Below are 72,089 nucleotides of genomic sequence, written 5' to 3'. Positions count from 1 at the left end.
CAATCAAGACACACAATTCTGCTGTCCCTCAGCCACCAGTCCCTATACCATGTGACCATGGTGCCTTATTCACTGTTTCCATTGTCTTACACAAAGTGTTTCTTACCTAGAAAAATTCAGGTTGTAAATATGGTTTAAAAGTTCCTATTGACTAGGGTTAGGGTGGTGTTTGAGTTCTCTCTCTTAGTCAAATACATTGTTTCTATCTAGGATAATATTTAACTCAAAATTTTGATCATATACTACTTTTCATTAATTATGCAATGAGGTAGAGACAATTTTGAGTTAAATAGTAGTATTTTTTTATTTTTCATTTTTATGTTTTTGCTTATTTGAAGCACAGACAGACCAGACAAGACCTGGTGCCGCAACCCCGCTCCACTCGTGAAGGAGGGGCCCCTCAAGCACTACTGCTACCCCCTCCCCAGCGAGGGACCAGGGCACAGAGGACAGCTTTCCAGCCTGTGCACCCTAAGCACACGGAGCTGTTTGGGGGACTGAGGTAAAGGCTAACGAAAAATGCAACAAGGCAGAGTCCGGACATTTTTGATGTGAAGACCACCCCCCCCCCCCAAACACACTCATCACTAGGCAAATGGAAATTAGAGGAAGTCCCACAGGGTGGACAGCTGATGCCCCTGAGCCCAGGAGAGACGGGACATTCCCAACGCCAGCCCTCATAAACTGTTCTGGCTCACCCACACCAGCTGAGAGGCAGTACACTGAGAAGTGGCTGAAAGATCACAGATCTCCCCTCCACTGCCCAAATGCTCACAACATCCAGGGCTGGCCAGGCCAAAGACAGAAGCTGGGAACTCATTACAACTCTCCCACATGAGTGGCAGGGACCACTTTAGCCATTAACTGCTGCCACTCAGTGGGGTGCATTTACAAGAAGCTTGAATAGAGTGGAGCTGAGACCCAAAACCAGATGCTGTAATAATGGTTTTAGGCCTCCCAAGGGGCATCTTAACCACTGCGCCAAACCCTTGCCCCACTAAGTTATTTCTTCTGAAAGCAAGAACTGTCTTTGCAAAACAAATCAAGAACCGTCTGGATGAAAGGTGAGTCTTTGGAGTCTGGATATGAGTTGTTGCCTGAAAAGATGAGGAGAGACTTACTGGTTATTATGACAAGAGCAGTAATTTAATCTTTTGCTTCACAAAGGGAAAGGGAAGTGAGGGGTCATAGGGCATTTTAACAGTGTGGATGCTTAGACTATTTTTAAGATTTATATTGCTGTAGCTTGAGCCCCTCTTCCATCTTAGCTCGAACTCTTCATTAAAGTCTGTTCAACTCACCTTCATTAACTTTTCCATGCATGCACTCATTAAGCAAATTTTAATTGAGCCACTGATGTTAGCATGTTCTGGTCTTATCAGTGAACATGCCTGAATAATCATGTCTGTGACCTCCACTGTGATCTTGTGGCGCTCATATTTCTTGTTGGGAGAAAGACAAAAACAGATAAATATACAACAGGCTGGCTACTGTCAAATATTCAGAAGGAAAGTGATGCCAGGTAACAAGGTGAAGAATGTGTAAAGGTCCCTGTGTTGTGTTCAAGCTATAGAAAGTAAGCAAGTGAGCCTTGGGAGCAGTGAAAAACAGGGAGAGTTTCAAGAAATGACATATGTTATTGCTGTGGTAGAAAAGAACTGAGTTCGATATAGTGAAGTGAATGGAATGGAAGAAATTTCTAGAACCCAAGTTCTGAAAATATGTTGGCTCTGAGACTATATAGCATCATCTCCCACCTCCATTCCAGAAATGTTTTCAAGCAGGTATTGTGTCACTCTAGTCCTCCAGTGAGTCTTCAATGAGACCCATTCAATTCTTTTTTTTTTTCTTTTTTTTTTTTATTTTTTGACAGGCAGAGTGGACAGTGAAAGAGAGAGACAGAGAGAAAGGTCTTCCTTTGCCGTTGGTTCACCCTCCAATGGCTGCCGCGGCCGGCGCGCTGCGGCCGGCGCACCGCGGCCGGCGTACCGCGCTGATCCGGTGGCAGGAGCCAGGAGCCAGGTGCTTTTCCTGGTCTCCCATGGGGTGCAGGGCCCAAGCACCTGGGCCATCCTCCACTGCACTCCCTGGCCACAGCAGAGAGCTGGCCTGGAAGAGGGGCAACCGGGACAGAATCCGGCGCCCCAACCGGGACTAGAACCCGGTGTGCTGGCGCCGCTAGGCGGAGGATTAGCCTAGTGAGCCGCAGCACCGGCTGAGACCCATTCAATTCTAATGACAAAAATCAATAAATGAAAACTATCCAGAATGGCATTTTTCTCTTGCTCTACACATTCTCCAACCTCTACCAAGGGGTCTGGAACATCATAGGAGCCTAATAGGTTTTTTCTAAAAGAGTGAAGATTAAAATAAATTTATTATTCAATTTCAAAATCCAAACAGTAAACATATCTGCCCATAAAGAAGTAAATTTGCTTATTAAAAAGTTTAATCTCATGGGGGTGAGCATTTAATCTACTGGTAAAGATGCCTGCATCCTATACTGGAATGCCTGGGCTCGATTACTACCTCAGCTCCTGATTCCAGATTCCTGCTAACGTGCATCCTGGGAGCAGCAGGTGCTGCTCAAGTAGTTGTGTCCCCGTCATCTACATGGAAGACCTGGGTTGAATCCCTGTCTCCTACCTTCAACCCCCCAGGTCATTTCTAGCATTTGGGGAGCGTACCATCAGATGAGAACTAACTCGTTCTTTCTCTCCATTTCAAATAGATAAATAACTTTCAAAAAATTAACCATCATGCATAGTTATGTGTTGATGATTCTTCTCTAGCCAGAATATAAATAGTACACAGCCCATTACCTCATCTTGGCTTCCTCTGTAAAACATTTTCATGAAAAACTATAAGTTGATCCTGGAACATATGTAATAGCCACTAATATTTACAAGTAATAAAAGCTTAATTTAGGTAGCCAATACTTTCATCCAGATTTTGTGACATATTACCAACAAGTATCAATTTGAATAGTGTCAACCTAAGTTGAAAATATGCCAGGTTTATTAACACCATCATTAACAGACTGTGTAATGAAGTTGCTGATTCTGTTTACTGTTTACTGTTTCTGAAAAGATTTCTACAAGGCTTTTTAAAAATAACTTTTATACCATAACTTTTTATTTTTTACAGGTGTGATGTGAGATAAAGTTTCAACAAATGTGCAAGAGTCTATGCAAATTATCATATTTATTGCTGTTAAAATACGCTTTAATTTATTCATGGAAATATAAGTCTTGCTTCTCAAGAACTTTAAGTGCACTATTGAACCAATTAAAGTGCACTTTAAAAAATGAACACAATAATCGTTATGAAATCCTGGTTCTTGGCTAGTTGGTCGGCAGCATCTCCAAGAGGGGTTAGCTCTCAGTGTGCTGCTAGTGAAAATTATATTTCTCATGTAGTTTTACACTTGTAAAATTTCTACCTCTACTCTCCCATGCTGTAATAAGTGCTGTCTTTGTACCAAACATACAATACCAAAAGCTGCTTGCATCCATAAAAACTGTATATGACATTGCAGACTGATTGTATAATTCAGATAACCCACCAAAAAGCAGATACTTCATGTTACTTATTGGAAAGGCTAGTCCTTAAAGGATTCCTACTATTTTTAAAGATTATTTATTTTATTCAAATGGCAGAGGTACAGAGGGAGGGGGGAGAAACAGAGACTGAGAGATCTTCCATCTGTTGATTCACTCCCCAAATGGCTGCAACAGCTGGAGCAGGGATGACCTGAAGCCAGGAGCTTCTTCTGGGTCTCCCACATGAGTGTAGGGACCCAAATACTTGGACCATCCTCCACTGCTTTCCCAGGCCATTAGCAGGGAGCTGGATCAGAAGTGGAGCAGCTGGGACTCGAACCAGCGCCCATATGGGATGCCAGCCACAGGCAGATGCTTAACATACTGTGCCACGGCACCAGCCCTGGATTTAACTGTGGGAGCCATATAGTCCCAATGAGAATATTGTTATAAACATAGGTTGCCATTCATAGTCATCAATTTGTCCATCAATATTTTGATAGGCACCAAACATGTTGATGCTGAATGATTTGATTCAGATCTTCAGTTCCAAATTGTATTTGAAACCTTAGCAACTACATTCCTTTCATAGATTATTATTTCACATATGAACTTGGTCCTGTTATCTGACCCTCGTTTGAAGTTATAGATTCATTTAAAGTGAAAAACAAAACACAATGTTTTACAAGAAAACTTTCTCTTCTTACAAGACATTCATTTTAATTTCTAATCCAGCCTCATTACAACTTCTTCTGTGGAATCAATTTAGCTCTTGTGGTAGATGGCAAAATACACCCAATTCTCCACCTCTCCCTCTCTCTATGCTTGGTGACTTTTCAGCACCTCCCATCAACAGGCGGATTTTATATCCTCATTCCCTGAAAGCTAGGCTGAAATTGTGACTTGCTTTGGTGAATAAAGAACTGCAGAAGTGACAATGTGGCATTTCTGAGCCTGAGCCGTGTGTGTTCCCACGTTCTCTCATCACGTGAACAAGCCTACGCTAGCCTTCTGGAGAAGGGGAGACCACATGGAGCAGAGCTGACTTCTCCCATTCAAGGACATCCTCATCTTGTCAACCTGTCAGCTGTTGATGCATGAGCAGGTTAATCTGAGATTGGCTGAACTACAGTGGAGCATCGGAACAACCAAACATCCTGTAGATTTGTGAGCAAAATGAATACATTCTATTGCATGCCACTGAGGTTTGGTAGTTGGTCTTTCACAGTATTATAATGGCAACAAACAGCTATTATAGCCCTTAATGTCATTTTTGTTCAATTGACTGCAAAGATTCCTAGAGAGTAATGCTAATCAAGCAACTAGTATTGAAGTCCTATATACCTAACATTGTTTCTAGCATCTTTTCTAGTAGGGGCTCCAGAAATAGTTGTTTACTGAATTTACAGATAAGTAAATTAATCCACTGAATACACAATGCTTGGTGTTAAATGAAAGACATCTCTTTGGCTTAAAAAGGTTATAATGTTGTGGGTGTTCAGTATAGTGGTTAAGAAGCCACTTGGGATGCTCATATCCTGTATCTCAGCTTTGATCCCAATTCCAGCTCCCTGTGCACCCTGGGAGGCAGCAGGTAATGATGACTTTCATTTTGTCCCTTGGATGCAGATCCCATTTTTTTTTAAAAGACTTATTTGAAAGGTAGAGTTACCTGTGAGTGAGATCCCAGCGGAAAGAATGGACCATCAAAGAAGGAGGTACCTTTCTCTGAAGGGTGGAGAGAACTTCCACTTTGACTATGACCTTGTCTAAATAAGATCGGAGTCGGCAAACTCAAAAGGCTTCCATTTCCTTGGCAACTCATGACAAGAGCCTAGGGTGATTACTGATGCCATAAACAAGAGTGTCAATTTGTTAAGTCAACAACAAGGGTCACTGTGCACTTACTCCCCATGTAGGATCTCTGTCCTTAATGTGTTGTCCAATGTGAAGTAATGCTATAACTAGTACTCAAACAGTACTTTACACTTTGTGTTTCTGTGTGGGTGCAAACTGTTGAAATCTTTACTTAGTATATACTATATTGATCTTCTGTATATAAAGATAATTGAAAATGATTCTTGATGTGAACGGAATGGGAGAGGGAGCGGGAGATGGGATGGTTGCAGGTGAGAGGGACGTTATGGGGGAAAAAGCCACTATAATCCAAAAGCTGTACTTTGGAAATTTACATTTAATAAATAAAAGTTTTTAAAAAAGTAAATAAATTTTATAAGTTAATGTTTCCAGAAATACTGACAATTAGGAGTAATTTTGACAAATCACAAAGGAAAATATCCTGCTACACTTTCTTGGGAAGCCAAAATATAGAATGCATGTGATAAATTTTTATAAATTTTAAATTTGTGATATATACTTTTTAAAAGATTATTTTATAATAATTCTATGTATAACATATATTTATTTTACAACAGGTTTACATCGAGGAAGAGAGAGCATGAAAGAGCACTTCCTCTCCTTGGTTCTGTGGTTTAATCCTTGGGTTCAGGATTCTATATATGATCAAGAGGGTCATTATGATTGATTTAAAATTTTCTATAAGTTTATTGATTTCTATATTAATGATTACATGTAGGATGGTAAAATCATGCTATGATTATGGACTCGTAAATTCCTATTTATACTTCTTTCATTTTTGCTTCATATATTTTAGGTGTATTTATACACTTAAATATTGTTAGTGAATTGAACATTTTAGTATTGGGAAATAACTGTCTTTGTCTTTAGTAATGTTTCTTCCCCCAAATCTATTTTTCCTGATACCTGTATATGCAAAAGACTCTTAAGCAAATGAGTCTCATGGGATGCAATCAAAACACATCCTTATTTGCTTTCTCCCATTGACCCTTTGACACATAATCATAGGAAAAAAATTTCCCCATATTCTGGAGGAAGATTCTGATAGACTGCATGTCGTTTCTTTTTTTCTTTTAACAAAAAACATAAGCTAAATATCTTTACCATGCAATTTTAGTTAGTTACATTGAACATCCTACTTAGGATAGAATATGCAAAAGCGGATGGTCTGCTTTCGAGATTTTTCTCTGACGTTTTACATGGCAGCCTGACATCACACACATGTGCACACACACATACACACACACAACAATACTACAGCAGATATATGAGAAAGGTCAATACATTTTATACATAGATTCATGTCTTGTGTTGTCACAAGTCCCATGATAATTTTGGAAGTGAATGTTGAATTCCTAGAACAAGGAACCAACATTCAGATACCAGAAAAATGCAGGCAATGCATACAGATTCGAAACATGAGCCCAAGATGAAGTCCAAGGTACACGGGCTCAGGAGCAGAACCAGTCACAGTGTCACTAAGTGTGGTGCAAGCCATCAAAATAATAATTGGGGGGAAATGTAAAAATAATAAAGACCCTTCCCCTTCTTTCAGCCTTAAGGGCAAGAAACAGAACAATGATTTAAAACATCCTAATCGTCGTCATCGATGTTATCACTGTCCTTTGCATTCCTCTGGAGACTGGGAAATCATGAGTATATCAAAGTCACTACAGTTACATGCAAAAAACCACAATGCAAGTCATCAGATAATTCCAGAAATTTTTCAACTGACCCAACCTTCAGGATACTTCAAAATGAAATTCATTTCCCAGCCTGAAGTCACCATGGCATGGTCTGCACCCTGTCTGCATGCTGTTCTGTTCACACTTATGATTCTGACATGACACATATCAACGTGGGCTGTGAAAGCCAAGTTCAGCTTGGAGACTGACACACAGGACTCCTAAGATGCCACGGGAAACACAAAGCTGAGCCGCAGAACGACACTATTCACGCACAAGAAGCATCTATGACTCTGCTTGGAGACGCTTGGCCCTGGCTGCCTGTGATGCAGCCCTGTGTGCCGGGCTCAGGTGCTGACAGATACTGAGGAACTGACTATAGGCTGGGGAGCAGTGGTTCCCACCCAACAGCACAAGGCAGATGGCTTCAGGACGCCTAAAACAGGCATCAAGGGAAGCATGCACCGCGAGGCCTTGAAATCGCACCATCTCTTAACATCAGGAGCGGTCACAACAGAGATCCCGCAGACTCTATTCAAACCTCTGGGTTTGACTGACAGCATGCACCCCTGGGTTCTGCCCAAATTGCAGCAAGATTCACAATCTACAGACGAGACTGGCTTCACATTTGGCCTTTCTCCTGCCTGTGGAACCACCAGGTTCCTCCAGAAAAAAGTGACCAGCCATTCAACTGGTTAACCAACCACAGTTACAGTTCTATTTCAGCTTAAATGATCTTGTAGGACCAAACTAAGGTCTGCTTTCACATCCCCAGCAAACGCGATGACTGGACCTTCTAAGGTGATAGATCCCTGCTCTGCAATCCTTAGAGGTCAAGAAAGGGAACAGATCCACAGAAATAGCACACCCGGAGCAAGAACTACACTACCACAATAGGTGTTGAGAGATTAAGCTGTTATTTGTCCAACATTCTTCATGGGGAAAAGTAGGGGGCAAGGGGAAAGAGACCTCTGACCATAATCATATCAGCAATAATAGTGACAAAAATTAACAAGCCCCAGAGAACTTATTAGAAGGTTATGCCATTTTTAAAACTTACATTTCTAATATAAAAGCACTGTGTCCTGCCGTGAACATACCACATGCATACAAGCTACAAATCCATGAACTAAAACCCGAATTCCTGATTTGTGCAAATAATGACCAAATGTGCTATACAGACATTATAATTGTACTGTATGGACCAAGGACCTGGGCCTTCCTGAAAGTATTTATAATTAAAAAGTAAAGAAAAAATTTACAAAGTTTAGAATCAAAGGCAGCCTTTTACCTAGATTTCTCACCAGTTTGTGAATTCTAAGGTGGGTCATTAACTGTTCACATATAGCTCCTCTTTGGACTTCATGTTTTCAAGTCCCCAGATTGAAAAGTGCTCTGAACTTCTGACTTTCAAAATAAGCTGAATGTTATGTGCTTCCTGTGCCCAAGTTTAATTTTAAATAAAGAAAAATAATATCATAAATGTGACTGACTTGGGTTAAGCACTTGTGTTAACCTGGAGAAAATTAGGTCACCCCCATCCCATCTCACAGAGAAAGGATTGCCAATAGAGTGTGTGTAAACTTGTATCTCTGTGTGTGTATAAATTATACATGTATGCACACAGATATAAGGTATAGACAGGTGTAGATACGTATATCTCAAAAAAAGGCAGTAACAAAAATACAAAACTATACTTGCATTGTGGCAGCAGAGAGAGTGTTAGAGTGAAAAGGAAATGACTATGATGTTAGCTTAACTTTTATCAAACTTACCTGGAACTTCTCTGCACATGGACTGCTTCTATGAGGGAGGAGTTCTCTTTACACAAAATGCTTTGTGTTTACATCAATCTGTACTGTTCAGAACAAAACAAGTTCTGCTGGCAGAGATTGTGGGTTCGCAGGGACATTTAAGCTTCATTAAAGTATTTCTGTCTACAAATTATACATTCAATAGTTCCACCAATTTGGCAAATATGACATCTAGGATGTTTTCACCAAATCATAGACATAAACATGGAAATCATCATCAAACTTGATGAAATAGATGGATGGCATGGCTTCTACTTGATGGATGACCATGCCAGTCCTTTTTGAGCCATCTTCTTTGGCATATTCTACTTGTTTGCCTACCAGGCTGTCCACAGCTCCTCCTGGTTCACAGCTCCTCCTGGTTCCCTGTCTGCTGGAGGTGAATCATTAGAATTAGGCAAGATGCAAAGGTCACCTGCTTTGTAATCGTCTAGGAGCTGATACATGTACAGGACAGGGTGTTTCTCATAGGTGACGTAAAGTCATGTGCTCATGACAGGTGCCTGTGCTAAGACCATCCCCCTCCACTCATCTGTAGAGTTGTCCTTGGTCTCAAACATATGCTGCACGGCTTTGCCAGTCATCATGTCTGCTACTTGTGCATCGCTGACTCGAGATGGTGCAACTCTATCGGGGAGGACTGCTCGTTTTTATTAAGTTCTGGTTCATAAACACAGTCAAATCTATCATGTTTTACAAGATACAAAGAAGGATTTACAGGCACCTGGTCCAGGACGGTGCCTTTCCCTGGGTGACAGGGCCATTCTCCTCTTTCCATCTGTGCTGAATCCTGCATCCTACGATGTCCCACCGGGGCTGGGAAGAATTTTCAAGGCCCCACACTGCTCCGGTGTTTTTTGTGGGATGTCCTCTTCTTCATCCTGTTTGCAGACACTCCAGCATGGACACATCAGCTCTGGACCACTGGCCAGGTGTTTTTCTGAATGGGGGCTTCATTCATCTGCATTTAAGTGAGCAGCACAGCTGCCGGACTAGGGTGAAAATTCAATATCCTCCAATTCGAAACTTACCAAAGAATATCTATGTTCTCATTAATCCACTATCCAAATGTTTCCTTTGCAAGTTCAACAAAACTCCATGACATCACAAGCACTGACGTTTATCGTGCAAGGTGAGCCTCAGCACCACCCTCTGCTATGCTGAGGGTGCACCATTGACCAGGACCGAGAGGGCCAGGTCCGCAGCCTCTGAGCCTTCAGGCCCTGGGGCTTCTGCAAGTGGCCAAGGTCACTGAGCATGAGGTACCACACCCCCCAGCCTCAGGACAGCCTGCGGGGGCTTGCAACCCTGGGACCCGCCCTGGGGGTCCTACTGTCCCAGCCAGGATTACACAACGCTCCTCACTGGAATGCACAGCCGCCCCCCCCCCCCGACGCTGGCCACCCCGACCTGGCTCCCTGCATGTCTTTTCATAGGTAATAGAAAAGTTCAATTGTCACTTTATATAACAAGCAGTCTTTAATTAATAGGTCATCTAGTTTGATTAAAATAAAACTCTATGTGCTAGACACAGAGACGTGCAACTCACATCTCTTTGAAAAAAGCCCTTGCTGCCTAGCTGTAGGGAGGGCCAGGGCTGATAAGAAAGGCTGTTATAAAACTAGGCTCCCTAACAGCAGTGAGTATGACAGAACATTTAACAAAGAGATTGGGGTTGGAGGGAAGGGTGTGATGCTCAATATTCAGAAGCTTGGTGGCACAATTACTGTTATGACTAACAAAGTTGGAATGCCAACCAAGGAAGTTTGACCTGCAGAGAATTTCAAAACAATTCCTAAAGCAAGAGTCCTAAAGGCAAAATTTTTTTTGGCATCCCACAGTTTGTACCAGCAGAAGAAATCAAGGGTTACTGACCAGGAAAGTGAGAACAGGTCCCCATTTTCACACACACAAGCAATTGGTTGAAGAGGAGACCTGGACCCAAGTCCTTGAAATGGACTTAGGGCCATATAGTTGGGTAATTGTTCATTGGGTAATGGGTGTGTCCGGATCTTTTGAAGATATGTGGGCACAGGGTCAGAGTTGTCACTGGTGGCCACAGACCTAAAGTGTCCTCATGGTCCATGTAATAGAATAGGAGAAAAGAGAAGTTGGGTGATAAGTAGAGCCCTGGCCATGGTCTCTTTTACAGGGTACACTGGGTCTGGAAACTACCAGGTGCTGTTTCTCTTAGCCTCTGAATTATAGTTGAGTTTGACCTATTGGCAGATTGTATAACCTTTGTACTGGGTCCTTGGACAATGAGCCACAACAGTGTAGGTCCAGCAGAAAGTGTGGCTCTGTGGCATAGCAGGTTGAGACACCACCTGCAATGCCACATCCCATACAGGCACCAGTTCAAGTCCTGACTGTTCCACTTCCAATCTAGTTCCCTGCTAATGAGTCTGGGAAAGCAGTGGAAAAGCCCAAGTCCTTGGACCCCTGTATCCACGTAGGGGACCTGGAAGAAATTCCTTGCTCCTGGCTTTGACCTGCCCCAGCCCCTGTCACTGCAGCCATTTGGGGAGTGAACCAGCAAATGAAAATCTCTCTCTCCTTCTCTAACGCTGCCTTTCTTTTTAAATTTTTTTTGCTTTTTAAATATTTAAGTAATGTTTCATGTATTTCATATTTATAGATTTAGGAACATAGTGATACTTCCCACCCCACCCACTTTCCCAGCTACACTCCAACCCTTATTCCTCCTTCTTCTCCCATTCCCACTCATAACTTTTACAAAGATCTATTTTCAATTTTCTTAATGATTGTAAAGTTAACACTACACTCAATAAGAGTTCAACAAATAGTATGAAGAAGAAAACACTGTTCCTCAACAGAAGAGACAAGGGTGTAAACAATCATTGAATCTCAAAATGTTCATTTCATTCCAATACACTACAATTTAGGTACTCTATTATTTATCTCACATCAGGGAAAACATATGTCTGTCTTTTGGAGACTGGCTTATTTCACTAAGTACAATGGTTTCCAGTTGTGTTCATCTTGTTGCAACAGAAAGGATTTCATTTTTTTTATAGCTTAGTACTCCATAGTATATATAATATATATCATAATTTATTTATCCAGTCTACAATAACTCTACCTTTCAAATAAATAAATACATCTTGTTTAAAAAGATCAACAGAAGCCTTGGTTATGTTTTCCCAATGATCAAGATGGTAAGTCAAAGCCAATACTGCACCTTGGGAGGGAAGAAGGAGTGTTGTACTTAGTACCAACTGTAGGTATTTAGAGGATGCAGGGGTAATCATTTCCAACATGTCTCTAGCTAATTAGCAAGTCCGACACTGCAGAAACTGGGTGAATTCTTAAGAATAACTTTAGACAAGTGAATCTTAACTGGTGTGACTTTGGCCCCCAGGGAACATTTGACAACGTCTATAGATATTTTGGTTGTCACAACTGTGTATGTGAAGGGAGTTGTTACTGGCAGTGAATTGGTTGGCACTAAATATCCTACAATGCACTGGACAGTCTCCTATGACAAATAATTATCTGGCAAACAATGTCAGTAGCACTGAAGTTTAGAAATCTTGCTATAGAGTACCATAAGCATAATCAAATATTAGCTCCAATCATAGTCAGTATATTGATTATGGTACCCTTTCTACATTAAATAGGGTCTCAGAAACCTGATATGTGGTGATTAATTTAACAAATGCTGTCCAGTAAAGAAAGGCGATTAGAAACAGTCACAGCCACATGAAACAGTGAACTATATACTTTTCAGATTTTGCCTACAGCTGGCAACTCCTTTAGAGTCTACTGCAGATTGCGGCTCTGACTGAGGTCACACACTTTCTAGGGCATCTTGCACCTGGTGAATGAGCATGACAAGAATATCCAGGTGCTACGGCTCCAGCCCAACACAGTGACACAGCCCACACACCCCTCCAGGTTGTTCAAGGCTCTGCCAGCCCTGCTTTTCAGTTTGATATGTCCCTCTGCCTAATCCCAAATCCTGCCCCTTCTATTCACATGTGCTGATCTCGACTCTAATAAATGTCCTGTATCCAAACTCCATCATACCATGTGCTATTCCAGAGAATCTGTTACACCCTACAAGTCCCAAGCAGTGATGGAAATTCAAGTGTGACTCAATTGGCAAATGGCTCCCAATTCACAGCCCTTTCAATGATCAGGTTGTCTTTTCCAGCTCACCCTAATCATTATTAACATTTCAGTAAAGTAAACCTGTGGTTTACATCATCAAATATCTTGAACACTATTTAGAGTGCCAAGGTAGAGTTTTTCTTCGCTCTATTGTGTTTTATTTTACAGTATTAATCAATACTTCAATCTTCCTTTTCATTTTCATCAAAACAAGATTTTTTCCTGGTCTATTAATTTTCTCACCAATAGCTGGAGTTCATTACATATGAATCAACTATATTGTGGAAATAAAGAATTGTTTCTCTATTTCTAGTCTTCCTTTCTCCACTGGCCAACCAGAGCTCCGATCATGGACAGGGATGAAGCAAAGGAAGGTCATTGCCAAAGCAAATATTGCCCTTTGCACCACCACAGGAATGAGTGCAGTCACCTCTCACATGCTCTCAAGGGTGTCAAACATTTATCATATCTGGACACTCCTATTGGATTTGTAATTTAATAGCCTGTCTTGGGGCCAGCACTGTGGCATAGCAGGTTAAGCCTTCACCTGTGATGCCAATAGTATCTCATATGGGTGCCAGTTCGAGATGGCGCTGCTCCACTTCTAATACAGCTCCCTGCTAATGTGCCTGGGAAGGTAGCAGAAGATGGCCCAAGTCCTTGGGCCACCTGCACCCATGCTGGGAGACAGAGAAGCAGCTCCAGGCTCCTGGCTTTGGCCAGGCCCAGCCCTGGCTGTTGCAGCCATTTGGAGAGTGAACTCCAAAAGTGGATGGAAGACCTGTCTCTCTCTGTAATTCTGGTTTTCAAGCAAATAAAAAATAAATCTTAAAAAACAAAAACAAAAACAAAGACAAAATCTGGGGCTGGTGCTGGGGTGTTGTGGTTAAAGCTGCTGCCTGCAGTGCTAGCATCCCATATGGATGTTGGTTCAATTCTCGGCTGCTCCAATTCCAATCCAGCTCTCTGGTATGGCCTGGGAAAGCAATAGAGGATGGCCCAAGTGCTTGGGCCCCAGCACCCGTGTGGGAGACCCAGAAGAAGCTTCTGGCACTTGGCTTCGGATTGGCGCAGCTCCAGCCATTGGGCCAACTGGGGAGTGAACCAGTGGATGGAAGATCTCTCTCTCTCTGCTTCTCCTTCTCTCTCTGTGTAACTCTTTCGAATCAATAAATAAATCTTTTAAAAAAAACTGTCTCATATAGCCACTATATTTTTGTTTGCTAAGCTTTTTGTCTTGTGTCTTTTTATATTCCTATAATTTTTAATTTTATAGTACCTTTATACCCTAAGAATATAAAAAACATATATTTATTTGTCTTATTTGAAATGCAAAGTTTTAGAGGGAGGGAGGGGAGAGAGAGATCTTCCATCCACTGATCCACTCCCCAAATGGCCAGAATGGTCCCAGTTGGGCCAGACCGAAGCCAGGAACCAGGAGCTTCTTCCAGGTCTCCCACGTGGGTAGCAGGGGCCCAAGTACCTGGACCATCTTCTGCTGCTTTCCCAGGTGCATTAGCAAGGAGCTGGATTTGAAGTGGGGCGCCCTTACAGGATGCCGGCACTGCAGGCGGAGGCTTAATCTGCTATGCCAGAGTGCCAGCCCCAGAGTGAATATTTTTAATTTAGTCAGTGTAGGTGGCAAAATTTTCTGACTTTCCAGATGGTTCTTATGGATGAATAATAGCGAGAATAACACATGGTGTGGAATAGTTCAGAAGCTGCCTGTGACCAATCTCATCTTCTTTTTCAACTCCATGAATCCCAATCTTCCCATCTAATCAGCCCCTTTATCGCTTTTTCTCAGAATCTAAGGGGTAGTTTGACTGGTTCCATCACAGGGAGGCATAAAATAAGTGCGACTCGTCTTGTAGGAAAGTTGCATTCTAACAGACAAAGAACTCCTATTTGATTTAAAACTGGAAGAGAAAAAACCTAAACATTGTTTGGGGGAAAGTTCTTCAAATTGCCAGAGACTTATAGAGAGATATTATTCCAAAAATTTGCTCAGATGAGGAAAAAACTAATCTTTGATATGTTTTCCCACTAGAGATTTTGGTAAGGTAAACAGATTTTTGATTTACTGTGACCACAACAAAAAGTAGCATTAGTCACATGTTAAGGTAGAAGGGATGGAGTAGACTGTGAAATTGAGAGCGTTTATTTTCTATGTTGGAGAACAATTAAGGATGCTTTAAGTGACAGTGGCTTAAGCATTGTGATATTTAGTTATTTTGAAATAACAAGAAACCTGCAAGTTCTGATTTTTGAGCAAGAGTCCAAAATATCTTTAAAGCCCTCGGTTTGGCGTCTTCTGTTTTGGCATTCCCCCAAATTGGTTTTTTTTTTCTTGTTCTTGTACCTCATGGTCACAGTATTGCTGCTATAGCTCCACTTTCAAAACCAGGAGACAATGAGATGGCAGGGAGGCAAGAAAGACACCCTTGCAGGGGTATTTCTCATTTTGCTAGTAAAAAAAAACAAGACACTTTTAAGAACCAATCCCTCTGCAGAGGACTTTCTCTTAACGTAATCATTGACTAGAACTGTGTCACACGGTCTTCCCATGTTTAGAATGGCTGGGAAAGTAGCATGTGGTTAATAAGAAAGGGACAACCATCTTGGTAGTTAGCAACTTACTACTCCTTGATGGCTTCCCAAATAAAATCAGAATTCTGTTGAGAAAAAGGAAAGGCAATACTTAATGGGCATCTACCTCATGGAGTTTCCAGGACAGCTGCGAAGTTATATTTCATATTTTGCATAGTGTGTCTCATAAGCAGATTATAAACTCTGTGAGAGCAGGAACCTCATCATCTTTAATCACTGCTGTGCCTTCTACACCAGAGAAGAGTACCTAGGCCATAGTGGATGCTCAGTAAACACTAGTAGACTGAGTTAATACACTTTATCACACTTGTTAAAAACTTACCTTTTCTCTGAAAAATGGAAGAATAGGACCATGCTATGTTATATATTGTATATAGTTATTATATAATTATATATTATACAATTAAATTATATAATTGTTATATAATTAAATTATATATTATAATGTATTATATATAATATATAGTATGTTATTATATAGTATATATTATATATAGCATATATAGTATAGTTTAATGAAATAGATATAATTAAATATAAATTATATGGTATTATATATTGTATACAATATATACTATATATAGTATAACAATACTGTGTGTTTTAGTCAAGAAGTTAAATTGAAAAATCATAGATTTATATGGATATTATCAGAGCCTGGATTTGGGGGGAGCTATTACTGTCTAAACTGAAGGGAGAAGAGGAACTTAGATTTATTTCAGCTGCTAAACAGCAGGTTTAAATAGAAGAGGGGAAACATTATTTCAAAGAATTATCTCTAAAACCTGTTTAAAGTATTTCAGTTGATTAATTCATGAGAAAATATAAATTCCCAATTAAAGGCAAAGGTCTTAGAGAATTTAGTTTCCATTTTGTTTCAAGAGGGAACCAGTAGTATACTGGAAAGATAACAATCCTCCTTTACAAAACTTCTTTACTCAGATTGTAAAGAATATTAAGCATTGTAGCAACAGAGTTAACTCTTTCCAAGAAAAAAAAAACACATGCTTTTGTAAATAGCTTGTTATAGGGAGATACCAGTCGTTAACAGTTGACTGAGTTAATATACTGTATAACATTTATTATGATTAAAAACTTATCTTTTCTGTAGGGAATTGGGGGAGGGGACGATACTACAATACTCTTTGAGTCTAGAGGCTTAACTGAAATATCATAGATTTTTATGGATAGTATCAGAGCCATGATTTAGGGGGCATGGGAACTGTGACTGTCTAATGTGAAAGGAAAAGAGAAACTTGGTGTTTAATCTTACTGCTAGGATGTTGCTATGGGCTGCCTGTGGTTTGTCTCAAGAAGGTTTAGGTGCTGGATGCCTGGTCCCCAGTGTCGTGGTATTGAGATGGTAGAACCATCAAGAGGTGGGACCTGGTGGGAGGCAGCTAAGCTTTGGGGCACCCCTTGTGTGATTGGGTTAATGCTTTCCCCTAGAAATTCTAGCTCTTGTGGGACTAGGTGCGAACCACAAGCCTGACACCTTTCCTGGGTCTCTCTTCCACACTGGCTGCTTCACACCCTCAGACACACTCCTGCTTGGTGATGCCATGTGTCAGGAGACCCTCACCAGAGCTGAGCAGATGTCAGCACCATGTACTTGAACCTCCTGAACTATGAGCTCAAACTCCTTTCTTCATAGAGTAGCTGCCTCAGGTATTTTGTTACAGCAACAGTAAATGAACACAGACAGACGTACACGGAGCTCACCTACTTAAGACATTTGCTAATGAATAGAGCACTTGGGCAGGTACTGTGTATGGTACAGCTGTGCAGAGAAACAATTGCAGCCCCGGTGGGTCTGATCAGCAGAATCAGCTGCTGGGCTCAGGAAGGGATAAATGAAATCGAATGTTGACTTCCCTAGTAGATCATTCCACCAGTCCTTGTCCACACGCTTCCTAGCGATTACAGAATTCTAATGCAATGTTCCTGTTGTCTCCTCTGTTAGGACAGTAGCATTCAGGCCTTAGACAGGAATCACCTGCCCGGCTTAGTTACGTGGAAACAGCCTTGGAATCCTTCTCCTCTCACAATTGAGGCAGCAATTACCAGTCATCCAGACTGAAACTCAAAATGCACCTTACTTGTATTAGCAGGGGTTACACGGTTTTAAAAGTGAAGATGGAGGTAACTGTGACAGACCGCACACTGCATTCATCCACTACTTTTTATCCCATTTTTTTTTTGTTAAGATGTAAGTGTATTGGGTAAATTAATTATCTGAGAACTCAACAAAAAATTTCAATTTTAGAATCAACTTCCTGGTAACATTTAGGAAGTCCAATAACTAATATATCCCAGACGTGATTATTTACTTGGTCATTTCTTGGCTCAGAGTGCATAAAGATGGGCTGTGCTGTGTGTAGTCATTTTCCAGTGAAATCCTCTTGCAAAAAACCTGGTGAGGAACAGGGAATCTCGAGCACACAAATATTTCCTCTGATCCTTGCAAAACAAAGCAAGGCCAGACACAGCCCCATCTGCCAGAAACCCATCTTGTGGAAGTCAGGGTCTTTTAAGAGTACCTGTAGTCTCCCCTAACAATAAGCTTAATGACTCGTTGAGCCGAGCTGTGTCTGCAGAGGAAACAGTTGGGATGTGACAGCTTCACGTCCGTGGTTTGGGACAGTGGCAGAAAGGCTGCGTTGGTGCGCTTTGGTGGGGCTTGTCTGCTTTTTCCACTTTGCACCGTGCTCCTGCCGATGCGATTTTTTTGACAGTCTCGGGGAAGATGCAAGCAGAAGTGACCTCTGCTCAGCAGCTCTGTAACCGTGGGGCTCGTGCGGGCAGATTGGCATCTGCAGGCACATCTTTAGCAAGTTGGCAGCCTCCGTGCCCTTTGCAGGTTGCAATCAAACCTGCCTTCTACAGCAGCCTCTTTCTGGTTGATTAACTTTAATGTAATTTTAATTAAAAACCACAGTGTCAAAGGGTTTAGCTACTCGAGAAATGAGCACAGACTGCGGCCCAGTGGCAGCAGTCACTTGGAAAATGGAAATGTGTCCTGACAACGTTGTGCAGGGGCCAGATAAACAGGGTCGCTGCAGCGCTCCGCTCACACGCAGGAAGCAGGCACGGGAGTACCAGAACCAAGAGGCCGGCTTGTACATCGAGGGGTTCGAATGCACGAATTTCAGGTGCCATCAACATCCTTGGGACCTTGTTTGGTTCTGGCACCAAATGCCCTCGACATTGGCTGGCTGTGACCATTCTGTTCTCCTCTTGGCACTGTGGTCTCGAAATCCACACACGAATCTGGGTTAAACATGAATCAAATTTCAGACGGGAAAAACATAGCCAAGTCTCACTGTATTATTCAACTGCACAGCTCCTTGGGTGTTTTTTTTTTTTTTTTTCACTATATATTTTTATAGGAGGCAAGAGATAGAACTATCAGAAATAAACCTTTCTTTCAAGGAAACACTTTCTCAGGGATGGGATTCTTCACTCCTTTCCAATCAGTGCCAAAAAACTAATGCTGAATGACTTCTTCCAAAAAGCCCGGTGCTTAACTTGAATTGGAAGAATGAGTAGAACTCATCTTACAAATGTGCTTGGTTATTTTAAGTGTAGAAAATTAGATTCTATGCACCTGATCTTCTTATGCACTCAAAAATTATTTTAAAATTTCTGACTAGCTCGACGATATTTCTAAATTCCTCTTTTAATTTTTCTGGTTGGTGTTAAACAATACTCAAAGGAAAAGACTGTGTGGGAGAAGCATTTTATTAATGTCCACGGAGCGAAAGCCTCTCTTCCATGCTGAAATGCCCTTTATTCTTCCTCAGTGTGGCTAATTTTTCAGGGCACAACTCTCAGGAGAACACCTAGTGACGTCAATTCTTCAGGGGAGAATTTCCTCCACCAGGTTTGTGGGACGCTGGGGTTGCTTTGCTGACAGATGGGGCCGGTAAAGGTGGGCCCAGAGCCATCTGAACAGAAGGGGCCCCTGGACCCTGACAGAGAGGATAGACAGAACGGTGGGGGAGAGTTTAGGGCAGTGGACAGGGAGGGGAGAGAGGAGGCAGAGAGGATTTCTACACTGAACCCAGCAGAGAGGAAGAAAAGCAAAAACAAGCAGATGGGTGGACCGGGAGAGGTGATTTGAATTGTGTAACTTGCTTAAGAGACTAATAAAAAAAAAAGCCCTAGGGAAGGACTTCACTGCAGGCAATTTTGGAAAATTGGAAATGTAGCTAAGATTGCCAAAGTAAGAAAAATACAAGAAAAAAATAAATATGAAATAAGATGCTGAAAATGAATTGTGTGGAAGCTTGGGGATGACTCCTCTGAAGGTCCCTGTCTATGTTCGGGGAGAGGCATTCTCTGATTTTGGTGGCAAAGAGCTATTATTAGTGCTCTCAGCTCAACTGTTGTTGTCCCTTTAGTGGATGGCAAAGATAGACCATAATGGACTTAGAGAAATACAATGCAATGCATTTGTAAAGTTCCTATAATGACAATTTTAAAAAATGGGGGGTAAAACCCCTACTTAGTAAGATCTGAGTAAGTTCACCTAGAGTATCCAAAATTTTCTCTTAGAATATTATTTTTGGGGGATATTTACACTTGCACTATGGAAAAACAGTCATACGGTGAACGAATGTGCGGAGGCCTGGATCCCAGGTCAAACAGGTTTGCTTTGTTTGTGTGTTTCACTGCTGGGATTTGGGGGCCTTTGTGTTCTCTCTCGTCCATGCAGCTTTTGACCGTGGTGCTAATTTTGGCCATGGAACCCTCTGTAAAGGGTGCTAGATTACAAAGCACACATCTTGGGAAGTAGATTTAGACTTTACTGTATCAGACAAAGGCACACCGGGCTTGCCATTGCCAGGGGGTTACCTGAGAGGCCCCAATTGTGTGGACATGAGGCTGCTTCTGCACTGCAGCTGGTCTGGTGTTCAGGAGCGGGCTGCCATTGGCCCTCTGGCTGAGGAGTCATCTCCTGTCTAATAATGCAAGTCAAAGGGCTAAAAACACTGCATTTACAGGTGCTCACGTGAGTAGTGCTGTTTTAACCTATTTTGCAGGAGACATTTGGAATGAATGAGTCTGTTTGTGGTTGGAAGTGATGGTAAAATTAGTTCTTAAACAGTATGACCTAAGCCCTGACAGGAACAGATTCTGGGACACACACAGATGTGCCTGTGTGTCCCAGACAAATGTCAAGTCTTCCCCTGAAATTTTCTTGGTCTTCATTTACAATGTCCTCATTTACAATGAACAACAAATAGAACTTTTGCTCTATGAGAACAGACAGGTCTGCTTTGGCTCACTACCATGTTCCCAACATTTATTAAACAGTTTAACCTCAATAAATATTGTTGAAAGTAATGAGTTGTCCTCTGGCTAATGCTGGCTACTAGTTATGACATATTAGAAAGCATGCAGGAGATAACCTTGCTAAACATCATTAGCTAAAGTGACCTTTTTTCTTATTTCTTTTACTAGAAGTAATATTGAGCCCTATTAATATGCAAACCACTCTGCTATGAACACTGGGAGTGTATCATCTTGTGGGATGTGACTTGAATATAATAGGATGAAACCAAATTACAGGATAGGAATATTTGAGCTTGGAATTGTGAAGTGTGAGGTACATACAGACTTAGCTATGCTCAAACGCAAGCTTCGCAATGGAGATTCCATCTCAACTACATGATCAGTGTTGGATTTGCCTTGGCTGGGAGCTAGAGGAAGAGAGAGAGGAAGACCCATTTCATGTGTTAACTCAGTTCCTGTATGTGAGCACACAAGAGTCTGGTTTTTAGAAGATAGCCTGGTTGATGCTAAAAGGACCCAGCATTTCTCCTTCCTTCTAATAATAATGCTTACATGTGCTTAATGTGTTTTCACACCACTTTTATTTTTGTGTTTATTTTTAATTTTTATTTATTTGAAAGGCAGCATGATACAGACTAGGGGGGAGGTTAGGGATAGAGAGATAATTTCATCCACTGGTTCACTCCCCAAATGCCTACAACAGCCTCGGCTGGGCTAGGCTAAAGCCAGGAGCCTGGAACTCCATCCAGGTCTCCCTCAGGGAAAGCAGGGACTCAGGTACTTGCCTTCAAGTATGCGCATTAGCAGGAAGCTGGACTGAAAGTGGAGCAGCTGAGACTGGAACCAGGCACTCGGATATGAGATGCTGGTGTTCCAAGTGGTGGCCTAATTGCCGGTACCATAACACCTGTCCCATTCACACTACTTTGAAATCTGTTGTAGCACTTAACCCTCAGAGCAGATCAGGGTGATAAGTAATTTTGTCTTCATTTTACACATAGGGAAATGGAGGCTCAAAGAAATTAAGGTCTTTTTAGTCCTACAACCAGTAGGACAATGTTTATCAATGGGTCTTTTTTTTTTTTTTGACAGAGTGGACAGTGAGAGAGAAAGAGAGATTTCTGACAGACAGAGTGGACAGTGAGAGAGATTTTTGACAGAGAGAAAGGTCTTCCTTTGCCGTTGGTTCACCCTCCAATGGCTGCCACAGCAAGCGCGCTGCGGCTGCACTGATCCGAAGGCAGGAGCCAGGTGCTTCTCCTGGTCTCCCATGGGGTGCAGGGCCCAAGCACTTGGGCCATCCTCCACTGCACTCCTGGGCCATAGCAGAGAGCTGGCCTGGAAGAGGGGCAACTGGGACAGAACCCAGTGTGCCGGCGCCGCTAGGCGGAGGATTAGCCTGTTGAGCCACGGTGCCGGCCGGGTCTGGCTCTTGTCCTGTCTTGAGTCCTCTCCATCTCACAATAACCTTGGAGGCAGGTGGTTGTATCTTGCCCAGAGTTCCCACTACAGTGCTGAGCAAATGAAGGTATGAAAGTAATGGCAGGCCGGCACCGCGGCTCACTAGGCTAATCCTCCGCCTTGTGGCGCCAGCACACGGGGTTCTAGTCACGGTCGGGGCGCCGGATTCTGTCCCGGTTGCCCCTCTTCCAGGCCAGCTCTCTGCTGTGGCCAGGGAGTGCAGTGGAGGATGGCCCAAGTGCTTGGGCCCTGCACCCCATGGGAGACCAGGAGAAGCACCTGGCTCCTGCCATCGGATCAGCGTGGTGCGCTGGCTGCAGCGTCCATTGGAGGGTGAACCAATGGCAAAGGAAGACCTTTCTCTCTGTCTCTCTCTCTCACTATCCACTCTGCCTGTCAAAAAAAAAAAAAAAAAAAAGAGGTAATGGCAATCTAGCTCTTGTCTCCCTTGTGTCCAGGGGTCATGTTTGATAATATCCTACATGGCATAAGCACACAGCAGGCTTTACTTTTTATTTCTCCAGTGCCTTTCTGCACTTAGCAAACTATAACAACAGCATTCATGTCCATTATTTCAAGTCCTGTTTTATTTGGGGAAGGGACACTCTAATGTACTTTTAGTGTGTTATGTGCCAGTCTCCCCCAGTAATCTACAATGGAGGGAGAGATTGTGTCTTGTTCATATCTGAATCTTAGGTAATGTGGGGTTTGAACAGAAGTAAAACTTACATTCTACCTTTCAAATGCTGCAGATCATTCCCCAAATATCATGCACTTTGCTCAGTGCTATAAAGACACTGCTACACAAACCTAGTTTGATCTCTATTCTTGAGGAAAAGTTTTAGTTTCATAAGCAGTTCAGTTCTGTAATTCCAAAATAAGCCTAGCTCTTGATCTCTGGGTGTAAACTTTATGAGGGTAGAACAATGTTTACCTTTTCTATTCCCTTGTCTCCAGCATCTTCCTTTGCGTGTGTGTGTGCATGCACACCTTGGAATATAATAGACACTTAATAAAGGTGAAGTGAATGATTAGCATAACTGTTTTTCCTTTTACAAAGAGATCTGGCATTGGTAGTGCTTGGGGGAAGAACATGGGTATGACTAACGATAAGGTTTTCATTCAGTAGTCATGAGCCAGCCTCCATGCCAAGCCTTGAGACTGATCAGAGTGTGTTGAAAACCCTGCCTCCTCCTGGGGGCAGACACGTGGGAATGTGCCTTATTTTGCTTCTTCCAAAGACAGAACCTCGTGTCACAGGCAGGCCACGTCTGAGGGGAACCACTGCACACCCCGACCAATGCTGTGATTACCTTGGCCCCAGGAGCATCTGAGCTGCCACCACACTCCTCCCTCTACCTTCATGGTGACCTGCCATGTGAGGTTTCACATGAGAAACAGAGCCGACCAGAGGCACCACAGGCACCCTCACAGAGGACAGCGTATCAGCCTGTGCAGGACCCCCAGAGCTGGGCCCTGTCTGTTTTCTGTCTGTTTGCCAAGGAGATAACTAAACTCCATGTGCCTTGTTACCTGCCTTCCTTACTGGACTCCAAGGTCAGAGCAGGGACTGAACTGTGTCACTGTGCAGAATGAAGAGCAAACCTCACCGCCTATCTACCTACGAACTGGAGAAAGAACTTCTGTCTTAAGTGCCTTATGCTGTTCAAGCATTTCTTCTAAGGTGAACAAATGAAAACAGCTATCTACCTTTGAATTGTCTCATGCTACTGTATTTTCAAAAGCTGTGGCCATGTTACTAAGTTAGTAATGGACGTCCAACTTTTCAATGTCCTTGATGGCTTCTAGCCATCTATGTTGTTTTTCCACTGGATTCTCACCTACTAACTTGAATCACAGGAAAAGTGCAACACAAGAAGCGTGTGCCAAGGCAACACTGTGCTGAGTGGCATTGCTTTAAGCACCATGAGATAGTTTTGTCCTCATTTGTGTTCTTGTCTTTAGCTTGCAATAGAACCATCAACGAGACTCCCCATTTCTGTTTCCTTCTTTCCATCTTTCCTTCTCCTTTTAAAAATTCCCCTTCCTTTCCCTTGTCTTCTTTTCTGTTATTGGTGCAACAGAACACCAAGAAATCAATGTGGATTTCTTGACAAATAAGATATTAGTAAATCGAAGTGTCAACTTGAAAGAAAATCTGATGATAAGAGAGACAAATCCTATTTAAAAATCTAAATTCAGACATAGGCCTAACTGCATAAAAAGTGTCCCATTACCACTTTATGCAATAATATACATAAATATTATGCATATAATATGTCCCTGTTTGAGGAAATCTTAATGAATGTAACTTATGCAATTTTTACTGAATGTAACATTAATATTGAATGCATTAGAACTCCAATAGATGTTAAAAAATCAGTGCTTGACATTGGCTATGACTAAATCATATGCCCATGAACATAGCTAATCCAAAAGTTTTTCTTGTAGAAAGCAGTTTCCTTCCATCAGAAGCCATTATTTGGTATCCAGAAGTACAAAACTTTTTCAACCTCTAGATTTATTTTCTCTGTTTTAATGCATAGCTATCCTGATAATCTCAAATATGCTTAAGTACTTCCAATTCAAGAAACAACAGAACTGTTAGAATTCAAGTGTTTTGTTATTTCACATTTAATTTAATTATGGATAATTGTCAGACAGCTGGTGAAATAAGCTGATATGGTAGAAATGAAATATAGATTTTCATAAATGAATTTATAAAATGGATCTTTGAATATCACCTCAAGATTTTAAATGATTTAAAAATTATTTATGAATCACTTTCATAATCATCCTTACATGATACAAATAGACTAGTAGGCTTTGCCTTGGGTTTTCTTTGTCAGACCTATTGTGCTTCTCTTCTGTGGCTAGAATATGGTTCTTCAAAAGACAGGCAAATATTTAAATTTTTCCATAAGATGAAACACTGCATTTCAAACATTGCTCGATATATCATTCAAAGTTGTACCTTAGTCAAGGTTTACTGAGTAACTGAAATCTTAAAATAAATCAGATATGATGAACTATCTCACCTATAATAATAATAATAATAATAAAAGGAAAATCACATTATTTGGCCATTTTGCAAGCTCTTAGCTACCTAGCATGATTGCCCCAACAGATGATGGACAGCCCCTCAAAGACGTAGTGTGCTGTGCCCTTGAAAAAGAAAATCCCTGCATTTTGGATTCCTACAGCAAAATCTCAGGTACTTAATACATTCTGCTGCATTATTGTCCTCTGATCTGGCTTCACTTTTGAGTAATCATTAAATTAATGTAGCGGAGATTTGATTTCCTCAAAATTTTATCATATTTGAAAGCATAGTTGGCTGCTTCACAGTCAGTCATTTGGAGGCAGGTAACTTCCAGCTAAAAATAAAAAGAAATGTGTGTATAATCAATACATGAAAGAAAACACAGAAACCATGTCCTGAGTCTGCTTCTACCAAAACATCCCTGTGTGTGTGTGTGTGTGTGTGTGTATCTGAACTGGGGGGTATCTGTCTTGTCTCCCTCTATTCTTGTTCCTGCTCCTCTTAAGTTGATTGTAGCGAACTCTACATTTTGATGAATTTAGAATTGAATCTGTATGAAAAAGATAATTGCAATATGAGGAATCAGCCTCACATGTGACTGAAGATAGTAATTTTTTATTGCAATCTGTTGTATGTTTGCAATTTTCTCTGTGTGCTGGTATACTGAGCAGGATCTGGTTATTTATTTTTGTATAGGTGTATTAGCTCACAGAAAGATAAATTAAGCTGATTGCGTTAGTCTATAATGGAGGTACTCTTGCTGCAGAGATATAAGACATGGGCCTGATATACTATATTATGAAGACTTCTGACTGAAAAAAAGATGTTTACATATGTTATTTTTTTTTTTTTTTTTGACAGGCAGAGTGGACAGTGAGAGAGAGAGACAGAGAGAAAGGTCTTCCTTTTGCCGTTGGTTCACCCTCCAATGGCTGCCGCGGCCAACGCGCTGCGGCCGGCGCACCGCGCTGATCCGAAGCCAGGAGCCAGGTGCTTCTCCTGGTCTCCCATGGGGTGCAGGGCCCAGGGACTTGGACCATCCTCCACTGCACTCCCTGGCCACAGCAGAGAGCTGGCCTGGAAGAGGGGCAACCGGGACAGAATCCGGAGCCCCAACCGGGACTAGAACCCAGTGTGCCGGCACCGCTAGGCGGAGGATTAGCCTAGTGAGCCGTGGCGCCGGCCTACATATGTTACTTTTTAAATAAACTATTTTATAGCTGCAAAAAAAGGTTTTTCTCTGGCAGAGAAATTTGAGTGTCAAGCTGACAAAATATGAAAGTTGAACAAAATCCATCCTGGAACTTCCTTGATTCTCAGTGGATCTAGAAAGTAGAAATGAGGTGTTCAATTCTAAGTGTTATCTGTCATCAGCCAAAAAAGCAGGGAAGAAAATGGTGACAATATTTGAGAATCAGCTTCTGATATCCACTAACTTTCTGTGTTCTAAGGGGCATTGGATAGGAGAAAATGTGTGAACTCCTTCTTTGAGCTAAGGAATCTATGCCAGATATTCCTACTTTCATGATGTAATTTTATTCTTGTAATACATCAGGATGGGTGTTATTCGTCATGTCTTATAGAGTGGGAGAACAAAGGCTCAGGAAGGCAAATCCTGGCCTATATCCTAAGCCCAATCTAGGAAGTGGTAAAAACTGCTTAGCTGTACTCTCACTGACAGAACAGCTGAGTGTGATACCTAAGGCATATAACGTATCAGGAAAACCAAGGAAACAGACATTCAAAAACGGTAATTCCCAAACCAGTTATCCAAGGTTGACTGTACCCATGCTCAAGACTTCACCCTTCAGGAGCGACAACAGAGCTATGCATTGCAGGGGAAAGAGACCTCACAAAAACAGGTTAGCCAAGTCGCTAGAAGATGCCAAACAGGCAAACAACAGAAACAAGGCCTGGAAAGTGGGGAGGGGAATCAATACCTAGTTTTGGCATAACAAACTTCCAGTTTTCAATAACAGCAGCAACACAGACATACAAAGAAATAGGAAAGTGTGATCCTCACCAAAAAAGCGGGCAATAAAAACTCCATGGTGGAGTCAACAGAGCCTTTATAAAGTTGTTGAAAGAACAAAAGGAAAGTTTTTCTATAAGTAAAAGAAGCCATGATGACAATGTCTCATCAAATAGAAATATAAAGAAACAAAGAAATTTTTAAAAAAGGATTTAGAAAATCTGGAGTTGAAATGCATATAAAATAAAATAAATTTACTAGAGGAACTCAAAAGCAGTTTTGAACTAACAGATTAAAAAGAACCAATAGACTTGAAGAGAGATTGCTGGAGAGCTCGAAATCTGAAAACAAAAGAAAATTGTGGAACAATCAACAAAACCCCAGAGAAATGTGGGATACCATTATAAAGCATCAACATATCATAATATTAGAAAAAGAAAGCAGAAAAATACACCTGATGAAATAGCTGAAATCTTCCCAAATTTATTAATAAATTTGAATCTACACATCCAAGAAACTCCTTGAACTCCAAGACAGACAAGCACAAAGAAACTTGCAACCAGACTAATTATAATAAAAATGCTGACAATAAAGGCAAACAGAAAATCTTCAAAGCATCAGTAACACAGGGCTTGCACAATGGAACCCAACATAAACAACTGACACTTTATCACAAGCAGCGGGGGTCTGAAAACAGGGGAGTGATATATTGAAAGTGTGGAAAGAAGGGAAAACAACCCCTCAACTAAGAATCTTACATTACATAAAACTATCTGTCAAAAATAAATGTGAAATAAAGATAACATCAGATGACCAAAAACTTGTATTGTATCTTACAAGCATACTAAAAAAATTTTCAAGCTGAAAGTTATAAATGCAAGTGATTTGAAGACATTAAGAAAAAGTACAAATAAAGTTAATTTAAAAGATAACCTAGATACTTTTTTTTTTTTTTTTTAGCTTCTGTGGTGATTTAAAAAGTAACACAGAGAAGCCAGCGCTGTGGCATAGGGGGTAAAGCCACTGCCTGCAGTGCCAGCATCCCATATGGGCGCCGGTTCAAGTCCCAGCTGCTCCACTTCTGATGCAGCTCTCTGCTATGGCCTGGGAAAGCAGTAGAAGATGGCCCAAGTTCTTGGGCCCCTGCACCCACGTAGGAGACCCAGAAGAAGTTCCTGGCTCCTGATCGGCACAGCTCCAACTGTTGCAGTCATCTGAGGAGGGAACCAGAGGATGGAAGACCTCTCTCTTATCTCAGCCTCTCTTTCTCTCTGTGTAACTTTGAGTTTCAAATAAATAAAGAAATAAATAAATCTTTTTTTAAAAAAAGAAAAAGTAACACAGAAATATGTATATAATTAAACTTGGGATTCTATATAAATGTAACATATTTGAAAACAACAATTACAAAGTAAGTGAGTAGTAGCAAAGCTGTAATGCAACAAGAGAGTGACATTAGATGATAACCAGAACCTACAGAAACAAAAGAAGAAATATTTTAAAAGGAGGCTAGTATAGGAAATTCTGTGAATATACACTTGCTCTTTTTTCCTCAGCTTATTCAACAGACCAAGTTACATGAGTTATTTACAATAAACTATGTTTAGGTATTTAACATATATAGGAGATCCGTGAGAGTCTACAGAACTAAAGAGATTGGATAAGTAACAACAAAAAAACTTCCTACAAAGAAAAACCCAGGTCCAGATAGCATTACAAGTGAATTCTACCAAGTATTAAAAGAAAAATTTATAAGGATACTTCAAAAACTCCTCTAAAAATAAGAAGTATATTTCACAATTCAGTCTGTGAAACTTAGATAAACAAACCAAAGATGTCACAAGACAAAAAAATTACAAATCAATCTCTTATGAATACAGATGCAAAAACACTCAACAAAACACTAGCCAACCTAATCCTGTATATCTAAACATGATTACACACCAAGGCTAGGTGGGGTTTTACCCAGCAATGGAAGTTTGGTTTAATATCTGTTAATCAGTTCATGTAATGTACTATATCAATACAACAAACTACAAAACAATCACCAAACCACAGAAGCATTTGAAAAAATCCAACACCACTTCACAATGAAAATATGCAACATTTTATGCATAGAAAGCAACTTTATGAACCTGATAATGTGTACTACACAAACTCACAGCTATCGTTATTCTTAATGGAAAGGCTAACTGCTTTCCTGCTGATATTAGGAACAGGACAAGGATATGTGCTCTCACAGCTTTTATTAACATTTTTACTAAAGTTTATAGAGAGGGAAATTAGGCAAGAAAACGAAATGTAAGGCATCCAGGTTGCAAATAAAGTAGTGAATCTATTTTCATGGGGTATAACCTTGAATATAAATAATCCTAAGCAATCCTATTAGAATTTAAATATAAGTTCTGCAAAATTTCAGAGTAGAAAATTAATATATAAATTAAATTGTATTTCTATACACTTCTATTGAACAATCATAAAATTATGAAAACATCGCTATTAACATTGATAGCAAAATAAATAAACATAGAATTACAATTAATAAGAGAAGCACTTATACTTGGAAAACTATACAATGTTTGTTGAAAAATTTCAAGAAGGCCTAAACAAATAAGTAAATATCCTATACTAAGGAATTGGAAAACTTAACATTGTTACTATTGCAATACTCTCAAAATTGATCTACAGGTTCAACAAAGTTTCTGTAAAAATTGTAGCTGACTTTGCAGAAATTAACAAGGTGATCATAAAATGCATGTGGAAACTAAAATCATTGAGAATATTACTCCCTTCGAAAAAAAAAAAAAAAGCAAAGTCTAAAACAAAAAAGAGGAACAAACCTAGAGAACTCATGCTTCCCTATTTCCAAAACTTACTACAAAGCTATAGTAACCAAGATATTGTGGTAGTAGCATAAAGGTATCTACATAAATTAATTTAATTGAATTGAGAGTAAAGAAATAGGTGATAAATTTAGTGACAAAAATAGTTTTCAACAATAGTATTAAGATAACTAGAAATTTATGTGCAAAGAATGAAGTTGGAAACCAACTCATAGCAGATGCAGAAGTTAATTCAAAATGGATTAAAGACTTTACCTCTAAAATCTTCTTCCCCTAAACCAACATCACAGTATAAACATGATAAAAATAACAAGTTTTAGTAGACAGACATTTCTACAACATATTTGATCAGTAGTTCTCAAAATTATTAGGTCATCAAAAGTAAAGAATGTCAGAACTGTCATAGTGAAGAGGAGCCTAAGATGACACCAACAACTAAATGTAGTGTGGTATCCCAGATGGCATTCTATAATAACATTATGTAAAACTAAGGAAATCTGGAAAAAAAAACATGGAATTTCACTAACAGTGATATATTACTACTGATTCCTCGTAACAAACATACCATATGATGCCAAAAGTTGATGATAGGGGAACCTGCGTGTTTTGGGGGAGGGAGGGACAGTCTATGTAAGCTGCTTGCATTATCTACTTAGTTTTTATGTAAAACTAAGACTATTCTAAAAATAATGCCTTTAAAGAAAAAGTGGATCAAAGATCTAAACGTAAGAGTAAAACCATAAACCTTTTAGAAGAAAGCATCGCTAAAAAATCTTCTTGGCCTTGAATGTGACAATCATTTTTAGGTAAGATACAATAATGTAGACTATAAAAAGGAAAATATAAATGGAATATCATCCAATTTTTCTCTCCCACTTTCCCCACTTCCTTGTCAATTACACCTAAAGATGCTTCTGCAAAAAAGTCAGACTCACTGATCTTTGTATCCTCGCTGCTTCTAGAAAACCTAAGATGGACCACAACTCCCTACATCACCCCTCCCTCCCCACAAAGTCCAATTCCTTTAGCCTCAGCACCCTCAGTAGGTGTTTAACACATGATCTTGTTCATTGATAAATTTATTTATTTATTTATTTATTTATTTTTACAGGCAGAGTGGATAGTGAGAGAGAGAGACAGAGAGAAAGGTCTTCCTTTGCCGTTGGTTCACCCTCCAATGGCCGCCACGGCTGGCGTGCTGCGGCCGGCGCACGGCGCTGATCCAATGGCAGGAGCCAGGTGCTTCTCCTGGTCTCCCATGGGGTGCAGGGCCCAAGCACTTGGGCCATCCTCCACTGCACTCCCTGGCCATAGCAGAGAGCTGGCGGTGGAAGAGGGGCAACCGGGACAGAATCCGGCGCTCTGACCGGGACTAGAACCCGGTGTGCTGGCGCCGCTGGGTGGAGGATTAGCCTATTGAGCCACGGCGCCGGCCCAAATTGATTGGCTTTTAAGATTTTAAATTTTACGTAGATTGTTCTAATTACAGAAGTTATAGAGGCTTGCTGAAAATAAAATCAGGCAATGAAGAAAAGTAAAAAACACCCTGCATTTGGCTCCTCTGACTGCTGCATTCCCATTCTTGTCTTGGTATTTCCCCCACACTGCTTCTACTCTAAGAGAACTGAGGACCTCCCTCATTCACACGGGTGCTGTAGGGTGTTTATTGGGTTCTCAGAGAGTAACCTGTTGTATACTTTGAAAGGGACCCAGGACCTCTTGTCTCTCACCTCAGAGTGGCCTCAAGTGCACTTCTTCCAGCAGCTGAATCTAGACTTTGTCCCTTAAACAGCCATGACTCAAGGACCTATGATTCTGGCACTATCAGAGAGAGCCATCTGCTTGAAAATCCTCTTTGTCATTTCTCCCAGGAGGCACAGCAGGACTTCTGGTGTCCTGTCATGGAGGTTCAGAGTGTGTAGATGGGCTAGCAAATGAAATCTAAACATGATAAATTTATGTGGGTTTGCATTCTGGTTATTTTCCGTCTAGGTTCTAACTATTGTAAAATAACCATGTAAAATGATTTCAAGATATTTTATTAAAAATCATGATGCTATTCTCTAATAAATATGGCTGAATCATTTTAGGCTTTAGAAACTGAAAAGAGCTAGCAGTAGATTTCAAGGGTTAGTGGGCAGGCAATGTTTAAGGTTGTAACTCCTGTGTATATTCAATAAATATTAGTTATTGTTATTTTTAAGTTTTAGCTCTCTATACACACTTCCACTATATTTCCAAGTCTTAACTAACTTCATCTTGGAAATTTCTTGAATCTTTTGTCAATCAAAATATATTTTGATCAAAGTCCTTGTTCTAGCAATATACTACTAGGTGGCATCCCAAACCTTAGCAGCTTAAGCACCACACATTTTGTTACAGCTCATTGTTTGGTGAGTCAGGAACTCACATGTGAGTTGGCTGAATGATTCTTCCATATCACCTGGTTAGTCACTGGCATTCATCCGACCTCGTCTGCAAGATGCAAGCTGGCTTCTCTCAAATGCTACATAGACTTCTGGTTTCTCCCAGTAAGGTAGCTGCATTTCTGATGTGGCAACTAAAAGCTCCAAGAGACCAAGGCAGAAATTGCTGGTCATTTTAATGGGTAGGTCTGGAATAAGTATTACATAACTCTGGTTATAGTCCATTAATAAAAGCAGGCAAAGACTCAAGAGAAGAGCAACAGAAGTTCCTCTCTAACCACCTCTAGCTTGCTGTGGCTCTTGCCTGGGAGGGGAGCATAAAGCCAATCACAGCTCTGTCACCTATTTCCCATGAAGTTACCCTTCTATTAGAGAAAAAGTTTAACACCCAATTATTTTTCTCCTGCACTAATGCCTATGTGATTACATTTGGACTTTGTCATAGCAGAGTAAACTTTTTCCTTTTTGGCGTCAATCTGTTGTCCAAATATCACATCCCAGGCCTCCTCTGTGAGAGCCTCTAATGTCTCAGAACATGCCATGGCCATTCCAGACTCCAGGACATGCACATGTTTTTCTTCTGCCCAGACATTCTTTCTCTTTCTCTCTACCTTCCTTCCCCCTCTCTCCCTCATCTTCCTGATTTCTCCAGACAGAGGTAATCTTAGTGAGTTTGCGCTGTTATATCAAATTATACTTTGGGTGGCTTAAATGATAAACAGGTATTCCTCACAGCTCTGGAGGCTGAAAAATCTAACACCAAGGCTTCTGCAGTTTCGTTGTCTGGTCATATCCTGCTTCATGGTTTTGAGATGGCCACCATCTTACTGTATTTTCACATGGCAGATAGCAGAGGGAAGGATCCTGTCTTTTCCTCTTTTTATAATGGCACCAAAGATGAGGGCTGTCATGACTTAAAACTTCCCAAGGGCCTCACCTCCAAATACCACCACAATGGGAACAGGCTTCAACATAGGTATCACAGCAGGGTAGCAGAGAGAGACAAAAACATTCAGATAATAATCTGGTTTTTCCAGCAATCTGAGCCTCCAGAGAATTCTATTTGTTTATTCTAGCTTTTGTCATATTGAATTACCTTATATCTTTTAATTTCTCTCTGATTCTGTCTTCACTGCATAGCTTTTTTTTAAGATTTATTTTATTTGAAAAACAGAGTTACAGACAGACAGAGAGGTCTTCCATCCGCTGGTTCACTCCCCAGATGGCCACAATGGCTAGAGCTGCGCCGATCCGAAACCAAGAGCCAGGAGCTTCCTCCAGGTCTCCCATGTGGGTACAGGAGCCCAAAGACTTGGGCCATCTTTTACTGCTTTTCCAGGCCATAGCAGAGACCTGGATCAGAAAAGGAGCCGCCGGGATAGAATCAGCACCCATACAGTATGCTGGCGCTGCAGGCCAGGGTTTAACCCACTGCACCACAGCACTGGCCCCACTGCATAGCTATTTTAAAAAGTTTAATTACTTTTTAACAGATTCAGTATGGTTTGTGGATAAAATTTTGTTTAGATTTTTTCCTTTAAAAATTTTAATTAGTTTCTAACAGATTCAATGTAGTTGGTAGGTACACAGCTTTTGAGAGAAGAACTTTTCTCATTTCACTTTTTATCCCTGGTATTTTAGCTCAGTTTCTATTACGTAGACCATGAATGTGTATATCTATGAAAGAAATAAATATCCAGGAAAAAAAATGGAACAGTACTGTAGCAAAAAGCCAGTGTTGCAAATGACCTGACATGTTTCATTCTCTTCAGGCAGGCATCAAAGATGAGCAGAGGAAGAGTACATGTGCCAGAAGAACACAGGTGCTCCAGAAATCCAGAGCATCTGTCCACAGACAAAACACCTGCAATTCCAGGTAGGACAGGTAACCCTAGGGAGAAATACAGGTAACAGGTGTGTGGTATTCATGGCTTGCCGTCAGCCATTTCCTTTAGAATTTCAGCCTGTTAGAACCAATACCTCATACATGGAGTTAAACATAGTATAGATAAAGGGGTAAAGCTAGCTTTTGGAAGAGTCTTTAAGGATGCAGCAGTTCTTGCTTGGAATCAGCTATGAGTAATCAATTATCTAAAAATTGTATTGAGAAACAGAAAGACACACAGAGGGACAGAGAGAGCTCCTATTCTCTGGTTCCTTCCCCAAATGTCTGCATAGGCCAGAGGGCCACAGCTGGGCACTGGGTACTCAAATCTCTTGCATGAGTGGTAGGGACCCAATCTCTTTGAGCCATCACTGTTGCCTCCTAGCATCTGGATTAGCAGAAAGTTGGATTAGCAGAAAGCAAGAGCTGGGAATTGAACCCATGTCTTCAGATGCAGGACATGGGTATTTTATCTGCTTGGCCAAATACTTGCTCCATGGAAGAGATACTTGGAGAGGATGTGGAGTTGGGTGATTGTCTTAGTCCTTTTGTGCTCCTATACAAAATGTCTTAGACTGGGTCCCTTATAAGCAACAGAGATTGATCTACTTTCCATAGTTCTGGAGGCGGAAAATCCAAGATCAAGACACTGGAAGTGTCTGGTGGAGCCTTATACCTTCTTGCCGCATCCTCACATGGTGAAAGGGCCAAGAACTCAGTCCTCTTTCACAAGAGCGCAAATGCCATTGGCAAGGACTCCACCTCCCATGACTTACTCACCTCACCAAAGACTGTGCCTCTTACAGCTATCACATTGGGGGTTATGTTTCAAACTATGAATTTCTGAAGGGAACAAACACTCAATCCATGGCAGGGTTTATGAGGGTGAACACCAATTTTAGTTGCTCAAGAACAATCGCTGTTTGTCTTCCTATCCAGTTGTGATGAATAATAATTTCCTTTTATTATCCAGAGTGTTGTGGCTTGAATTATAAATTACTCAATTTCTCTAATGACCATTAAGTAAACACATTGTTCTTCATCTCACAGTATGAGCATGGGCAATTGAAGAGGCTTTCAAATTTTCAGACAGAACCTTAGGGAGAAATACACTTTTCATCATGACACAGTAAACCCACACACACACAGTATATAAAGCAAAAGCTTCAGGAAGCAGTAGTTGGATGTGTTCAAACCTAATCTCATCTGTTTTCTAATTTTAAAAACTTATCATGACATTTAATTGAATTACCATGTAAACACTCCAAAAGCACCGGTATTTTAGATGTGCTTTAAGGACCTAGAACTTGTTCTCTGTTTTCTTTCACTGAGTGGCCTTATGCAAATTATCAAACTTCTCTCTGAACAACCCTCTCCTCATCTGTAACCTGTAAATGTTAATACCAACCTCAAGATGGCAGAGAGAGTTAACTGAGAGGATGTGGTAATGATCCTAGCCAACACTTAGTGAACATCAGTTTCTCCTCCTCCCTTTTGCTTTTAAACCAACAGGAACCAGCTGAGAGCCACTGGTTTTAAACAGTGAAACAAATGTTTCCTAACCCCTTTACTACTAAAGTTTGATCCAAGTATTTAATCATTGATAATGCACATTTAAACTTGAAAAAATAATTTTTTGTGAGGCACAAGAACGAACACGAACACACACACACACACACACACAGCTCTTATCTACTTATTCACATCCCAAATGCCTGCAGTGACCTTGGCCTGGGTCAGGCCAAAACCAGGAGCCAGGAACTCAATCCAGGTCACCCACATGAGTGGCAGGAACCCAGCTGCTTGGAACATCACCACTGCCTCCTGAGGTCTGCATTGGCAGGAAGCTGAATTTGGAGCAAGAGCTGGAGCAAGAGTGGAGCCGGTATCCAACCCAGGTCCACTAAAGTACAACCCAGGCATCTTAACAGCATCATAACAACTCAGCCAAATGCTTTCCCCAACAATGCATCTTTAAATACTGATAACTTCAATGTTCAAATAATGCTATTACTTTTCAACAATTTCCAGTCAAGCCCATCAGAATAGCACCTGTAGCTTTTCACAATAGAAGAGAAAGAAGGGAGATGCTGAAGACTAAAAGTATGTTTTTTATTGAGGGATGGAGGTGGTGAGGAGTTGATTGCAACAATAAATAAAACAGGACCTGTACTTTTGTTTTCAAAACAACAGTTTTTATGCATATCTTTTCTCATTAGTAGCAGAAGTTCTTTGCAATATTAGCTTTAGAAATAAAACAATCAACAGAAGCATGGTTTTCTAGGCAGTGATGTTTTATGGTCTCAATAAAAGGGAATGTGAATGAGTATTCCCTTCATGCATCATATTAGATACTATACATACACTCACACACACGAGATGCCTCACATGAGCAATGACAGAAGAAAGATGGAGCCTGGGTAAAGAGTCCCATAATCCAAAGAAGTCATGTACTTTACCTTTGGTGGCCAGAATCCAGGCCTTATTCTAGAGTCTCTGGTTTTCATTGTGTTAGAGTGGGGCTGCTCCTGTGCACAGCTGCTCTGCATTGGTTGGTATCTGCTAAAATGATGTAGATTACAGCAGATAATCTGTAATTAGAGGAAAGCCATTCCCACCATTCCACTTTTTGGGCCCCTGGACCCCAAGTAGGGAAAGGAACCTCTCTTAGGGAAGGGATGCATAGTCACAACTCATCATTGCACAAGCGTTCAAAGGTCATCTTGTCTCTTCACCCTCACCTTGAATCTTCTCATTGTCTTGAGCAGTTGTTCTAGCTTGGTCAGTTTTTATTCAAGGAAAATTCTTGCAACTCCTTTGTATTGTGGTATCATTTAATTCAGACTCCTTGCACAGAGTTTCCTCTGCAAGGGTTGATTATAAATAGTGCTTGTGATTAGGTAGTTCATTCAGCAGTTATTGAACACCCCCGTGATCAAAACAGAAGATGAAGTTATCATTGACCTTCAAATCACCAAACCTCACCAACTTTCCTTACTGCTAATCCTCCACTGTTGACACCTGGCAATTTTCCCAAAAACTGCCTCCATTTCCTTGATTTGCATCCTCAATAATCTTCAACAAGCTTTCCCTTTTCCCGTCTCCATTCTTCCACAACTGTAAGGAATTGAGTCTGCCTCCCGTAAGTACACAGCTAGTTTGAGTTAGAGCCAGCACTAGAACCCAGACCTGCCTATAATCAAAATCAGGGAACAGCCAAATCTTAATGTTTCTATTCATGAGGAGGAAACCCAGATGGGCTTACTCACAATCCATGTTTCCAAATCAAAGAACATTCTTCCTCCCAGGACACTGGTAGGGCACTGTCTAGTTAGAAAATTCTAATTTTCTAGAGAAAATTCACTCCTTTACCTGCCCTGGGCAAATGGGAAAATTCATTGTTTGAGCCATTGACCCAAGACAATAATACATGCTTGAAATTTTGCTTAAGATATTCTTTGTAAAGACCCTTCTGTCTTTATTATGACAATAAGACTGCTGAATCTGCCCAAGCATATGACCCTGCAAAGAATATCTATTTCTATTCAGCCCTTGCATTGTCTATATAATGAAAGGATTCTTGGCACATAGTTGGCAATTACGATCTAGGTTTTCTGCATAACATAGGTTTTTAAAACTAAGCTTTTAACTCAATAGACATCAGGCTCCAATGAAAATACGTGTGTCCTAACATGAGCAGAAATAAACACAATTCTAATCAATTTAACTGTTGACAAAGGCATGTGGTTTCGTTGCTTGGGGCCAAAGTTTTAAGAGTGGATTCTGATTTCTAGCAGGAACACCCCTCATTTATGTGTGCAAATAGGGTAATTAAGTGTCCAATTACCAGATTTGCATTGGCAAATGGGGGCTTTGTGTGGGTAAAATTCGCCATAGTTTGAGACCAGCTGAAACTTGGGTTTTTCGTTTTCGAATCAATCCCCTAACAATAACACGGGCATGATGAAGTGCCCATCTTGTCCTAATCTAGAGCTGTGGCTAAAGACTTCTCTTTATTTTTGGTGACTCAGTGAAGTGGAGAGCCAAAGTTAGGATCTGCAGGTTTCTTCTTGTCTACCCTGAAAAATAATTAATTATTTCAAATGCATTGACTTTTTTTCCCAGCCAGCTCTGTAGAATTGATGACGGAAGGAGAAAAACCTGTAAGTATGAAGTTTTAACCACCTGTAACCATTAAATTGAAAGATGACTCAACAGAACTTTACATGTCTCTCCTAGTTCTTGGGTGAAATCTAAGGTCCCACAGCTTTCTCAATTTCAGGTTAGTCGCTTTCTTACCAAAATGAAGACGGCCTGTCCTTTCCTGGATGTCCAGTCATGATGTGGCACACAAAATCCACCTTGCATCTTTCAAGGAACTCAGAAAAACCCTGGGTGGAAAGCATCGAGTAGTTCTCTAGGAATTCTGAAAACAACACAGACATAGGCAGGTTGAGGAAAGAAACTCACACTTTAAGTACTGCCAGATCATTTTCTCCCTGATTTTTCTTGCTTGTTTAGACCAAAGACAGGCGGGAACCTGGAAATCAGGTGCAGACAGCAAAAAGCCCAAGAGATGCCCTTTCATTTTCATGTGAAGAACAAAGGAGATCCTAGGGGTCAGAGAGACAGGAAGAGAGAGGAGGAGGAAATTCTGTATTTATTCCTCAGTTTCTTACTGCCCCAAGTCCCGGGTTATCCTGTGGTGGAGCAGGCGACTGTAGTGGTGGCTGGTCAGGTGCCCAAAACTCCAAAGGTAGAAAGAATTGATGTCTCCCCAGAGAAACTGAGGGACATTGCCACTGCTTTCCCCTTTCTATCTTCTCACTACTTGGAACTGGCGAGTGAAAGAACTGGCCCCTAACTTTTCTTCACTGAGCCTTCAGTGTGCAGAGCTTGTATGCATTCCTCACTTGGCTTTTGTAGTATTCTCTGCTACATGGATCATCACATAAACTTATGTTCACAGATTTCATGTCCAGGACAAAGTTTTAGCTTTGATAAAGCATCTGCTTTCCTGAAAGAGTACCGCCTACCTCCATTATAGTCCTCTCATAATTATTGCTTGTTCATAGGCTACCGTCTTCACCTGTAGATTCTTTTCTATTCCCTAGTGCTTCTCTTAGTGCTTCCAACAGATCTTTGAATAAATGATCAAATCTCTAAATGAAATATTCTGAGCAATATTAACAGGTCTGAATCAAGACATTAATTAAGCAGTAAAAGTGCTTAAAGAGAAATGAGGTTTTCTGAATGTTTTATTATAGGTAGGACTGCATTACATTTCATTGTCTAAACTGGGAAATGTTTGAGAGTGGAAGAAGGAAAAGGCAGTAACATAATTAAAAGAGAACATTTGACCCACAGGTATAAAATGGAACAAATTAAAACCCTCATTATAGACTGGTGGCAAATACCATCCTCTCACTTGTTGGCTTCTTCTGTGTTCAAAACTGGGCATGTGCACACAGACACGACCCCTTCCAAAAATGCACGTTTTTACTTTTACATATTTGAGACTAGGCCAAGTAAGGAAGAGAATGATTTGGGAATTTTAATATTTCTTATAAAATTATTATCTTTGTTCAGTTTCCATCTTTCTCTCTCCCCTTCTTTGCAAATACAATAGAAACAGGCTAAAAAGAGGACCCAGGAAATGAGACCCCTCCCAACTTGACAGTATACATCTCTGACCACAGACTACTCTCACTCTACGGCAAACCGATCATGAGCAAGGAGCATCCACACCCTCCCTGCCCGGTTAGGGACTGCTCTTACCTGTGTGCTTCCAGGGCATGTGGCGGTAGGGAGCAACACCGCCATTTGAGCGTGCTGTGTGCAAAAGAAGTAATCTCACCTGTGCTGTGCCGGGTGCAGACTGAAGGGCAGAGTGCTGAGGTGGATGAGCCAGGGACTGAGGGGGTGTGGCCAAACCTCTCCAACTGATGAAAAACAAAACAAAACAAAACAAAACTCCTGTTCAGCTCCCATCGCACAGCCAGCCAGTGGTATCTGCTCCTGATGTATCTCTGGTACTCTAGCATAAGTCCCCATAAAACCCTGTCTAGGATGGATGTTGGGAGCCCCAGATTGGCAGCCCAACTTCTCTGGAACAGAAGAGACAAGCACTCCCCTAGCACTCGCACACTACCTCGGCTTTTAGTTGACCGATGGGACATGGTGCTGGAGCGTTCTGACTTTCAGAGTCATTCTCCGTGGTGAAGACCTAGGTTTTCTTGTGTACTGTGCATTTCACTCAGTTCTCTTCTACTTGGTTTCCTCATCCATAAAGTGAAAATAATAAAGAAATATTCTCTGAGGGAAATTGTGAGAAGTTAATGAAATAATTTGCATAGACAGGTTTAGCAGTGTGCTTTGCTAAGAGGAATTGATCGATGTCAGCTCTTGTTCCAATCGGGAGGAGTCATAACTGATAAGTTTTTTGGACAGCAGGCAAAGAGAGCTTGTTATGGGGAAAGCAGTCGTATGCTCACCACGGCTCCCATTTTATAAATGGCACTCGTTAGCAGCACTCAGATTATCAATTCCACAGAACGCCACCCAGAGGAAACCTATTACATACTTGACATTGCAGCCAAAGGTTCTGAGGGAGCTTTCAGTCTAGGAGATTTCCTTCGAGATATTTTATCTCATCTAAAGCAAAATCAATTCTCAGACCAAATGTGCAAGTCAAGTTTGCCTGTAGCTGAATTGAGACATACTTCTTTGTAGTTAATTAACAAATGTGGTTCATACACCCAGTGCTTTGGAGGAAGGGTACTTGCAGAATAGGGGAGAAGGAAGGAGCTAATTAAGAGCTTGATAAAGATTAAATATTTATTTATTTTATTTGAAAGGCAGAGCTAAAGAGAGAGAAAAAGATGGAGAGGCAGAGGCAGAGGCAGAGAGAGAGAGAGAGAGAGAGAGAGATATCTTCATCCACTAGTTCACTCCACAAATGGCTGTAATAGCTGGAGTTGGCCAATCCGAAGCCAGAAGCCAGGAGCTTCTTCCTGGTCTCCCACATGGGTGTATGGGCCCAAGTACTTGGGTCATCTCCTGCTGTTTCCCAGATGAATTAGCATGGAGCTGGATGGGAAGTGGAGCTGCCAGGGCTCAAACTGGTGCTCATATGGGATGCCAGCACCACAGGTGGTGGCTTTACCTGTTATGCCACAGCACTGGCCACAATAAGTGGGTCTTAATCAATATCCAAAAGCTATCACCACTGTAACAACAAGAGCAACAACAAATGACCCTGACACCAGCCTGCAGAATCCCTGAATGAAACTGTATTTCATTTTCACATCCAGAATATTTACCCAGAGTATAGTCTAACAATCAATTCCAACCAGTAAGTCTATATTTTCTAGAATTACCAAACCAGATCAAACTTGGAGGACAATTTGTCTGAGACCAAGCTAATATTTTAATGTTTTATTTATTAGAGAAACTCATTTTCATGTGGGCACGTTAGGTTTCATGGGTGGGGATGCCAGGGTAAAGGGACTCTCAATACAAAGCAGCATCCATCCTGGATCTGGCCAAGCTTCCTCCTGGGGTAACTGTTGTGGCTCCTGAGGGGAGGAATCCGGACCTGGAGCTCTTGTCCTATTCACTTAGGACTCAACAGCCTCAAGTCTGAAGTAATTTTCTGTCAGTGCACAGATGGAAAGGTTGAGAGCCTTTACGGTACTCATTGTTTTGACCACAGGGGTTTCCATCAGCGCTGACTGGCTTTCTCATCGCCTAACTTTCTCTGGAAACCTAAGTGGACAGTGGTCATCGATGTGAGCCATCACTCGATTTTCCCCATGATAGAAAGATCATTCACACTGCTACAATTTCACAGGAACGTTGTAATTGATCTGACTACTTAAGGAATATTATGCCCTTGGTTAATGAGATATTCGTCTTCTTACTGCCCCTGACTCAACACTGGTTTTAAAAGTTCTGATAAGGAGTTAGTTTACTTTTATTTGGGGAAACATTATACAGGTATATGTATTGGCTTATTTGTGCAGTTGCTTATATCCTAGTTCACAACAAGCATAATTTATTTTGACTTTATAAATATAGTTTATTCCTCATTTTTTATTTACTTGAAAAATATATTTATTTATTTGAAAGGCGAGGTTACAGAGGGAGAAAGAGAAGGAGATCTTCCAACCATTGGTTTACTCCCTAAATGGCCACAATGGCTGGGTCTGGTCCAGACTGAAGCCAGGAGCCTGGAACTCTGGCCTGGTCCCCGAAGTATTGGGGCTATCTTCTGTTGCCTTCCCAGGCACAGTGGAAGGGAGCTGGATGGGAAGTGGAGCAGTGGGGAATTGAAATGGTGCTCCTATATATGGGATGCCAGTGTTTCAAGCAGCAGCTTAACCTGCTGTGCCACAATGCTGGCCCCTCCTCTTTTACCTTTTAATAATAAAATCCTTACAGAGTTCTACTGAAAGCATTGATATGGCACATGGGCTCAATCTACTTGTTTTTATGTTAAGTTGTATTGGGACACAAGCACAACCATTTCTTTACTTGTTGTCTGTCATGGCTCTCACACTACAATTTCACAGTGCTGGATGTGACCAAGACTATGAACCCTGTGTTCATGAATATAAGTTGGCATAGAAAGGGGAGTAGAAGCACTAACCATGTACCTGCATTTCAAGAGCTTGTAATTTTGGTAGGGATATATAATCCTTTTTTTTTTTTTTTTTTTTTTTTTTTTTTTTTTTTTACAGGCAGAGTTAGACAGTGAGAGAAAGAGATGGAGAGAAAGGTCTTCCTTTCCATTGGCTCACTCCCCAAATGGCCGATACGGCTGGTGCGCTGCACCGATCCGAAGCCAGGAGCCAGGTGCTTCCTCCTGGTCTCCCATGTGGGTGCAGGGCCCAAGCATTTGGGCCATCCTCCACTGCCTTCCCAGGCCACAGCAGAGAGCTGGACTGGAAGAGGAACAACCAGGACAGAATCCGGCGCCCCAACCAGGACTAGAACCCAGAGTGCTGGCACCACAGGTGGAGGATTAGCCTAGTGAGCCCTGGCACCGGCCGGGAGATATAATCCTAATGGTACCTTCAACAACTGAAATGTGTAGAGAAATGGAGAGCAATGGTAAGCCAGAATTCTGAGCTTTCATTTATTATCAGAAATCTATCATTAATTACAAATATTGGTTGACTTTCTATCTTGCTTATGATTTGATTGGCCCTAAGTCTGATGTAAAATATGGTAAGTCACAGCTTCTAGTCTCAGGAAGCATAAGGGTAAAGTGGTAATTACTAGAACAGAATGAGGTTAGTTTTCAAAAGTTTCTCTTGTGTCTTAATGTCTTGTTTTGAAAGTGGTATGGGGAGCCGGCGCTGTAGCATAGCCGGTAAAACCACTGCCTGCAGTGCCAGCATCCCATATGGGCGCCGGTTCAAGTCCTGGCTGCTCCACTTCTGATCCCGCTCTCTGCTATGGCCTGGAAAAGCAGTGGAAGATGGCTCAAGTCCTTGGGCTCCTGCACCCACGTGGTTGATCTGGAAGAAGCTCCTGGTTCCCAGTTTTGGATTGGTGCAGCTCTAGCCGTTGTGGCCATCTAGGGAGTGAACGGGCAGATGGAAGACCTCTCTCTCTCTCTTTCATTCTTTCTCTCTCTCTCACTCTCTCTATGCCTCTGTCTCTCTAACTCTGCCTTTCAAATAAATTAATTAAAAATAAAGTGGTACAAGGCTCATTCTGAAGGGAAGAGGGAGGGCATGTTTTATCAGATCATTGGCTCTTAAATTTGCCGCACATTGAAATCCCTAGATGAGTCCCATGTGCAGCCCAAGTTGTAAACCATTGGTTTTCAACGATTCTTTTCAAATTTTCGTCAGATGCCCTGGGGACCTGGTTAATATGCACATTCTTAAATAGCAGGTGTGGGTGTGGCCAAATGACCATGATGCTGCTGTCCCATGGCACATTTTGAGTAGTGAGAGTTGTGTGTATGTACACATGCGTGCGAGGGTATGTATACCTGAGCATATGTGTGCGTGCATGTGTTTGTAATATGGCTGTTGCTTTTCTTTCCGAAAACATGATGTGCCTTCTCTCTGAGTTTTGAACTTGTAAATGGCATACTCAACAAGAAGTGATTTTCACTCTTGTTTGTGGAATACCTGATGAGTCCGTGTGCACAAGGACCCTCTCCTGTGACTCGTGCACAGAACCCTTCTTCAGCCGGTTCTCTTAGACAGTTCTGCTTGCTGTTAGCTCAGGTTTCTGCTCAGATGTGTGTGTGCTGCTGGCTCCAGAGGGGCTTCACTGATAATGGCATCCAAGGGCATTCAATTAGCACATTTCAGGTTTCTCTGGTCATAGACACCTCATAATTTCTTCACTAATGCATTTGGATCTTTTTCTTTTTCCAAGTCATTAGGCATCCCTTCCACATTACTTTTCACTTTCCAGCCTGTAGTGGATAAGGATTCTATTTTAATACCATCTCAACACATCTGTGCGTTAGAGTAATTTAGGGAGAAACCAGGTGCTAACACTTTTTTAAAGAAGATTTTCATTTTCCTGAATCCTACTAAGACATTGATCCTGCCTCCCATCTTTGCTTGTATCAGAGTACAAAGCCTTGAATTAATAAATAGGTGTGATGACGGCAATAGCAGGCAATGGAGACTGAGTCTGGGAAGTTGGGGGCAGAAAAGGATGGGAACAAAAAGAGAGAGCTCCTCAGGCAGCTGCTGACGATGTGGAAGGTGAAAACCTCTGTCGCTGGGGGAAAGGGCCCCGGGAGTGAGTTTTTCCAAATCCCGCTGAAGATAGAATTTCTGGGGCAAATGTGAGACACTTCTGATGTGAGTTAGATTGGAAGTCTTCTTGTTTCAGGGCTTCTCAAACTTCAGGGGGCACAAGAATCATTGGTGGATCTTGGTGCAGGCACAGATTCCCATTAGTTAGATGCCAGCGAGATCTGAGACTGCGCATTTCTAATAAGCTCTCTGGTGACACAGCTGTTGCTGATCTGAGAACCACACTTGGAGAAGCCAGGCTCCACTGACTCGTGTCTGGGGCTCTGAATCTTAACCTTGGCCTCTTTAGAATCACCTGAGAGTTTTTTTAAAAAAATCATTTATTTATTTATTTAATTGAAAGGCAGAATTAGAAAGATAGGAAGAGAGAGAGAGAGAGCTCTTCTGTCTACTGGTTTACTCCCCAGATGGCTGCAATGTGTGGAGTTGGGGTGGTATGAAGCCAGGAGCATCTTCTGGGTCTCCCCTATGAGTGCAGGGGTCCAAAGACCTGGGCCATCTTCCACTGCTTTACCAGGCACATTAGCTGGTACCCAAACTGGTACCTATATGGGATGCTAGCTCTGCAAGTGGATTTTACCTTCTATGGCACAGTGCTGGCCCTGAGAACCAGTTCTTAAAGTGTAGCCCTGTGAGCAAATGCTGTGACACAGTAGGTTAAACTATTGTGATGCTGTGAGCCTGTTTTGAATCTCAGCTTCTCTGCTCCCAGTCCACCTCCCTGATAATGCACCTGGAAAAATAGTGGAAGATGGCCCGAGTATATGGGTTCCTGCCACCTATTGGGAGACCAGGATGGAGTTTCAGGCCCCTGGACTGGGTCTGGCCAAGCCCCAGCTATTATGACCATTTGAGAAGTGAACCAGTGGATGGAAGATCTCTTCAAGTCTCCGATTTTCTCTCTCTCTGTGTGTGTGTGTGTGTGTGTGTGTGTGAGAGAGAGAGAGAGAGAGAGAGAGTCTTTCAAATAAATAAATACATATTAACCAAAAAATGTGGCTCCAGGACTACTAGTGTCAGGATCACCCAGGAAACTTCCAGAATTGCAAATTATTGAGCTTTTTTCATATCTACTTAATCAGAAACTTGGGAGCTAGGCCCCAGCAGTGTTTTTTGGCGAGTTTCCAGATGGTTCTAATGTACACTAAGGTTTGAGAACCACTGCTCTATATATTTAGCCCATCAGATGGGCATGGTGATAGGAATAAATACATTAAAAAATATTAATGTGATTTCAAGAAGCCTCTGTTGAGAAGTAGCAATTGAGCCCACTTATGAACTATTATTGAGTGCTAACTATTCACTAGGCAAAATGCCAAGCAATTGACTTAGACCGTCTCATTATTGGCACAACATCTCTGACGGTTGAAAGTATTGCCGTGAAACAAATGATAAAACAGATTACAGAGTTTAGGAAATTGACCCAAAGTCTCAGAGCAGGTAAATTCGTGTCCCATCCCAGGCCTTTCTGATGACATGCACTGTCAGCTTCAGGGAGAATAAGCAGAAGTGCAAGCCACTCATTCCACACCCATGCGGAGCATGCAGACTACACTGACTGGCAGACTAGCTCTTCAGAGGTGCTCTTTGTGTGCGCTTTTCTTTGGAATGAATGCTGAAAAAACGTCCTCCTGGTTCAGTATCTGGGCAGGAGCAGTAAAAGTAAAAAATGTACTACATGTGTTTTCATCAGTCATTGGAATCAACCATTGTTTTAACAGAAATTTAAAAATCCAAAAATGAAGTCATAAAAATAAACTCTCTTATCCCACTACTTTGTCCTTTTTGTTTGGGTGCAGTTTACTTGGTGAAGCTGGTAATTTGGTTCCCGTTCCTAGTTCCTGCCTCCACATTTCCTCCTTAGTCTCCTCTTCCACCTTTTCGACTTTGGAAGATTCTTTCCAGATAAAATATCACTCAATTGTCTGAGTTATCTATAGCTGCATTTGCACATTTGGCTTAGAGTTTTGTAGTTAGCACCTAAACTTTCAGAACGCATGGACCTGGATTCGATTCCCAGCTTCAGCATTTCCCAACAGAGTTCAGTCATTTAATGTCTGTTGCGTGGGTCCCTCATCTACAGGCTGAGGACAATCATGTCTTCCTGAAAGGTTTGTACAGGTGCTCTCCTTCGTATTCAAGACTGCATTGGAGGTTTAGCACCTCAGCAAGTGCACAGGTGCTACCTGGGCCAAAGAACTTATTGTACATCTTCTGTACTAGTCAGCGTTTTCATTATTTTAACTGAAATACCTTGGGAAAGAAAAGGTTTATTTTGGCTTACAGTTGGAGACTAGAGTTCAGGATCGGGTAGCCCTATGAGTCTGGCATCTGATGAAGGCTAGCCATGGTGGAGCAGATATAGAGGAACAGTTGTTGGTGAGCCAGGAAGCAGAGAGGGAGGAGAGGTCAACCTTAGCTTAAACAACCAACTCTCTTGTGAGAATCACCTAAAGACCTCCTGCTGGCCCCACCTCTGAGATCCCATAGTTGATCAAGTCTTCATCCTTAATCCATCAACCTTTAACATGACTTCAGAGTTTAAACATCTGCATGAGTTCGGAGAACCAAGTCCTGCTCAATCCATTACATTGGCTAATGTCAAAGCTTTGCCTCCCTTCCTTCTTCCTTTTTCTTGCCTAATTATTTCAAAAATTTATGTGTAATAAATTTAACTTTTTTTGTCTATGAGGCTTTTTAAAAAAATAGATTTGAATTTTTAGAGCAATTTTAGGTTCACAGCAATATTAAGTGGAAAGTACAGGAAGTTTCCATATACTCCCACCTCATCCCAGAATGGTACAATGGATGGACCTGCCCCCAACTCCTGGCAGCCATAGATCACTTTTGCTGTATCCATAGATTTGCCTTCTGAAGATGTCATGTAGTTGGAATTACAAAGCCTGCAGTCTTTACACATGGACTTTTCTCACTAATACATATGGAGAATTCTTCTGTCTATGGCTTATTTCTTTTCAATCATTGGGGGATATTCCATTATATGGAGGTTGCACAGTTTGCTGAGCTATTTACCTAACTAAAGGACATCTTGGATACTTCTAATTTTTGACAATTGTGAGTAAAGCTCATGAACATCCAGGGCAGAGTTTTGTGTGTCTGCTTCCAAATAATTTAGATGAATAAGACGAAGCAAGATTTCTGCATCACATGGCGAGAATATTTTTACTTGTGTAGGAAATTGCCAAACTGGATTCCCACAGAGCAGTACTGTTTTGTATTTCTAGCAATTAATGAGAATTCCTGCTTCTGCACACACTTGCCAGCATTTAGTGTCAACGTGTTTCAGATTTTTACCATTGTAACTGTTGTGTAGAAGACGGGTCATTGTTTCACCTTGTTAGTGGCCAGTGACATAGGATTCTCTCATGCTTATTTTCCATCGGTGTGTCTTCATTCTATGGGTTTTAACAAATGTATAGATTTGTATGCCCATGTACAGATTTGTATGTCCATGTATAGATTTGTATACTCATCACAAATGGGGAAAGAGCTGTTCTATTACCTCCAGTGGCGCAGTCCTCAATCAGTAAGTGGCAGAAATCGATGTATAAACACTGCAACTTCTTAACCTTTGGGTGAGATAACTGAACATGTGCTCTACACAGAAGCCCAGAATTTCCCTGAAGAATTAAGGTGCAGTTGTCCTCAGCGCTAAGTGGCCTACATCACACGATTTATTCTCTGCCTTCCTTCCCTCTCTCATTTCCCCACTTTGGTGTTTGGGGCTCCTCCCAAACAAACCACTTCCAGTTGGAACCCTCATCTGCGTCTCAGAACTTAAATTAGGACAATCAGTACAACAACTTAGGATCTGAAGGAAGGGAGCTGGCTGAGCAGGTACAGGAAGGCAAGCTCTGTGTCTAGGCCCAAGGTAATGTTAAATAAAAGAAAGGTGAGAATGATTTAAAAAATAATAAAAAGAATAAAGTAGGAGGGGAGCTCAAATGTCAGTTTTCTCATTTCCCTTCTTCTTGGTCCTTAAAGAAAAGTGATAAATAGATAAATTCAGATGGGTCTAGGGGACCCATGAAGGTCATTGATCTACTGCCTCAGACATAGATAAGGTAAGGAAGAACCCAATATATTTCTCTGCATGAGGTCCTGGTGAAATGGCAATGAAAATGTATCCTTGATTGGCAGAAGAGCTGGAGGTATCAGCCAAATGAAGTAGGCTTGCTTGTACCCCCTTGCCTGCACCTGGCATGCAGGTCATCCAGCTATCCCTACACATCCTGCTGTGGGGACACAGAAGTGTAGAGACATAAGGTGGATGGGCTGGATATTTTGGGTAGTCAGAACCTGCAATGTGTGAAGGCTTCCTGAATACAATCAATAGGACCAGGACCACAGCTTTAAATAGTAATCCAACACAAACCCCCAAACAGCCACTTAGCACCTGATGGCCGTGCATTCGATGCGGGTGATCAGACCAGTGCTCCCAAAGCAGAGTTTGCAGGAACCCAAAAGTTATCAATACTAAGAATGATTTCTAGTCATCATGTTGAAGAGGAGCAAGGGGAAGGGGAGGAAATCTAAGCCTGCACACATATCCAAGAGGCACTGTACACCCAACAAGGCTGTGGAAACTGGAAGAGAATCAAAGGCCCAATTTTCCATGTCTAACATTTAAGATTATTTCTGCATCAGGGAAACATCAAGAAGATTTAAGCAGGAATAAGAAGGTGAAATTTACCTTAAGAGGTGTATCTTAAGAGTAGTGTAAGAAAACTTACAACCCATCACCTACAGATTAGAGGTAGTGGATAGAAGTCCCTAAGCATGAGCCTGGCCCAGGAATTGATGGCTGTTACCATTACCAGAATTCCTGAGTGGCCTTTGCTGTAATAAAAGGTAGTAACCAGTCTAGGGAGTCAGAGGGAATCCCAAATCTTAATTGGGTTGTCATTCTTCAGAAAACCTCACTCCTGAAGCACTTAAGGTTTGGGATTCTGAATAATGGCCTCTTAGATTGATTCTGGGGTACTGTTGATGGAAAATAAGAGGCAGATCTGTTCCAAGTCTATGAGTTTGACTTGATTGGCTAGTATTGAAGAACATGTGCCAGCTATCCTGCATTGAGAGTCTATGTTAGGGCTCACTCGTATTGAAGAGTTGATATTCAAATTAAGCCAGCATAAGCCTCCACCAGGACTGAACTCAGAGATCATTTGCATGCTATTTCTTCAATTAGTTGTAAATTCAACACCACAAGAGGCCTAAAACAACAACAAAGACTTTAATTGCAGCTGAAAGATCTCTGTCCAGTTTCTTGCCTTCTTCTTGCTACTAAAGGCAGATTAAAAAGGCATCACTTTCTTTGACATATGTAGTGTACCGGTCACCTTGCCTATTAGACTGAAGCAAAGCGAAAGAATACTGAGGGAGGGATGGGCTGGAGGGGAAATTTGCATATACATTTCCATTAGGGTTAAAGACATTTAAATCCACATTACCCTGGACCATAGAATAATGAATGCCCCATTATGGACAAGGCTTAGCGTGTGTTGCTGCTGCATTTGGCAGGTTCAAGTCTTGCTCTGGGTGTAATATTTTGTGACTCATTTTTCCTCAAGCATAAAGTAATAGGCTTTAACTTTGCTAAGCTTTTCTGCCAGCCCTTCACTCCCTGCTGTTCCATTATATTGAACTTGTAAGCAGGACGCTCTGTCCAGCTCACCCAGATTACCACAGCAATACGGCCCCGCTGAGGGGCTGGTGTCAGGATAAGTGTTAGGGAGGGAGCTCCCCATCTTGGCATGCTGTTCTCATCTTATTAAATTCAGCTTTGTGGAAGCAGGGAGCCTGCCTCTCAGTCACACTGGCTCAAGCGTGATCCAACTGCTACTGTCAGACAATATGAAAATAGGAACCACCACAGCTAATGGCAGGTGCTGCTTCACAGCTAAAAAAAAAAAAAAAAAAAAAAAAAGAAGTCTGGGGTTTTTTATTATTATTATTATGATTTCATGAACCTTTTATACTTACAGGCACTTCACTGGATTGAAGGCCTGATGCCGAAAAGCCTAATGTTTTTGGAAAATGAAGCGAGTTTGCATACTTTCAGCAGTGGGGAATCCAAGCTGGAGGACTTCTTATATTTGAATTTTTTGCTCTGGGTTCCAATGCATCATTTGTAAAGCCTGAGAGTCAGAAGTATCTCAATCATTTTCTGTGTGACATCATTTAAGATTTTTATCTTAGTGTAAGGAAGAGGATCTGTGTCCAGAGAATAAAACAGTGAGCAAAAGGAAGAATACAGGTCTGGAAACAAGACACTGTGTGAGGTTGAGAGTCCCTGTCTCCATGCCAAATTTCTGCCTTAACATGTGCTCTAGGTAGGCACAGGACAGATCACTCCAATATTTAGTGGCCTAAAACAACAGCTCATTTATTGCATTTTATGTTCTTTGAGCTGGCACCCTGTGAATTGGATGTTCAATTGAACTAAGGCAGCCGAAGTCCCAAAAAAGATTGAAATCAGCATTTTGCACAGTGTTTCTCCCATTACCTTTGAATAGGCTGCATTAGCTGGTTCTTGTGCTGGTCTCACTCAGGGCTTCTCTGCAGTTATGGCCAGGTTGTGGATGAGGCTCAGACACTCAACATTTCTGCTCTCACAAATCTGACTCGCACTTTTCAAGGAAGGATGCCTAGGATTGGAACCTTAGCTTGTAGGGGTAGGGAGGATAAGCTTCTCCCTCCTTTTCTCTCTCTCTCTCTCTCTCTCTCTCTCTCTGCTTTCTACATACAATGTTTCCATTTGATCTCTCCAGAAAAGTAACTGAATATCTTCAGCTGTGGTTCTTGAAGACTGGCCTTTTTCTGGGCTTAGAACTTGGAGGAGCCTACTGCTGCTTCCCCTGTATCCTATCAGTTGAAGGGAGTCACAGGCCCAGCCCAGAGTCATTCGTGGAGCGGAATACACATGGGCAGGAAGACTGCGCGGTATTGTTCACTGGACCTTTCTCAGGACTTGGCTGATAAATGCTATGTACTCAGTCTTCAGTATCCAACAATTAGTCATGTTATCAATCCGGCAATGATAGACTATCTCATAGATAATTTATTCAATTACTCTGCAAGTCTCTCAACTGGATGTCTGTGTTAAGTCTCCTGGCTTAGTTATCTGTGAAATGGGATTGTGTTACTTTGAGACTATAGATCATTCAGTGAGGGTAAATACGGTGAATAGAGACTATGAACGGAGGAACGCAGAGAGCGAAGTCACTGGTTACTTTAGCCAGGCTGAAGCCTTAGGCTTATTTCTTTTTTTTTTTTTACAGGCAGAGTGGACAGTGAGAGAGAGAGACAGAGAGAAAGGTCTTCCTTTGCTGTTGGTTCACCCTCCAATGGCCACCGCGGCTGGTGCGCTGCGGCCAGCGCACGGCGCTGATCCGATGGCAGGAGCCAGGTACTTATCCTGGTCTCCCATGGGGTGCAGGGCCCAAGGACTTGGGCCATCCTCCACTGCACTCCCTGGCCACAGCAGAGAGCTGGCCTGGAAGAGGGGCAACCGGGACAGAATCCGGTGCCCCGACCGGGACTAAAACCCGGTGTGCCGGCGCCGCAAAGCGTAGGATTAGCCTAGTGAGCCGTGGCGCCGGCCGCCTTAGGTCTATTTCAACAGCTTCCTTAAAAAGTAACATCTGGTCTATTAGGCCTGAAAAGGGGGAATTCTGGGAACACAGTGCCCAAAGGAAATCCTTGACTTCCTGGCCAATCCATGTCTGTTTGTGTTGGTTCCCCACAGACAGCTGGGTCCCAGCAGGTGCGTTATGTCCATCAGTAAGACACATTGTTGTTGAGTGAGTAAGCGAGAGAGAATCTTTCACACACTGGTTCACTCTCCAAATACCTATGACAGCCATGTCCAGGTCAGGCCAAAGGCAGGAGCCAGGAACTCCATCCATGAATCCCATATTGGTAGTGGGTAGAGCTGCTGCCTGCAATGCTAGCATTGCCATATGGGCTAAGGAATTTATTTGAATTTTCCATTTTCATTCTTTCATAAGGGTTTAGTGTTTTCCAGAAGCTATGTGACATATGATATAGCAATATATTAAATATAGAAACAGTTAAGAGAAGGCAGCCACCTGCTATTACATTGTACGTTTTGCAAAAATGCCAAGAAATTCCACTCTTCACATATATTGTTATTTTGGAAAATATATTTTAATTAAAATTTTATTTAGGTTAATAATATTAATAAGTTATAAATTGAATTTATAACTGATATTTTAAAGTAAATATATTTAAACTTTCTAATTTTATCACTAAATTAATATTGTCAAAAAATGTGAACAAAAATCCTTTGAAGTTTTCAATAATTATGAAGCACATAGGAGGGTCCTAAGACCAAAACATTTTAGAATCTTGAACATTTTGTTCAGTTTTGTATGTATTTCCACATGTTTTCCTTTCTCTTGGGTGAATACCTACAAGTGAAACCTTTTGTTCCAAGATGGATATATTTTCAACTTTTAAAGAAATTGTCATACAGTTTTCCAAAGTGGCTCTGTGACATTGTCTTCCCTCCAGCTATTTATAGGAATTCTCATTGTTCCATCTCCTTATCAAATTGGCTTTTGAAAATTGTCTTTTTTTGCCATCACAGTGGCTATGAAATGGTAAATCATTGTGGTTTTAATTTGCAAGATGTTGTTTTAGAGACCTTTTCCTCTGGGTTAAGCCTTGGCACTTCTTTTTAAAATACAAAATCTCCAGGGAATGGACAAAAGACTTTACAAGCCCAGTCTTTGGTTCTGTCCCAGAATGACTGATCAGGTTACTATGCTATACCTACACTATATTATATTCAAGGCTGGAAGGTAGGAGAGTCTACGCTTTCTGAAGACAGGCATGGCCAGGGCTGGCTTTTTCCAAGCCCATTTCCTTCTCCTGGGAAGTGCTAAATCACATATGCGCCATTATAGTTGTGGCTGACCAAGTGGCTGAGCCCTGAGCAATTAAAATGGAGCGTGAATGACATATGCCATTTCCAGGCTTGGTTCATAGAAAACCTCCCATTTCTCTCATCTGCTAAGAAGAGAACACCATGGAGGTCTCTGAAGTCCTAGGACGTGACAGAACTACAAGATGAAAAGATCCCAGGACCGAAGTTCCATACTGAAACGTTACATGAACAAGAAATGAACTTGGATTGTAAATTATGAGATGGTGGTGCTGTTTTGTACAGCAACACTCCAACTCTGGCTAATACAGCAGATGCAATTTCTTACAACTCTAAGAATACCATAGGATGAACCTACTGCCTCTCATGTGCTAAGTTAAGTACTTATTGAATTGGTCATGAAGGAATAAAAGAATAATAGATTAGGAAAAAAAAAAGGTATGAATTGAGGAGTGATTTGGTATGAAAAAAATTGCTTTCTTAATAAGATTGCTTAGGTCTGATTCCAAAGTTAAAGAAATTTATATTTCTTTTCCCACTGGCCTTTCAAACTATCTTCCCTCTCACAGGTCTATTAAGTGTTGGAAAAGCTGGAGAAAGTGATATCCAAAGATTATTAGCAGTCTGTTATTTCTCTCCTCCATCCTAATTTCTCGCCTTTAAAATATTTTATTGCTATAAACAGTAGCATCTGGTACCAAATAATCAAAACCAAATCAGACAAGATAGTAACTATATTTAAAAAGACATTTCTTAGACTTTAGTTGAATCTTAGATTCACTGTCTCTAGCAGTCTAAATATTAAAGACAGAATGAATTTTGAAAAGTGCTGTACAGTCTAACCCCATTTATTCACTGGTTCTCACCTCCTTAATAATCCACAAACTCAGTACTTCTCACAGAAAACCCAGCAGTCTCACCCCACTTTTCCACCAAGATTTCATAGCCAAGAGCTGTAATGAGGTCTCCCGCAAGTGTAACTCCCATTATGCTTACCAAATATGTTATGGTATCTTTACTGAAAGCTTTTTGTCAACAGTGTGTGTCTCTTCGAGCACAGTTTATTGGGTGATTCAGTAAACTTACACCATTTTTTTTTTCAATTAACCCTCCCTCCCAAGAAATGTGCTAATCTGTATGGCTTCCTTGTCATTGGTGTGAATTATCTGATTTTTACTGTTTCCAAAAGGGTTTTTTGCATATTCATAAAATGCTTCCACTCAAATGTACAGTATTAACCCAGGGTGAAATCTAAGAGACAGGTTTCAAGCCAAAAGTAAGTAGAGCTTAGATAAAGCAATTACAATTGAAGGAGACACTATAAGTTGGTTTTGCTTTTTTAACTTGATCTACTCATAGGGAAGCCTAGGCAATGGGTATCAGACTGATAATCACGTTAGATCCTTTATGAGGCTATACATTTTCTGATTCACATGAACAATGATAAGTAGGTCATAAAAAAGGCTTATGTACTTTATGCCTAGCTTTAAGAAAATACATTATAAAAAGTCAAGTTTATAGAAGATAAATTATGAGGTAATTATTGCCATTATGAATTCACTATTTGGTGATTTATTAATAACTTGGCCAAAGACACTGACATGTCAAGTTAAAGCATGGGCCAGAATGGTTTCCTGTTATGTAAGAAGAGACAGCGATACTTTATGCTCTATGGGCTAAATGGTTCCTATCACAACCACTCAATTCTGTCTTTTTAGAGTACGAATGGAGCCAAAATCATCCATACATAAATGAGTGTAGATATGTTTTTCCATAAAACTTCATTTCTGGACACTGAATTTAAGCTTCATATAATTGCATTGTGTCATGAAATAAGTCTTTTTTCAAACCATCAAAAATGTAAAAAATACATTTTTTAGCTTTAGAACCATACAAAATCAGTGTCTACCTGGATTTGGCCCATGGGTTGTAATTTGGGACTCTGATGCTATTATCATCAAGTGAAAATTGGTGAAGAGGTTGAAATGAAGTTAAAAAATCTGACATCCCAATGTGTCAGGAAAATCAAAATCAACATAGAGACTTCAATCTAGAATTTGTCATCAACAGTTGGAATGGGGTTTGGCAAGGTGATACAGAAAAGAGAACAGGCAGAGAAGACTTGGGAAAGCCATGGGGCTCCCTGAGAACAGCACCCACTAAGCCTGGAGGAATACCTATATCTCTGGCTTTTCAACTCAATCTGTGTGTTCTTCCCATTTACTCAGAGTTCAGGCTGAGGAGTTCAGAGACTTTTCAATAGTTCTGGGGCCATCATTTTTGAACCTATCTGTGTACCTTTAGACAATCTAATTATCGATCATGTGGGACCCAGAACACAGATTCTCAGTTCTCACTCCCAAAGATTCTTAGTCAGAAGTTCCATATGGGATTGGGTCTTGGAATCTGCATAACAAACTGTCCAGAATGTTTTGAAGGGTGCCAGATCCATGGTGAGCTAAGTGCTGATTGTATCTCTTTTCTTGCCTAACTCTGATCTTTATCTCCTCTTTACCCATCACCCCATGATTTTTATTTTTTATAGGAAGGCAGTCATTTCACTTTCTTAGCAGTTAGCAGAGTAGGCACTCAGCCATGTTGATGGAACGCATGACCGAAAGATTATGCTGTTTGCTTCCGAACAGAAAGTAATCCTCTAGCTGGAGTTTAAACCTTCATTTCACAAACTCAGAAGAGCAAATGTGTCGGAACAAATCCTCTAAAGTCTACTATTTCATCATTATAGCCCCATATAAATTTTATAACTAGTTCTTCCAGTGCTTTTTTTTTAAGGTTGAAGAAGCTGTGGTGACCTAGTGATAATTACCTTTTGCTGTGTTACAAGCAGAAACAACAGTGATTTTGCCCACGGTTCTGTAGGTTAGCAATGTAGCCTGGCTCAGCTGGGTGGTTCTTCTGGACTCAACTATGCTTGCTCTTGTACCTGCAGGCAGTTGCCACTGAGCTAGATGACTGCTTCCCGGGTTTACTGATTGCTCCCTGAAGCAAGACAGGGTTGGTGCTCTCCCAAACTCCACCAGGTTTGCTCAGACTAACTGGGTAGTGTCCCAAGAGCAGAAATTGTAAAGTCTGTTGAATCCTTAGCTCAGAACTGCTACAGCATTACTTCCAGCACCTTTTGTTTGCTAAAGCAAGTCACAGACCATCCTGGATCATTCAGTGGGAACACAGCCTCCACTTCTTGAAAGCTAAAGCTGCAAAATGACCTCTAAGGGCCATTGATATAAGAAAAGGTCAGATTGTGGTTATTTTTTGGAATCTTCTATACTCCCTAAGAAATCCCTTCTTCTCCAGCATCAGAACTATTTCTCTGTGTCAAATCAAAATCATGTTTCAGTTTATTTCCAGCTTGTTATATCAGCCTTTGGTGTTAATAAAGAGTAATATTCTGTATGTCTTCAATAACTTTCCTTAAGTTGAATAGCATTAATTTCCCCTTCAACATTCTTTTATCTTCAAAAATATGTTTGATACCTTTGATAGTCTGAAAAATAGGTCCTGAAGAATGAAAAATGGTTATTTTTACTGGATAGCTTTCAAAGTTCGACATCTGAGAATAAGGCCTAGGTCTGTCACTTACTATATGCTAAATAATTACAATAGCAGCAATAGTTGACGCTTAGACAGCACATATAAAGGCTTTACATTTAAATCCTACAAAATAAAAAAAAAAAAACAAAACCCTCAAAGGCAGGTAGTATAATTGTTTCTGTTTTACAGATGAGGAAACTGAAGCAAAGGGTGAAGCCAAGGTCACACAGGCAGAATGGAAATCTGCCTGCAAGACACCTGGACTCAAGGCCCATGCTTTGAACCACCACGCAGTTCCCTCCTTCTGGGCAGTTTTGCACAAGTCAGCCAAGCTCCCTGCACCCACATTTCTGCATGAGTACAGTGGCGATGGTAAAGCCCGCCCAGGAAGGTGTGGTGAGGGTTCTGTGAACGGAGGTACGGGAAGTATCTCAGAGGACTGCAAATCACTGTAAAATGTCATACAGATTGGTATTTTTTATTACTAACTTGATACAGTTGTGTGATTTACCAGGAACTAGAGAAGTCTGAAGAAGGCAGGAGTTCCTATCTGGTTCCGTGCACTACTTAAACTAAAGAAGGGTGGTATCTGTTTAAATGCAAATGAGTCCTGCTGTGCTAACAAAGTTGACATCCCTGTGATTCTGGGTTAACTATTCTGGTTTGAGGTTTTATTTTCCCACCAAATGCCCTCTTCGTAGCCTTTCTCCAAAGATGAAGACAACTTCATTCGTGAAATTTCAGTGAGGAATAGAGAATTATAGTTCTCCTTAAAGACTGCACACCAATTTCCTTGTTTTGTGAAAACTGTACGGCCAAATTCACGTTCATTTTCACCCAATAAATATTTCCTAAGTGATGTGCTCTCATCATAACCCAGTTTATAGCACCAGGAGGGCAATGTGTTATTTTTTTGGAGTGGGGCCGTATACAAGGGCAAAGAATTGCACACGAGGGCAAAACGGAACAGACAATTGCTTTTGGGGACTGCACAGATTAGTACATCATTGCATACTAACAAAGTGCTAATTGCTCCTTTTGACCACAGGCCCAGTTTACAAAGCTTTTGCACAAATGTGCTCTGTGCACTAAATTACAAAACTAACACTGCATTATTTCTCAGTACAGCTTGCAAATTCTTTTAGGACAGTATGCATTAGCATTAATTAAAAAACAGGGAGGGAGGGGGAAGAGAGAAAGAGGGAGAGGGAAAGAGAGATAGAGAAAGAGAGAGAGAGAATATCTTGCACAGAGAGGGAGATACAAATTAGAAAGAACAGACCGGATGCTAATTATTCAAGTTACAAATGTTGCACTTGTTCTGGGATGATCCTAGTAAAAGCAAACACCATCTATTCTCAAGAGGTGTATTTGGGAAAACAGTTTCAACTCTACAATGAATATGAAAATTGGTATTTGAAAGTTAAAATGATAAAAAGAAATGACTGGCCCTACTTTTTATGTGTTTTATCAAATGTATGGGACCAATTTCTGAGGGGACATTACAATTTTGTTTTTTTTCCAGAGCGTCTGAGAGAATCTGGCAAGTAGTGAATGGTTGAGGTTTTGTCTATGAAAAGCACGGATGACTTGTGTGGAACATCTCCTTTGCTCCTCCCCATTTCATGCAGTGTTTGTATACTTAGGAATTTTATTAAATATGTCATAGCACCTGTCCACACACTAAAGTTCTTGAAAAATACCTTAGTATCTGAATCTTGGAACCCAGTCTAAGACAGAGTCCATGAATTTGGTTGTGGACGTGTTACAGTGCAGGTGCAAAGTAAAATACAAGGTGAATGTCCGAAAGCTGATAAGCACCGATGGTAATCATGCCTTCTGTCTGTCAGTTCTCCCTTCGGAGCAGTTCAGCGCCTCAAGAATAAGAACAGAGGACAAACCTCTGGTGTCTCAGGTTTTTCCCTCATAATTTCTGAGGACAACTTCTTTTGTTGCATCCTGGTTTGAAATCTTTGAAAACTGATCATTGATCTGTGATTTTTGAGGCAAGTGGCATCAGCCAAAATATTCAAATGTGTGAGTGCTTCTCCAACCTTAACGTGCGTGGGAATCACGGATGGATCTTGTTCACATGCAGGCTCTCACTCTGCAGATCTGAGATGAATCCCAGGAATATGCACTTTTTTTTTTTAAACAGGCAGAGTTAGACAGTGAGAGAGGGAAACAGAGAAAAAGGTCTTCCTTCTGTTGGTTCACCCCCTAAATGGCTGCTATGGCCAGCGTGCTGCGCCGATCCGAAGCCAGGGATCAGGTGCTTTCTCCTGGTCTCCCATGCAGGTGCAGGGCCCAAGCACTTGGGCCATCCTCCACTGCACTCCCGGGCCACAGCAGAGAGCTGGACTGGAAGAGGAGCAACCAGGACAGAACCGGCGTGCCAACTGGGACTAGAACCCGGTGTGCCGGCGCTGCAGGCTGAGGATTAGCCTAGTGAGCTGCGGTGCTGGCCGTGGAATCTGCACATCTAACTGGCTACCTGGTGTTGCTGTTGCTGCTATTGCATGGAAGACAAGCAATGACCTAGAAACGTACTTCACCTATTCTGAAGTTTTGTTTCCAAGGAAATACTCCAAGACCAAATGAGTAGTAACAGAAACAGTAGTTGACATTTATTATTCCTGTATAGTAAGTGTACACTTGCTCCATGTTGGATCCTATTCAAATTGTTTTATGAACATCAGCTTTTTCATTCCCCCACAATGACTCCAGGGGATATGCTGACAAACAATTGATTTTATTCATAAGGATTTTTAATAAACTGACTCAGTATAAGTGTTTGGTTTAGCAACTAAGACGTTACTTGGGATGCCTGCATCCCACATCAGTGTGTCCAGATTTCCAGCTTCCTGCTTAGCATCTGCATCTGGCAATCCAACCTGAAACAGAGTCCATGAGTTTGGTTGTTGATGTGTTACAGTTGAGGTACAAAGAAAAACAGGGTGACTTGTCCAAAAGGTGATAAGCACCAGTGATAATCATGCCTTCCTTCCTTCGGTCAGTTCTTCCTTCAGAGCAGTACAGTGTGTCTCCCTGAGAGGTGACAGGTGTTAGCTCAAGTAGGTGGTTCTCTGCCACCCTGTGGAAGACCTGGATTGAGTTCCCAGCTCCAGGCTTTAGCAAATGGCAGCTCCCCACACCCACTCTGTGTGTGTGTGTATGTGTGTGTGTGTGTGTCTCTGCCTCTCAAATAAAGTAAAAGTAAATGCTCAGCTGACTACTGTTCTACATTGAGAACCCAAGAGTATGTTGGTGTAAAGTCTACAAGTCTAGATATTTGGGGTTGTTTTATAGTAACATCATCTCTCAGGAGGAGAGGACAATTTAGAGAAACGAATAAAGCTCCATACAAACTTATCTGGGAAGTGATGTGAAGGAACCAGAAAAAGCATATGTGCTAACAATGCATGAGGTGGTCTCTGTGGGTGACCACTGTAGGTGACCACCTATTAGACTTGTTGAATTGATGTCAAAACTTAGTTTAACCCCCACTTCACCCCCCCATCCCTGTACTCAGCTTGAGGCAGTTGAGTCTGAAAATGACAAGGATGACTCAAACATTGAAATCTCTGTGAAAACAGGAGACACCTCCTCCCACCCTCTGAGATCTTTATTTTCTTCCAAATGCTAAGAATCCACATTTAAAAAATACTCATGTATATTGTAGAATCTGTACAGCACTGTTTGAATTCATCAAGGTAAGTATTTCTCCAAATCAAATTCATCCCTATTTTCAAAGGCAACTGAAATAAGTTTCAGTTAGCAAGTGAAAGAGGAGTGTATCACTATATTTTCCTGTTATCAGAAAGCAGAAATTGGGATATCATCAGGCACTTTTATAGTTGTGACAAGAACCTGTTTTTATTTTAAATAAGGCTTTATGTTATGAACAAGAAGGCTGGCCATGACTTGAAAGAAGAGTATGGGCATATCTATTCCTATCTCATTAAACATCCAAGATGTTTCATGATGTGTCAAGGTTACCCTTAGAGGCAGAGACTTAAAGACCATCATTTGTTAAGGTGTAGCAGAAGGAAGCAAGATGACTGTCTGGTGGGGAGATAACACTGCATGCCCGTGGACTATGAATTAGCTTGGGGAAACGTGAGAGCACATTCTTTTTGGTGTTACTGTATGTGTGAAGTCATCATAAAGAATAACCATAATGAGTCGAATTCTGAAAGTCTCCTCCTCTGTAAAAGACCCATCTTCAGTATCTGGAGTAATGCCGATGATGGCTAACTCAAAAGTAGAAGGGATTGGTCCTAGGCTATGCCAGCTATTGATCAGCAAAAAAGAGCTAAAAGCTGCAGGCAGATTTTGAGCAGAGGACACAAGACAGTGTAGGGTCTTTAGAACTGGAAATATTCCTTCCTGTCATTAGGAAAGGAAATTATGAAGTTGATAGAAATTCCCAAACTGCATTTTATGGAACAGGCATTGTGGAGGAGAGAATTAAAAGGGCCCCCTTATCAATGAAGTTTGAGAAACCATGTGTGACACATTGGCTTGTCAAGATTCATAAGGCGTACAAACTTGAAATGGGTTCTTGAAGAGCCCTGCTTCTTTGCTCATTTGAAAAAAATATTATTGGAAAGACAGAAGGACACAGAGAGATCTTTCATCTGTTAATTCTCTCCTCAAATGTCTGCAACAGGAAGGCTGAAACCAGCAGCCAGAAACTCAATCCCAATATCCCACGTGGGTGTCAGGAACCCAAGTATTTCCTGGTTGTGCATTAGCAGGGACTTGGATCACAAGTGGAGGGGCTGGGACTCAAACCAGGAACTCTGATGTGAGACATAAGCATCCCAAGCTGGGACTTAACCACTTCATCAAAGGTCTACCACCCTGTTTTTTGCTTATGTTGTTTAAAACAGATTCTCACAAATTTGCTCGTATCATCCTCCACTACTTTATTTTTTTAAAAAACAAGAATTGAAAGTGACATTCAAGGGATTAGTATTTTGTGGGACACAGTGTAGGGGTGAGGAGAGACTGTCTGGAGAAATAACTGCATTACAGGAGGTCTGGGGAGCGCTATCACATGACCAGTGGGCTGAAGCAAAGACAACGTCTTCAGTCATAGCACCCTGAATGGCCGGATCTGTCTGATTTCAGAAGCCAAGCAGGGTTGGGGCTGGTTAGTACTTGGATGGGAGAAGCAGCAAAGATGCCATGCCTTATTAAAGGATATGGACCTTCTACTTGACAAGGTAATATACTGTAGGCGAATGGAGAGAGACAAGATGGAGTTGAAAAACACTGAGTGGGTTAACAGCCCTGCCTAAGAAATAAGCCGATCAATTGTTTCACTTGAGTTACTTAAAAAATAAGTTATTTGTGCTCCATAAAGTAATTTGTTTCTATGTCTTTGGAAGTATGTACTATGGAGAGGGTGGAAGATGTAGCTTTACTCCCAGTCTCTGTAAATAAACTGTTCATTCTTATTTTGTTAAATATTTTATTATTACGTAGGTCTCAGAGATAGGATTACTTTTTTTTTTTAAATACAAAATGACAAAATATCACTGTCTGAAATGAGAAGTGTCCAGCTTGGGTCATTGAATAGGATAGCAAAAAATAAAATTAAATTAAATTAAAAAAATCTTGGGTTTAGCCCTGGCTGGAACATACACAGAGCTACAGCCAGAAATCAGAGAGAAACTGGCTCCGATTTATTGGGAAGTAACAAGAATAGGTGGACAGTTGAGATTGCCCTCTTCCCACCTGGGGTTCCCCATCTCTGTATCTTATTGTTGTATTATTGAAGCCTTTACTGACATTTTGGAAATTCTCAACAGCCACGTAGGGGAAAGGGGGATTTCTGCCTTACCACTCTCCCTTTTTCTTCTAGTCTTTGTTCAGTTTGTGGCCCTAGTGCTATGCTGATGCTGAGCTGTCACTTCGGGCTTGTTAGTCAAATTATGGTGATTAATGCCAACAGCCAACGTGAACTTTGGGCTGCCCAGATGTTAGATAACCACGTGCTGGCAGGGAGCCATCTTTCTGCAGCTCCTAAGTGACTCAGACGTCTTTCAACACCAAAGAAGCTCTTCCTCAAGCGCAGGACTCTGATTCTTCAGTGACTCAGACACCTTTCAAAACCAAAAGACAGCCTTCTGGGATTTGATATAAATTTGATGGCCAAGTTCTCCTCAGAAGATAAAATAAAAGGGGCTTTTCAAAAACAAACGGCTTTAGGTGCGAAAAAGTTGTTTTCTGTTGAAGTCTCCCATGTATGTGAGAATGATCTTTCCTAGAGGTTTTGCAACAGAATTAGGACCCCATTGTCCTTTCTTATAAATGCGGTCATTTTCTTTAACTGGGTTTTATAAACAATTGGGAATTTACCCCTCTCCCTTTAATCCATGGTTTAGCTCTTACTCATGTCACATGATAGTGTGCATGTTGCTTTTCTAATATGAGCCAGATGTTTTGAGGATTAATAAGAAACACAAATATAAAATATTTAAAACCTTTAAAGAAATTTTCTATAGAACTTTGAGGGGTTATGGTTTATTACATAATAAGGAAAGCTCAATTCTGAAATTCTCCAGAGAATGAGTCACCAAACATTCTGACCTAACGTGAACTTAGAGGTCCTCCTAAAAGAGATTTCCTGTCTAGGCTGATGTAAAGAAATCTATTATGAGAAAAATGTTCCATCAACATACATTGGCATTTTATTGCTGTGAAACCAGCCTTTTCCACTTTGCACCGTTGTATGATTCTTTCAAGTATGCACAGAAGGGCACTTGCAGGCACCATTTTGATGCAATTGGTTTTTCGCAAATGTTTCTGTCCCACTGGCCCATTATCCAGGATCAGACTTCAAGCCCCAGCCTCACAGCTGCTTGTCACAGTGTTACCCACTTCACCGCCAAGAGGGATCTGTTTACCACTCCATCATAGGAAGTGCGACAGTCAAGTCTGGTGTTGTGTTGAGCCAACTTCCGTATCTAACTTGTTGGCTGACATGGGCGTGTTGGGCTCCAGCTGAAGATTTGTTGGAGATGATGGACCAACATAGTGTGGTCATCTCTTTATGATTTATTTTTAGGGTCTCATTAGGATTTGTTTTGAGCCCTTACTTACTTATAGAAAAATTCATCCTTTTAAATGTATATTTCTGTCAGTTTTGATAAACAGATATATAACCACAATTACTATCAGTAAATAAAACATAATCATCTCTCCAAAGATTTCCAAACGTTTCCTCATGCTACTTGTAAGCAAATCACTCCCCATACTCGCAGATCCTAGAAACCACTGATTTATCTTTTTCCATGTGTTTGTCCTTTCAAGAATATCTTATAAGTTGGATTATACAGAATGTAGCTTTTAAGACTTGCTTTTTTTTCCCACCATAATGCTTTTGCGGCTTATCTATATAGTTGCATGTATTACTAGTTCATCATATTTTATTGCTGGGTATGATTTCATTATATCAAGAAACCATAGTTTGTTTACTCATCTACTGGCTAAAAGATAGTTGGCTTGTTTTCAGTTTTCTAGTAAAATGAGTAAATGTCATATAAGCTTTCATGTATAGATTTTTCTCTGTATTTAACAAGTGGATTACAAAGCAAATATGTATTTAACTTGTCAAGAAAATGCCATATACTTTCAAGCATCAGCAACTTAAGAGAATTTCATAGCTAAATTTAAAAATATTTATATTTTAGACATTCTAATAGGTATGTAGTGGCATATCATAGTTTTAATTTGCATTTCTCTAATTAATTGTGTTTGACATCTTCACATGTACTTATTTATAATTCCTGTATATTTTTTGGTTAAGCATGTGTTTAAAACTTTTGCCCATTTTCATAGACTGTTTCCTATATTTAGTTTTGAGAGTTCTTTATATTTCCTGTACCCAACTCATTTAGTAAATGTGTGCCTTGATATCCTCACAGCTCAAGCTTGTATTTTCATATTCTTAACAGTGAATTTTAAACAGCAAAAGTGAAAAACAGTTTATTAATTTTTTATTCTTTTATGCATCATGTTTTGACATCAGTTGTAAGAAATTTTTGTCTAGCTGAAGTTCACAAAATATTCTACTTTTTCTTGTAGAACTTTAGAGTTTCAGGTTTTACATTTAGGTCTATCATCCCTATTAAGCTAAATTTGGGATATAGTACAAGTTATAGATTGAGTTTTTTTTGGATAGTGATATCAAATTAGTCTAGCATCATCTGTTGAAAAAAATTAACATTTATTCACTGAATTATCTCTGTTCAAAATATGAGCTGACCATACATGCATGGGAACATTTCTGACTGTCTATTCTGTCCATTTAGTCCGTGTTTCCATCCTTTTGCCAACATCACACTTTCTGTATTACTGCAGTTTTATACTACATCTTGAAAGTAAATGTTATAAGTGCTCCAACTACGTTCTTTGCTTTCAAAATTGTTGTGCCTATTCTAGGCTTGTGTCTCACATAATTTTTAAAATCGTCACATTAATTTCTACAGAGAACTTTGTGAGGAATTTGACAGGGATGCCATTCAATCTCTTAATAATATTGTCTTACAGTTTATGAAAATGATATATATCTCCATTTATTCATATCTTCTTGGGTTTCTTTTACTAAAACTTTTACACATTTTGGCAAGCAGATATTGATTATACTTTTCATCTTTTGTACAATTATAAGACATAATTCAGAAATGCCTATTTCCATTGCTCATTGCCAGTACATAGATACACAATTGATTTTTGAATGTTGACATTGTATTCTATGACCTTGATAACTCACTTATTGGTTTTAATAGTTGTTTAGTGGATGCTTTGGGATTTTTCTACATAGGCACTGTGCTGAGCCAAAAAAGTTTCTTTCCTTTCAAATATGTATGATTTAAAAACATGTGAAATGGGAGTAATGGGAGTAGACATCCTTGCCTTAATCCCATTTTTAATGAGAAAGCAGTCAGTTCTCAACACTAACTATGGTGTTAGCTAAATGTTTTTCATCTTGAATTTTTCTTTAATTCTCTGCTTGGAACTTGATCACAAATGAATATTGAAATTTTTTTCCAATGCTTTCTCTGCATTTATTTAGATGATCTTTTTTTTCATTATTGTATTGATACTGTATTTATTTGAAATGCAGGGAGACATAAAGAGACAAATAGAGAAAGGAGTGCCCACCCAGTGGTTCTTTCCTCAAACGCTTAAAATGGCCCCCAGCTGGGTGGAAGCCAGGAGCCAGGAACTCACTCCATGTCTCTCATGTGGGTGGCAGGAATGCTGTCACGGGATCTGCATTAGCTGGAAGCTAGAGTCAGGAATGGGCCTGGGTATTGAACCCTGGCACTCTGAGATGGGACATGGTTCATCTTAGCCACTGGGCCAAACATGCACTCTTACATTGATCTCAAAATGTAGAACCAAACATTTATTTGTATTCTCACTTAATTATGATGTATTCAACTTTTTTCTCTTTTTAATGACTTGTTTTATTTGAAAGACATAGTTACAGAGTGAGAGAAACACACACACACATACACAAAGAGCGAGAGCGAGATCGAGAGAGAGAGCTCTTCCATCTTCTGGTTTGCTCCCTAACTGACTAGAATGACTGGGGCTGGGCCAGGCCAGAGCCAGGAGCCAGGAGCTTTATCCAGGTCTCCCGTGTGCTCATCTGGGATGTTGGCATTGTAGGTGGTGCTTAACACACTGCGCCACAGTGCCAGCCCCTGTATTCATCATTTCAAACATGCTGGATTTAATTGTAAAATATTTTACCAATAATTTTTATGACAATGTTCAAGAGCGATGTTGGTTTATAGCTTTCTTACAATGTCAAGATTTTTTTGATGAGGGTAATGCTGATCTCACAGAATAGAATAGGACATATTCAGTCCTCTTCTACCTTGTGGAAGAATTTATGAAAATTTTGTGTTGTTTCATCCTTAAATGTTTGGCAGGATATTGTCAGTGAGGTTAATGGGACCTGGAGTTTTCTTGGTTGAAATATTTTGAATTATAAATTCAATCATTCTAATAGATATCTTGCTGAATGAAGTTTGATAGTGTGAGACATTCAAGGATGTTTTCTATTTGATCTGTATTAGGAGTCAGAGGTGGGCATTTGACACAGTGGTTCAAATGTTGGCCAGGATGCCTGCATCCCATGTTAGAGAGCCTGGTTGGTGTCTGGTTCTTCATTTTCCTGTCCAGCTTCCTGATAATGCACACCCTGTGAAGCAGTGAGTGATGGCTTAAATACTGTGGTCCCTGCCACCCATGTGGGAGACCTTGAATGAGTCTGAGCCTGGCCCAACTCTGGCTGTTGCATTCATTGGTAGTGAACCGAGAATGGAAGATGTCTCCTTATGTCATCTTGTCCTTCAAAAGAGGAGAAAAGCAGCAAGTTGCTTTAAAACAGAAAATATGGCTTATAACAAAATGTCTTCTGAAGTCTGTTTTTATGTGATTTGCAATCCAAAACTGTTTTTTACATTTTTAAAGGGTTGGAAAAAATATAATATGAAATAGAGACAGTGTGGCCCACAAAGTGCATAGTTACCATCTGAACATTTAAAGAAATAGCTTGCTACTTCCTACTGTAAGTTTTTAACTGAAGTTCATAAATTTATATTTTTTATCACAGTATCTGAAGCAATATTACTTCTCTTCAATCTTTCATTTTGTAGTGATAATATTTGTCTTGAATTTTTCCCCCTTGAGTTTTACTGGAAGTTCATCAATGTTACTGTTGATTTTCTTTGGTGTACATGCCTTTTAAATTTCATCTGTACTTTAGGGGTAAGCATTTGGCCTATTAGTTAAGATGCCCGTGTCCTACATTGGAGTACCTGGTTTGATACCTGGCTCCTAACTTCAGCTTCCTGCCAGTGCAGACTTTGAGGAAGCAATGAGACCTGAATTACATTCCTGGCTCCAGGCTGGAAGGGACTAGCCTCAGCAATTGCAAGCATTTGGTAACTTAACCGGTAAACTGAAGTTTTCTCTATCCTTTTATCTCTTCTCTTTTTGTCCCTGCCTCAAAATTTTTTTTTTAAATTTTGTATTTATTTGTGCCTTTATCTTTCATATTGACTTTCTTTAGCTCACAAAAGATTTTTTTTTCCTAGTCTCTAAGGCAGAAGCTTATATCATTAGTTTGTGACCTTTTTCCTCATATGAAGATTTTTATGCTATACATTTCTCTGTAAGCACTGCTTTAGGTGTTTCCGTACATTTTTCTCTGTTGTGTATTCATTTTTATTCAAGAAAAAATTGCTAATTTCCTTTATCATCTCGTGAATACTTTTAGAACTTCCAGATATGTTTTTGTTATTGATTCTTAAGTTAATTCTGGTGTAGTGTGACAACATGTTCTGTATAACTTCAGTTCTTTTAAATTGGGCAGTGTTTCCTTCATGGTTTAGAATATGGTCTATCTGGCAAAGGTTTCATTTGCACATGAAAAAAACTGAGTATTCTGCCAAGTGGTCTGTATTCTGTGTAGAGCAGCCTCTAGATTTCATTAGTCTCAGTTGGAATACAAAGCACTTGTCAGAATGTTTGATAATGTCCCTTAGCTCCTGAGCCACTGTTCCCTCCACCCCTTCCCAGTGTTGCTTTCCTTTACGTGTTTTGGTTTCAGTAATTGCTATTGATCTCTTTCCATATTCAGTGATTATTCCCTTGGCTGTCTCATGCCTGCTAATGAGCCTGTCAGGGGCACTCTTATCTCTATTATCATCATTTCTAGCATTTCGGTTTGACTCCTCCTAATAATTTCTGTTTCTCTGCTGAAATTCTGTTTATTCATGAATGTTGTCTACTTTTCCCACAGAAAATCATAACGTTTATCACAGTTACTTTCAACTCTCAGCCTGATAGTTCCAACATCTATGTCATGTCTATTTCTGCTATTTGCTTCGCTTTGTCTTGATTTTTGAATTTCTCATTTTTTATTTGAATTTTGAGTGTTTTATGTAGCCAAAAGATACTCAGGTAATTATAATTTATACTCCTGTTTCCTACCCTAGGCTCGGTGGATTTTCACTTGTGACAGGGCTTGCTGCTTCCGCAGCACCTCAGGGCTTATGTTTTATAGATGTTATTGTTTGGGTAACAGTTTGGGTGTCCTCCAAGGTTCTATGTAGTGGGGCTTGGTTTCCAAAGTCATATGTTAAGGTTTAATACATTAATGTTAATAGTTAATTGATGGAGGCTTGATCTAATGATAGTGAATAGGAGCAGGGCCCAACGGGAGATCTTCAATGCATTGGCTACAGGTCCTGAGAAGGTACTTTTCATGAGATGTTTGATTATAAAGCTTGGGCTAGGGCTAGCTCCCTCCTGCTGTCTTCCTGGCTTACGTGTGATCCTCTCTCTACCCATGCTGTCATTCATCAGCCTCTCCAGATACCAGACCAAAATCACCATCCAGTCTTGGACCCTGAGCCACAGTACACTCTCCTTCCTATGTGGCTTCTCTCAGATGTTTTAGTTAAAGGAATGAAAAGGGGGAGGGGCCATGCTGTTCCCCAGCAGCAGACACTGCCTAGCTCCAGGTCTTCTCGTGGGTACTTGGTAGAATAACCACGGAGAAAACCCTGAGTGAGGGGAAAGGGCTCAGACGTCTGGCTACCCGTGGGTTCTTTGATGTTATAATTGCTGTCCCTCAGTATAAAGCCATGTTAGGGACTGTAGCTGAATTCTTGCCTGCTTGAATGGCACGACATTTCTTCTGCTACAGGTGAGCCCAAGCCCTTCGTCCTTTTTTTATTCTGGAAGGACCTGTTTTTCATGGATTTCTGGCTAATTGGTGGTCCTTAATTTGGTGTTTAAGGAAAGTTACTATTTATGCAATTACTTTCTTGTTGTTAGATTACAAGTCTACCCTCCCAGATTTCTGTATCTTAGATCAAAGGGGAACTCTGAACCAAGAATTTACTTTAGTTTTTTAAATTTCTGAATTTTTAAATTTATAAATTATAACAGATACAAAATACAAAAATATTGTGCCTATTTATGGGGCGCCATGTAATGCTTCATTACACATACACATTGTGTCATATCCATTCAAGGTAAATATTTTTATCCTTTAAATCACTTATTATTTCTTTACAGTGAAAACATCCAAAAATCCTACCTAACAGTTTTTTAATAGGAAAACACATATAATACATTAATAGTACTTATATTTTTAAAATTTAATTTTTAAATTTTTTTATTTGACAGTGAGAAAGAGAGAGAGAGAAAGAAAGGTCTTCCTTCCGTTAGTTCACTCCCAAAATGACCACTATGGCCAGCACTGTACTGATCCGAAGCTAGGAGCCAGGTGCTTCTTCCTGGTCTCCCACACAGGTGCAGGTACCCAAGAACTTGGGCCATCTTCCACTGCCTTCCTGGACCACAGTAGAGAGCTGGATTGGAAGAGGAGCAGCTGGGACTAGTACCCGGCGCCCCGACCGGGACTAGAACCCAGGGTGCCAGCACCGCAGGCACTGGCCTAATAGTACTTACAATAACCCTATTGTACAACAAAACTTCTACTCCTCTCTGGCTATAGATCAGTACTCAGCACTCAACCTTTCATCACTCCTCCCTCTCCACTTGCCTTCCCAACTTCTGGTAACCATCACTGTATTTTAAATTTCTCTTTTTAAGATTTATTTTAGGGCCAGCGCCATGGCTCACTAGGCTAATCCTCCGCCTTGTGGTGCCGGCACACCGGGTTCTAGTCCTGGTCGGGGCACTGGATTCTGTCCCGGTTGCCCCTCTTCCAGGCCAGCTCTCTGCTGTGGCCAGGGAGTGCAGTGGAGGATGGCCCAAGTGCTTGGGCCCTGCACCCCATGGGGGACCAGGATAAGTACCTGGCTCCTGCCTTTGGATCAGTGCGGTGCGCTGGCCGCAGCGCGCCAGCCGTGGCGGCCATTGAAGGGTGAACCAATGGCAAAGGAAGACCTTTCTCTCTGTCTCTCTCTCTCTCTCACTGTCCACTCTGTCAAAAAAAAAAAAAAAAAAAAAAAGATTTATTTTAAAGGCAGAGTAATAAAAAGAGGGAGAGACAGAAAGAAAAAGAGATCTTCCATCTGGGCCAAGTTGAAGCCACGAGCCAATAACTCCATTCAGGTCCCACAAATGAGTAGCAGGAACACAAGTACTTGGGCCCTCTTCTGCTTCTTTCCCAAGCACATTAACAGGGAACTGGATCAGAAGCAGAGCAGCTGGG

General features: G+C 40.9%; 1 protein-coding gene and 1 pseudogene across 13 annotated transcripts; both read right to left on the bottom strand.

Annotated features, from left to right (window-relative positions):
- Nucleotides 1-9,090: 9,090 nt before the first annotated feature.
- LOC100342559 (spindlin-1 pseudogene) lies at nt 9,091-9,876 on the bottom strand (annotated as a pseudogene).
- Nucleotides 9,877-18,596: 8,720 nt separating this feature from the next.
- LOC149127202 (uncharacterized) lies at nt 18,597-40,741 on the bottom strand. 13 transcript variants are annotated; one of them, XM_089331190.1, is made up of 4 exons: nt 40,370-40,741; nt 38,891-39,017; nt 37,051-37,153; nt 18,597-18,933 (listed from the first exon to the last, which is right to left on the bottom strand). In XM_089331190.1, exons 1-4 carry the CDS (start codon nt 40,386-40,388, stop codon nt 18,613-18,615), a joined length of 570 nt encoding a protein of 189 aa, XP_089187316.1. In that variant the 5' UTR covers nt 40,389-40,741; the 3' UTR covers nt 18,597-18,612. The 13 variants fall into 13 exon arrangements, 3 of the variants coding, with proteins under 3 accessions (XP_089187316.1, XP_089187318.1, XP_089187317.1); XR_016232869.1 differs by having other exon boundaries at nt 18,620-18,933; nt 37,051-37,150; nt 40,370-40,525; XR_016232868.1 differs by lacking the exon at nt 18,597-18,933 and adding an exon at nt 25,480-25,799 and having other exon boundaries at nt 37,051-37,150; nt 40,370-40,525.
- Nucleotides 40,742-72,089: the final 31,348 nt, after the last annotated feature.

This window comes from Oryctolagus cuniculus, chromosome 4, assembly GCF_051225735.1.
Source record: "Oryctolagus cuniculus isolate XC-2025 breed Fujian yellow rabbit chromosome 4, ASM5122573v1, whole genome shotgun sequence".
Classification (NCBI taxonomy): domain Eukaryota; kingdom Metazoa; phylum Chordata; class Mammalia; order Lagomorpha; family Leporidae; genus Oryctolagus; species Oryctolagus cuniculus.
Note: the sequence above shows the minus strand (reverse complement) of the source record. Positions and strands in the feature narration are given on the sequence as shown.

Excerpts from the sequence above, each read along its gene's own strand:
- LOC149127202 (XM_089331190.1), bottom strand. Across the intron at positions 37,154-38,890 it reads GACAGGCCGTCTTCATTTTG|CAGATACCAACCAATGCAGA; the intron begins GTAAGAAAGCGA and ends ACATCATTTTAG. Across the intron at positions 18,934-37,050 it reads CTGGATTCTGGCCACCAAAG|ATTCGTGTGTGGATTTCGAG; the intron begins GTAAAGTACATG and ends TGTTTAACCCAG.